The sequence below is a fragment of the Bidens hawaiensis genome, unplaced genomic scaffold, assembly GCF_021521415.1.
Source record: "Bidens hawaiensis isolate Kalapana, Puna unplaced genomic scaffold, B.hawaiensis_p1.1 tig00018660_1, whole genome shotgun sequence".
NCBI lineage: Eukaryota > Viridiplantae > Streptophyta > Magnoliopsida > Asterales > Asteraceae > Bidens > Bidens hawaiensis.
Window position 1 is genome coordinate 167600 of NW_027492825.1, and position 72089 is coordinate 239688.

The window sequence follows — 72089 nt, forward strand, 5'->3', positions numbered from 1 at the left end:
CAAGTGTTTATAAATTTCCGAGCCTTAAAGTAATCGAGCCGTACGCGTAAATAATCCAAAATCGAGAACTATATAATTAATTATAAAGTTTAGGGTTAAAAATGTAAACTTGAAAACTTTATTTAACTTAAAAGATATTTATATTATCATTTAAAGGTTCTTTAAACTTCAGGGACTAATAGTGTAACATTTTAATTCAAATTATATTAAAATAACAAAACCCTACCCGCCCCCCTCCTATACCCGTTTTTCCGGCCACACCTCCGGCCGCCGGAATCGGCGCCGAAGGTAGCCAAAAACCCCATTTTAACTAAGGATAAGCAATGCGCATATATCCAATCAGACGCTGGACCCGGTTGCTTACCTGGAGAGTTCAGAAAGGGCATGAAACTTATTAGGCCAATACGTACCACACCAAACGCCATACGAGTCACCACTTTATGTCTTCAACCGTGATCATGTCCTCTTTGTGATAAGGATATGGTTGCATCCCTTAGGATGTCACACAAGTCATGGTGGTTCATGCAACGTGTAATTCCGACCCTCTATATTTTACAACGTGTTTTAACCGAAAGTCTGTCAAGTCGTGGTGATACACGAATACCCAGTTTTTGGTTTGATTTATTTTTGAAATTTCGATGTTGTGTTGGAACACAAGAGTCCATGGTGGTTCATGAAAACTCTAAGTTCCTCACAACACTTATTGTATTTATGGTTTTCATATTTTAACAAACTTTACAAAAGATTTATTTTCTTTATGTATATCATGCACTATTACGAGTCTCATGATTTTCGAAACCTTTGTTCGCAGAATGGCTTCCCGCAACCTTAAGTGTCGATCATCTGGAACCTCTAGCCGCAAGATAACTTCCCAGATCACCAAGCACCTAACGGCGGTCCTCCCCAATATCATGACCCAGATGCACCAGAACATCATGGCTAACGTTAACCCTCCTCCTCCCCCTCCTTCAGCTCCCGTTGTAACCTACAAGAACTTTACTGATGCCAAACCTACCAAGTTTAATGGAACTCAAGGTGCCACTGCCCTACTTCAGTGGTACGAAAAGATGGAAAGCGTGTTTTACCAAATTGAATGTCCTGATGATAAGCGAACCCGATTCGCTACAGGTATGTTCGAGGAAGGCGCACTTACATGATGGGTCAAGGAAAAGACGAACCGCGGTACTGAAGCCGCCATGGCCTTGCCATGGAATGAATTGAAGGATCTCATGACCCAACAGTTTTGTCCTCCAAATGAGCTTATGAATTTGGAAGCTGAGTTTTGGAACCTTAAACAAGAGGGTGGTGAGCACTCCGCTTACACCTCTCGTTTCAACGAACTTAGTGTGTTGGTGCCGCATCTTGTTACCCCTACCTCGCGTGCCATCGATAAGTACATTAGGGGACTACCGAGACAGATCCAAGACAGTGTTTTCAGTAGTTTGCCTAAGGAACTTGGCGACGCAATCAATCTGGCCGCTACATTAACTGATAACCACATCAAAGCGGGGACTTTGACATTGAAATCATCCAAGAAACTGACCGATAAACCTACTGCTGAACCAAAAGAAACCAAGCCTGGACCATCCAAGCCCGCCTACTCTTCCACCCATCACCGCGAAAGAAGCGCAAGAACTACGCGCTAACCCAACAAGCCGCACCTCAACCTCAAACCAACCCCGCACCACCTTTCAAGAAGCCTTATAATGGACCCCATCCCCATTGCACCACTTGCCTTCGTCACCATGCGGCAAATTCCACTTGCCGCCAATGCAACCGTTGTAACCGTTTCGGGCATTTTAGTACCACCTGTCGTGAAACCACCATAGCGGCTCCCCCAAGGGCTGCTCAACCAAATCCCCGACCCATGCCATATGTCCAACCCATTAACCAAACGAGAGCTTGCTATAATTGTGGCGACCCTGGCCACTTCCGCAATGCGTGTCCACGACTCGCAAACGTGAACACACTTCGAATGGCTACTGCTCCGCAATTCCAGCTCCAAGCTTACCAAGCCTACCAAGCGATTCAGCCACAAGTTCCTCAATTGATGGCTAATCAAGCTCCACCACTACTAGCTATTCAAGCACCTGCACCTCAAGAGGCTCAAGCCGCTCAAGTCGCTCAAGCCGTTCAAGCTCCTCAAGATAACCGTGGGGGTGCTTTCATGATGAATGCCCACCAAGCGCAACAAAACGGCGATGTGGTGAATGGTACGTTTCTTGTAGACGACCACTTTGCAACCATTTTATTTGATACCGGTGCCGATATGAGTTTTGTGTCTTTTGAATTTGAGTCCTTGCTTGCTAAGCCCCGATCTAAACTTAAAAGCTCGTACACTGTTGAGGTAGCGAATGATAAATCCGTGATGATCGATTCTGTTATTCGAAGTTGCAAGATGAATCTTAATGGCCACGTGTTCTCAATCGACCTTATCCCGATGCAATTGGGAAGTTTCGACATCATAGTAGGCATGGATTGGTCGTCCTCTCACCATGCTGAAATCGTTTGCTTTGAGAAGATAATTCGTATTCCGATTGTCGATGGTCAAACCCTTCATGTTATTGGTGAAAAGCCTTCTCCTTCGAGTCTTAACCTCATAACTTGTTTTCAAGCCCAAACGTACTTACGCAAAAAGTATGTATCATTCGTGGCTCACGTTGTTGAAAAGAAGGAGCAAAAGATTGAAGACATTCCGGTTGTTCGCGAGTATCCCGAAGTGTTTCCTGATGACGTTTCTGGTCTTCCTCCCGTTCGAGAAGTTGAGTTCCGCATCGATCTCGTTCCTGGTGCAACTCCGATTGCGAAGGCTCCTTACCATCTTGCACCCTCCGAGATGCAAGAATTGTCTACCCAACTCTAAGAACTTTCGGAAAAAGGGTTCATCCACCCTAGTTCGTCTCCATGGGGCGCACCTGTTTTGTTTGTCAAGAAGAAAGATGGTTCCTTCCGTATGTGTATCGACTACCGCGAGCTCAACAAGCTTACGGTAAAAAATCGTTACCCCTTGCATCGCATCGACGATCTCTTCGATCAACTTCAAGGAGCTTCTTGCTTCTCCAAGATTGATCTTCGTTCGGGTTATCATCAACTATGCGTGTATGAAGATGATGTACCCAAGACCGCCTTTCGAACGCGATATGGACATTACGAGTTTCGGGTTATGCCCTTTGGGTTAACCAATGCACCCGCGATATTTATGGACCTCATGAACCGCGTATGCAAGCCATACTTGGATAAATTCGTGATTGTCTTTATTGATGATATCCTCATATATTCTAAGTCCAAAATCAAGCATACAAAGCACCTTCATTCCATCCTTGATCTCTTGAGGAAGGAACAACTTTACGCGAAGTTCTCGAAGTGTGAATTCTGGTTAAGCGAAATTCCGTTCTTGGGGCACATAGTAAACGAAAAGGATATCCACGTTGACCCCGCCAAAATCGAAGCCATTAAGAATTGGAAAACTCCAACCTCTCCTACCGAAGTTCGTTCGTTTCTTGGTCTAGCGGGTTACTATCGTCGCTTCATCCTCAATTTTTTCCAATATCGCTTTGCCCCTAACCGCCTTGACTCACAAGGATAAGCCTTTCGTGTGGGGACCAAAGCAAGATGAAGCCTTCCAAACTCTCAAACTTATGCTTTGCGATGCGCCAATCCTTGCAACGAGGACTTTGTTTTTTATTGCGATGCTTCTAACCAAGGCCTCGGTTACGTCCTTATGCAATGAGGTAAAGTCATCGCTTACGCTTCTCGGCAACTCAAAGTTCATGAAAGAAATTACACGACGCATGATCTCGAGCTCGGTGCTGTTGTTTTTGCGTTAAAAATTTGGAGACATTACCTTTATGTCACAAAATGTGCGGTATTCACCGACCACAAGAGTCTTCAACGCATTTTTGACCAAAAGGATTTAAACATATGGCAACGTCGATGGGCCGAATTACTTAGTGATTACGACTGCGAAATTCGCTACCACCCCGGTAAAGCGAATGTTGTAGCCGATGCCCTTAGCCGAAAAACTCATGTGAAATCTATCTTGCTTCATAGTGTGACCGTCCAAACCGATCTCCAACTCCGAATCTTTGAAGCTCAACATGTCTCGGTCACCGAGGGTAATATGAACGACGAAATGTCTTGCGGCGCTGAGCTTTAACTTGAAACTAAGAGCGATGGTTTGTTGTATTACTTTAATCGTTTGTGGGTTCCCAATCGTGACGATCTTCTTACTTTCATCATGGACGAAGCTCATAAGTCGCGATATTCTATTCATCCCGGTACAGATAAGATGTATTTCGACTTACGGTCCACATTTTGGTGGCCCGGTATGAAGAAAGACGTTGCATTATACGTCGCAAAGTGCCTTACTTGCGCTAAAGTTAAGGCCGAGCATCAGCAACCATCTGATTTACTCGTGCAACCACACATCCCGATTTGGAAATGGGAAGATGTGACCATGGATTTCGTGTTTAAACTTCCAACCACTTGAAACCGCCACAACGCAATTTGGGTTATTGTCGACCGTTTGACTAAGTCCGCACACTTCATTCTGATCAATGAAAAGTTCTCGGTTGATCAACTGGCTCAAATCTATGTTCAACGTATCGTGTGTCGTCATGGTGTACCCTTGCGTATTATTTCCGATCGTGATAGTCGTTTTACTTCTCACTTTTGGTCATCTTTGTAAACCGCGTTGGGAACTCGTTTGGACCTTAGCACCGCCTATCATCCTCAAACTGATGGGCAATCCGAGCGGACGATTCAAACGCTTGAGGATATTCTTAGGTCTTGTGTTTTGGATTTTGGTGGAAACTAGGATTCTCATCTTCATTTGATTGAGTTCTCCTACAATAACAGTTTTCATACGAGCATCGGTATGGCTCCATTCGAAGCACTCTATGATCGTAAGTGCCGTTCTCCGATTAGTTGGAATGAGATTGGTGAAACCCAAATCACCGGTCCCGAACTTGTCCAAGAGACCACCGATCGAATTGCGCAAATTCAACAAAACCTATTAGCCGCTCGTAGTCGTCAAAAGAGCTACGCGGATAACCGTAGACGACCTCTCAAGTTCAATGTTGGTGATCGTGTCCTTCTCAAGGTATCTCCATGGAAAGGTGTTGTTCGTTTCGGTAAGAAAGGTAACCTATCTCCTCGATATGTTGGACCTTTCAAAATCATCAATCGTGTTGGTAGCGCGGTCTATACTCTTGAACTTCCGCAAGAACTCGCGAATGTTCATCCGACGTTTCATGTGTCGAATCTTAAGAAATGCTTAGCCGAGGAGAATCTCCACATACCACTTGACGAAGTGCGCATCGATGAATCTATGCAGTTTGTTGAGAAACCGGTGGAAATTATGGACCGCATGGACAAAGAAACCAAACGTAGCCGTATACCTTTGGTAAATGTTTGTTGGGAATCTAAACGAGGCGCTGAATTTACTTGGGAACGGGAAGACCAAATGCGAACTAAGTATCCTCATCTGTTTGATACGGATTCTTTAAACTAATTTCGGGACGAAATTTTCAAAAGTAGGGAATGTTGTGACATTCGTCAATTTTTGGTTCGTTTTTGTATTTGTAAACCCGACCCGATAGGTCGTTTCGATGTATTAAATGTTTTGATGTAGTGATTCTCGACATTTAAGTTCATTATTCGTTGTTCGTTGTTATTCAAGTGTTTATAAATTTCCGAGCCTGAAAGTAATCGAGCCGTACGCGTAAATAATCCAAAATCGAGAACTATATAATTAATTATAAAGTTTAGGGTTAAAAATGTAAACTTGAAAACTTTATTTAACTTAAAAGATATTTATATTATCATTTAAAGGTTCTTTAAACTTCAGGGACTAATAGTGTAACATTTTAATTCAAATTATATTAAAATAACAAAACCCTACCCGCCCCCCTCCTATACCCGTTTTTCCGGCCACACCTCCGGCCGCCGGAATCGGCGCCGAAGGTAGCCAAAAACCCCATTTTAACGCGTGTTGACCCAAGGTGCTTATACGGAAATCATTCTCCGTCAATATAATATCCTAACCAACTATTTAATTACGATATCTCGCCACAAGTCAAACCCGTGATCCTCGCCAGAAAATCCGGATAATCAAATCAACGAATTAATGTGAAGACGCTCCTCCACCTAGTATAAATAGACGCCTAAACTCATAAGTAACTCGCTCATTCTCTCCAATCCCCCTCTAATACACAGATTTCTCTGTAATTGGGAGCTTCTTTATTTTATTTTCCGGCAACTGGGTTCCGGCCAAAATAAAACATATTAAGGTAATTGTTATATGCTTGTTAATGTCGTTACACCAATAAACAAAACCCCTAAACTAATTAAAACGAACATGGAGCATATTCCTCAATTGAATAATTAGGGTTCATGTTCTTATGACGAAGAAGATGAATTTGAAATACTATATATATATATATATATATATATTCTTATACCTAAAATTAATTGATCTTGTAGTCCACCCGTACATCATAACCATGAGACCCGGGTTCGAAACCCGGGTCATGCATTTTTATTATTTTGGTCCAATAACTATTATTAACATTATTATCAAAATTCATTTAAACTGTTACTATATTTAAAGAATGGAAACCATAATCTTAACGAATAGAAGACCCAGACCAGTTGGTTAACACTGTAAACCCGTATCACTGAGACCCGGGTTTGAAACCCGGGTCAGACATATGCTTTTTCTTTTTATTATTATTAATTAATTCAGTTTAATCAATTAACCATTTTAATCATTTTAAAAATCATAATAAATTTATAAAACCCTTTTTAAATTAAATAAAAATTATGTAAACTAACTATAAAATATATCTCACCATTTACATATATAAACCAAGTTTCTCGTTTTCATAAGTCGTTATTAGAAATCGTGTAATAATCGCAAAGTAAACTTTAATTCTCTAAAAATTGTTTTGTTAAAGCAACAATTATATTTTCGACTTGTAAACAATAGTTCAAGTATTTCGAATGTTTAAACTTCGTTTTCGCACCACTAAAGTGCGTAATTAACATTAACAACCAACCTTTCGTTAAAGCTTAAATAATTATAAAATAATCTAAGAGCTATAGAGTTAGTAATAAATTATAATAAAATAATAACTAACTTTTAAAGTTATTCATACAAGTAATCAACTTTAAAATTCCGTTAGAATAGTCGTTAAAAGTCATGTTTATTCTTATTTATAGTTCGTACGGATTGACCGCTTTGGTTTCCTTTGACGCATTCGAGTTATTCTTATTCCCTTTTCACTTCAATTACTAAGGTGAGTTTTCACAACCCCTTTTTAAATGTTTTAATGTTTTGGGGTGGCATATGTATCCTTATAAAATTCAATTGTTATTACTTCAATTACTTACAAACTACAATTCAATCATGGACTTGTGTGCTTATTTGCTTAATTGTATTATACGTGGATTTCAAGTGGTGGCCTCATTAAGTATGATCATACGCCCCCCCTTGCACTCAGGTCCATTTGTATCGAGTGGAAAAGGGACCTCATATCCAAGTACGTTGGTAGCCCCAACTGGAAAGGACCTACGCTCAGGTCCATTGCATCGAGCGTAAAGAACCCTTATGTGCTTTTCACAAGTTTTCATGGAATTGTATGGATTTATGTAGTATTTAAACCGTGGAAATCTCACCAGCTATATTTATAGCTGACCATATTTTATACATATGTTACAGGTACTTAGATTACTTAGGGTATTTTCAATAAAAGAACTGTTGTTATGATTATGTTTTGGTTTGAATTTGTATGGTTATTTTCGAACTTGTGTTACTTGGCTTATTAAATGAATTAATGTTATTATTATAACCAAATAGTGTCACGTGTGTTTGAACAATCTGTACGTCACACTCGGGCATTTCCGCGTTAGCCGGGGTGTTATAAAAATCCACCAAATAGCCATAAAAATTACAAAAAGCCACTAAATTGATGGTGTAGTATTTAAAATAAAACTATTTTAAAAATTGAGGCCCGTGTATTACACGGGTAATTAATTAAATAATTTCAATTATTCTTTTATTAGAGTTGGTGTGCTAAAAGTTGGTGTTCCTGTCATGCTCCTTAGAAATCATAACCAGAAAGAAGGCTTATGTAACGGTACTCGACTATAAATTATATTTTTGGGTACTAGTGTAGTTGAAGCAAAAATTATTTCTGGAACTAACATTGGACATATAGTTTTGATCCATAGATCACCACTGACTCCAGCAGAAAACAAAATAGCATATAAATTTCAAAGACGACAGTTTCCCCTTGCAGTATGTTTTTCGATGACCATAAACAAAAGCCAAGGTCAATCATTATCTATGGTTGGTTTGTACTTGAAAGAACCTGTGTTCTCACATAGACAGCTATACGTCGCCTTGTCAAGAGTTACAAGCAGGTTTGGGCTCAAGATTCTGATTCTTGATAAACAAGGTGATCTGACCAATATAACCACAAATGTAGTGTACAAGGAAATTTTTTCTTATTTGTAGACTACTTGCGTAATGTTTGTTTGGTAATTCCAGTAATTTTAATGAAAGTTATAATTATATTAACAATATATGATAATTGTGTTATTGATTGTATTTTGTTTAACATTTAAATATTGTAATTTTTATTAATTACTCGTGTAATACACGGGTCTCTTATAAAATAAAATGGTATGAAAAAAACTATATTAGAAGCCAAGTGTGTGAATAACTCCAAAACAATTCTTTTAACATTTAATATAAATAAATAAAGTAAAAACAGAAAAGTTTGAGGCTACCTACGTGAGCAGAGCAGCACCACTTGGCTAACAGTGGGACCAGGTGGCACAATCATAGGGTTGAAACAGATCGTAAACCTCTCGTCCACCAATTTAGATTCTCTCTCCGCCCCTCTTTTGATCTCCTTGCCACGTGTCGCCTAATCAACGCCTCCCTTAGTTTCCCCACTCATTATTATTATTATTTTCTCTCTAGAACTTACGAGATTTGCGTTTGCTAGGGTTTCTGGATTTTGCTTCCGGCGTATTCACCTACACGTTTCCGGTAGATCTAATTTCAACTCTCCTTTGTTTAATTTCATTATTACTGACTGAAATCTGCTTACGAGCTCTGATTTCGCGTTGTTTTGTAATCGGTTGCGTTTGAAATCTCTTTATAGTAGATGTAACTAAGAGGAATTAGATGAATAATAACTTAATAATAATAATAATATAGCTTTTGTTAGGGTTTCGGTGTTTGACTTTTGTAATTATCGATTTGTTCGTGTTGTGGATTTGGATTGTGTATCTAAGTGAAGTAGTTTTTAATTGCCAGGTGTGATATTTCGAGTGTTTGTTCTATCTGCTTTACTATAATTGTTACTGCTGCTTTGGACAAGTATGACCGCAGATCTGTTCGAGGGACGCGATATTAGTGCTGGATAATTTGAAGGAATGTCAGACTTGTCGATTTATGAGGTACAACCTTCCACTTCACTCCTCTGTTTGATTGTACAATTTTTTTAATAGTTTGTCTAATTAGTTAGTTATAATATGTTTAGCCTTTAAGCCATAGCATATGGAATTCGGATAGTATGCATGTTAGGTGATGGTTTTCTTCACATTAACTTCTAGAACATAGTATTAGCACGTCTGACAAAAATCTTTGATGTGATTATATGCCTCTCGTACCCAGAATTGCATACTTCTAGATTGAAAAAGGTAGTAGAAAGTTTAATGTGTACAACAAAAGTTTTGAAAACATTTTAGTTGCACATGTAAAGTATTTCTAGCAGCTATGAAACTAACATGCTCTGTGAGTTACGTATTATCATGTGTGGAACTAGCATTTCGTTATATTGTGATTCTTTTTTAACCTACTACATGCTTATAGTTTATATTAATAACTAAAACTCAATAACTGATGTAACAGCTAGATGATATTGTCTGGGATGATTTTGAGCATAGTGGTGATCGTATAGTGCCCCATCCCACTGACAATAAAGGAAGTGAAGATAAATGTGAGAATGACATATGTAAGAAGCCTCGGCTTGATGAAACACCTATTCAAAGCAATGAAGAAAGAAGTTCCAAGACGTTAAATAAAGGAACAAACATTATGGAAAAAGATACATGGTCTAACATGCTTGATAGTGTATTTGCTGCTTCTGGTGATGCTGACTCAGCGAAAGACACACCTACTGCACAATCTGGTTATACTAAGTTGTCAAATCGTTTCTTTGAAAGTAGCAACATCAACTCTGGTGGCGGGTTATGCACAGATGAGGTTCTTAAAGATTCTTCTGGTGCAGTTGATAGAAACTCCTACAATGATCTTAACTTGTTTTCCAATGATTATGACTGGCCGGATGTTGGATATTTTGAGGACGTGGACAGGATGTTAAGGTAATCCCACTCAGAAAACTAAATCATGCTCAATTTTTCACTTTAAGGTATTGTTATTCTTCTTTTATAATCACAAAAAATACCTATTTATATGTGCAGCAATTGTGATTCGTCATTTGGACTGAACATTACGGGCAATGACGATGAATTGGTATGGTTTACTTCAGAAGATCCAACTAGAGGCTTTGAAGAGACAATGAAGATGGATCTTAAGCTTCCATGTTCAGAGCCAAGTACTTTAACAAACGTATCACAGGGTAACGAACCTCGTGAATCAGATAACAAGACACCTAGTTTTGTGTCTGAAAGCAAAGTTGAGATCAAAGACAAAGATCAGGTTGGTTTTTGTGATAGAAAGTTTTAATGAAAGTTCACTTTCATCAATTGAACCATTTTGATACAATGTACATCATCATTAGTTATGTTTGTTTCTTTAGTTCTAGTTCTGAGTTTATTGGCATGTTGATTTGCAGAAAGAGCAGTCAAGACAACAGAACCAGACAGAGTCTGTTGATTTCATGCAAAGCAGCAGTTATCTGCATCAAGGTCATGATCATGTAACCTTGCAATCTACAGGTGGCTCAATGATGACAGGGATCAAATCTGAAATCAAAGGTTCAAGCCAGGTTCATTCAATGGAGAGTTCTAGTCAGCCTTTATTTACTGGAAATCAAAGTCAATCAGGTATGATTTTCCAGGCTTCAGGAAATAACCTGGAACATATGATTGAAAATAAGATTAAATTTCAAGGTGATGTGGAAGGCACTAAAAAAGGATCCTCAGCAGAGTTAAATTCATCAGATGTGCCAGATGGATCTTCACTCAGTACTGAGTTGGATGAAATCTCACTAGAAGCAACCACTTTTCGCCAGCTCCAACAGGTTTTGCTTCAGGTAATATGAGACTGCATCTTCACTTTCATGATATAAACCACTCATGAGATTCATTATTAGTATCCAAAACAGTTTGTTTTTATATTCCCTTATTGTATTGCTAAAACTTTTTTAGTTTATGTTGTTTTAACTTGTGTACGTTTCAGTTGGATTTGAGGACTAAGTTATGCATAAGGGATAGTCTGTACCGTTTGGCTAGAAGTGCAGAACAACGACATGACTTTGTTGGCATAAATGACAGCACTGCAAACTGTGGAGGTACTGATGGGCCCGTGATGACCGATGGGACTAGCAAGTATGTTTTTTTATCCTTCAAATCTTAATATAATTACAAAGAAGTTTTAGGTTGCAGTTGAGTTAAAGATATATACAAGTCACACCCTGATTAATTTGTCGAATTGTCACAATTCTTATTATTTTTTCACTTTAATTTCTTTTATATATACCCTTGTATTTGTTGCTAGTCTGTTAAGACTGTGTTCAATTTTGCTGAAAAATTTATCTGAATATATTTTATGTTGTGTTTTAGGTACACTGGGTTTATGGATATGGAAACTGATACAAACCCCATAGATCGAACAGTAGCACATTTGCTGTTTCATAGGCCTTCAGAGTCATCTAACATGCCTACTTCTTTACCTTTTAAACCAAATGTAAAGGTAAGATGCAATAAAGCCTTTGTTTATTTTGAAAGGTGACATTTCAATCCATTCACTTATAAATGGTTAATCTGGGATGTTTTATCCTTAACTGGTAAAACGGGTAAAATCAAAGAAATTAGCTAGAAAGCAAATAGGTCGAAAGTGGCACAGTTTTTATTCTCAATGCATAGGATTTTGCAAGTCTTGTTATTTCGAAACTATATGGTTTTTATTTATTTATTATTTTTTTATACAGTAACCAATTTTGGTCTGATTACAATTTTTTAAGGTAACCCTTGAATTTATTAAATTTGGCAAAAATAGAATTTTTTGTGGTCATCTTAAGCAGATTTTTCTTTTTTTTTTTGGTGTCGTTCTCTTGGAGAATAAAAGTTAATTGAACCAAAATTGTTAACCTTTTATGCGGTGAACTTTTTTGTAATAATAAATTATCCTTTGTAACACGTTAGTTTTCAATTAAGAAATGCTTATTAAATTGAGAAAAGTGTTTGTGGTCTTGTGGGTGAGCCAACCATACTAAATGGTTCTCTATGACCTGAATTTGTTACCCAATGCGTTTGACCCACTCTTTTTACAAACTCTAGTTTGGTTCTGGTTCGGTTGTTGAATTCTATTAAGTGTAATCTAGCAGGTTCATGGATCTAAGATGGGTTCAGCCGTGGTGACCAAGAAGCCATCGGGTCAACAAGTTGAAAATGAATCAGACGACAAGATTTCAAGCAGCAGAAAAAACTAACGTCTTGTTACATAGGCATGTTAGCTTTTCAAATCGTCATGTGCAAACTGCAAATATAATCTATAACTTATCTAAGCGAGGAGTCTAATACTGACTCATAAGCTTGATGGGGTTTTAGTGTTGTTCATTGGTGTCCATCCTTGTGTATCTTTCTTATAATCGTCTACTGTATCTAGTCTAGTGGTGGCCCAATTTTGACCTAGAGTTCATATACATATGGTGTTGCTTTGGATACACTCCACTTTCTCTATGTTCCAGTTTTCTGGTTAATGTAAATGGTGTTTCATCATATTCATGTCATCATGCATGCATGATTTCATATCATGTATTGGAAAAGGTTTTAATGGTATGTGGAAAAACTTTGTACGGGCCGTGTAAAAATAAAATAAGGTGGTTTGTGCGAGCTGTTTTAAGGTGGTATGCTAAAGTTATACAGCTTACATAATCTTGTACAGTCTATTAGAAGCAACACTCTCTCGCCTTATACTGTTCCATATATTTAATGGCTATTAAGCGTTTCTCTTCTTTATGTTATTATTTAATATATATTTGTGATCTTTATCAAATAGTTTTATTATACTTTTTTTATGGTTCCAATAGTTATATTGATTTTGGCTCCATCTAATTGTTATGCTCTATGTAGCCTGATTAATCATTGGTTTGTTTATAAAACATGTACTTATTTTCAGTGATCAACATGTTAGTGTTAGTGATGGTTATGTTCTATCTAAGCCATTTTCATATCCTTCAATGGCCGATTAGGACGTTACATTATATTACAATGTACACCAGGGGCGGAACTATAGGAGGGTCCATTGACCCTCCGGCCATGCTCCGGCTATGTAGGTTTTGCTCCTGTATCTGGTGGGTTTTCTCATTCTGACCCTTAGATTATTAGCTGAAAACTAGTTACAAAGAAGATTAATAGTTGAAGCAGTTGAAGAAAGATGTAAAAACCTTCTCATTGGAATTTTTTTCCGGTGAATGGAGAGTGAAAATTTTAAAATTGTGTGAAGATGGCGATGTATACACAGAATAAGAAAGGCTTTTTTTGGAATTAAACCATCTAATAAATAGTCTAGAGTATAGCTGTATAGGTCTAAGACAACCATCATTGAACCTTTTTCTTTTCGCATGTTTTTTAAATGTGAAAGTGTAAATTTTGAATGTATTATTAACGAAAACCAATAAGAGTCAATAATCGTAATAACAGTAATAAAATAATAACCAATAATAATTTCACTTATAAAAGTCTTTTATTTTACTAGCAGATTAGCATCTTAACTTTGTATTTATTTTTACTTATTTAGTTTATATATTGTAGTGTAAAAATTGTTTATACACTGACTTTATGGTTAAAAGTTTCTGGTTCCGTCACTGATGTACACTTTGGTAAAATTTCACTAAGTTGTGGGATACAAGTGTCCTTTTCTTCTAAGATTTTTCCAAATATTGTTTCATTAGATGTAAACATGTTTTTCAGTCTTGACAAAATCTGAAAGAAGTATAATAATGGTGGCTTATGATTTATGCTAGGATGCTTAAACTTGAACGGCTCACAATTTTGACATGCCTGATGTTTGAGCTATAGATAAGTGAAAAAAAATAGGAAAAAGTTGATTTATTTAACTAAAATAAAATACAAAAAAATGTTGTAACATGACAAGAGAGGACACGTTTAAAAATAAATAAAGGGATTTATATATATATATCTCCTCATTAAACCCTCTTAATTACATATTTCCTCAATATTAAAATCCTAATTACATATTTCCCCTTTTAGTATGCAATTACTCTTTTACCTTATTATGTGACAATTTGTTAATAAGTAATTGTTTTTATTAAACTAAAATAAAATAAAAATATAAAACCCGTAGATGAGGCAGCAATTGCCCCCAAAAAAGGCGGAGAAGGAGAATGAAGGTGGTTTGGAATTGAAAACAATGAAACGGTGCTGGTTTAGAATTGAATTGGATTGGATTGAACAGAATGATGAATGGATTGGTGTTGAGTAGGGTGGATGTGTATCACGAGGCGAAACTCTCAAAATAAATGTAAACAAACATTCTTCATAATATATATATTATTGAATTTTACACTCTCACTTCATGTCTCTTGCAGTTTGATATCACATTCCCCGCTGTTTCATGTACCCTACTCAGTCTTGATATCAGTGGGGACCAACATCTTGATGATATTGTAACTCTGCACCTGCTTTAAACTATTTCATTTCATGCACACCATTTTCACTACAATATTACTTACACACTGTAATGAACAACAGAATTGATACCAAAAGCAATCTGATTCAAATCACAATGGCTAAGATTGGAAAGCCAATACAGAAACATGGTCCTCAGATTGTGGTTCATGCTACGGCGCTGAGCTGGTACGTACGTCTTCTTTAATGCACCGCTTAGGGGTGTGCATCAACTGGCTTTGGGTTCAAAGTTCAAATCGAACCAAAAACCGTAAATTTGGTTTTTGGGTTTTTCAAAATTATTTTGAGCTTTGTTCGGTTTTGCCATTTGGGCTCAAACTGAACCAGAAACTGAGAATTCAGTTTTTTAGTTTCTAGAAAGTCGTTTGTTTTGGTTTGGTTTTGTCATTTGGGCTCAAACTGAACCAAAAACTGAAAGTTCAGTGTTTTAGTTTGTGAAACCCATTCGGTTTCGGGTTTTCCAGTTTTTTTGGGTTTGATTTGTTTTTTTTTTCTTTTTTTTGTGGTTTCATCATTTGGGCTTAAAGTATTTGGGCTGAAAAAATTGGCCAAAATAATGAATTTGAGCCTGATTATTATGCATTTGGCCATTTGGGCTAAACTATTTGGATTACACTATGTATTAAATTCTTATAAATTACTTAACATTAAAATTTAAAAATGAACATCCATTAATTCTGTTCTATTTTTTGGTTTTAATTACACGCAAAACCAGAACCGAACCGAAGATTTGGTTTTTGCGAAAACATAAAATAAACCATTAGGTTTTGTTTAAGCTTGTTTTTTGTTACGTTTTTTACTTTTTTTTTTGGTGTTACGGATCAGTTTTTTTGGTTTCTTGCACACTCCTCACCACTAGATGAACAGAACCTTAAAAGTTATCAAATCATTGATTATTGTTTCTATTTAATATAACAGTCATCAGCTGAATGTTGTAATTCATGTAACGAGGTTCGTGAAGCATATCGAAGGAGAGGCTGGGGATTGACGGATCCTGATTTGATTGACCAGGTCGGTTTATAATGTTTTTATACTTTTATTAAAGATTATAAGCAAGTCTTCAAACATAATGCTAAGCATTAACAAATTTGAAATGTTAGTGCAAAAGAGAAGGTTTTGTGCAGAGGATTATAGATGAAGAAGGTGAAGGATGTACCATGTATGGATCTCTAGAGGTCAAAAAGGTGGCGGGAAATTTTCGTTTTGTCAAAAGTTTTCATCTGGAAAATATTCATCTACCTCATGATGTTAAGGAGTTTAAAGAAGATAGCTACAATGTAGGTCAACATATTATACACTTATTTCGATAGTTATATTTTTTTTATGTTATGAGTTTTAGTAATTTTTGCAGATAACTCACAAGATTAATAAACTATCTTTTGGAGATGATTATCCTGGTATCATAAATCCACTTGACGGGTAAGAAGTTATACTTAACTTTTTAGTTTGCCAATATTTGATCACATTTGTTTGGGCTTTTTTGCTATTGTTGTTTTGTTTGGTTATTCAGGGTGCACTGGTTTCAAAAGATTCCAAATGGAATGTATCAGTATTTCATCAAGGTTAGCTTTCTACAGCGAGTCTACAAATCTCTCTGACTCTATGTGCATACATGCATATACATAACGAGAGATTTTTTTTATAACACTATTCTTTTAGCAAGAACACGCAGAACAATCCTAAATCATTTATTTTTTTTATCAGTGTTCTATATTTTATAGATACTTCTTACATACACGTGTGTAGATTATTTACATAAAAAGTAATTTGTTCATATAAGTTTTAATTTTGTATGTTTACCACAGTCCTACACATGTGTAGCTTATATATATTATCGAGCAGTCACATTAATATTTCTTTATTGAATTTGAGGAGAGATGAGTAACGTTTTATTTTATTTCTTATTCTTTAAGATTTAAAAACCGAGTAGTTTATTTTCATTTTGTGTGTTCTCGCATGATATATAACATAAATCTCGTAAAAATTGCAGGTGGTGCCAACTGTGTACACTCCTCTTAAAGGGGCAGTTATTCGCTCAAATCAGGTACTTGATGAACTTTGAAAGAGGAAATTTGTTATCAATTTTTATGTTTAAAAACATATGGAATTTGTATCCTGCAGTTCTCTGTGACAGAATATTATAAGGATCCAGATAACAGTAAACGGGCGCCACCTGGAGTGTTCTTTTACTATGACCTTTCGGCAATCGAGATTTTTTTAACTTCTGTAACTATATTTATTAGACATAATAAACAAAAAACTATTGGTCTTATTGGTTTTAGCCGTTAACATTTTCATTTTGTGGGTCCCGTTATTATGTTGAGAAAAAAAAGAGTAAAATTTGGCTACTCTGGTTTTACAATTTGTTCCTTTTTATGGCTTATGCAGGTGAATTTTACAGAAACACATACTTCCTTCTTACACTTCTTCACCAATATTTGTGCAATAGTTGGAGGTATATGTTCCATTATGTTCATAATCGCAACACATATAGTTAGATTTTGGTTATGTTTAATTTTATCGGGTCATATTGGTAAAACCAAAAAAAAAAGGAATTAATTACATGAATAGTTCTCGTGGTTTACTCATATTATGGTTTTGATCCCAAAGTTTGAGAAATTACATGTTTAGTCCAATAGTTTTCCAAATGCAACACAAAATGATCTCTAAAATGGATGGAGTTTAACTTTCGGTGTTAAGTGGGCGTGAAATGATCCATATACTCTTTAACATCAAAAAATAAAAATAAAAAGAATGCACCCTCTTGGACCAGCCGTTTAGTTAAAGGGTATTTTGGTTGTTTTTAAAAGATTTAATATAAAAGTTAACCTTCATCCACTCCACTAGAGATGAGATCAGTACCGTACCCGTACCTGTACCCGAAAGTAGCCTTACCTAAAATCAGTAATCCGGGTACGGGCTCTACCCAATTATATGGTGCGGGTACATGTGCTTTTGGGTACGGTACTCGCTTTGGTACCACTTTGTTCTTTTTTTTTAAATCTCCACTAAACTTCGTATTGATACCGTACAATACCAACAAACAATTATCTATAATACCACAACCAAAACCGTAATAACACAACCAAAACATAATACTAAAACTAAAATTGAAATAAACCATAATATAAAATCCATTCATAATCAAGTAATAAATTCCAAAACATACAAAGTCTCCCAATTTTTTTTATCAAAATGTTTAAAACAAAATTAATATATGCAAAGAAAGTTAACATTCATTTAATTTTCACTTGTCACTTTCTATTTTTCCCATTTTTCTTTTCCTTTTCTTTGTTTATTGCTTCCTCAATTTCTGTAGAAAAACAAGAGAGAAAGTTAATACAATGTTATTTATAAGTGATATACATAATTACACATACATGAAATAAAAATATATGAATACACATCATCATCGTACTCAGTGTATCCCACCAATAGCAAAGCTATGAATACACAATATATGAATATACACATATAGATCGAGAAGAAACTGATTCAACTGATATATATATATTAGGTTTTGAAAATTCCGCTTGAAAGTTAAGTCATGAGTGTTGGAAACCTAACAAAAGCCCCTACATATTCTAAACGGGTACCAGCACCCGTAATACCCGTACTTGTACTCGTACCTGTACACGAAAGTACCCGTACCTAAAATAAGTAAATTTGGGTACACGTACCTATACACAATAGACACGTATACATACAGGTATAGGTTCTGAACGGGTAAAGGTACGGGTATTCGGGAAAAAAATCTCATCCTTACACTCCATGGACTATTTGTGTTATGTTTTGCAAACCTTTTGACTAAACTTGTAATTTCTCAAACTTAGGGACCAAAACCATAATTTAGATAAACCATAAGGACTATCCATGTAATTAATACAAAAAAAATAGTTATAACAGAAACGATTCGAAAGTCACACAAAATCTATTTATAATGTGCACCTTCCTTCATTATTTTATTTGAAAAGTTAAAATATAACTCTAATAATACAGTTTTTTTAATTATATGACACGTTAATTATTTATAAATTAATTTTAAGAATGAACAAAAAGGTGGTGTAGATCACCACCCGACAGGTTAAGACCCACACTAAAAGTTGCTCGTTTTGACCCGCCCATTTTTCACATGTAGTTCGAACCCATACAACTGATGGTTATTTTCATTAATCTTTATGACATTTTCTTCTTGTGTTCAGGTATCTTCACAGTTGCAGGGATTTTAGATTCTTTCATTTACCATGGTCATATGGCTTTAAGGAGAAAAAGAGAAATTGGAAAATTAGGCTAAAGTTGGTCACATAATCCTGGTTCAATTTCATTGGATATGGTCATTGCAAATTTTTTTCTCTCCATTAAGTGTATAGGGACAAATTAATATCATTTTTTTTAATTTTTGTAAATGTATAAAAAAATTTTATTCTCAATACACTAGAGAAATATTGCATTATATGCTTTTAGAGATGAGCATGGGTGGGATTGGTTCAGTTATGGGCCAAAACCTAGCCTATAAACTCGTTATTTAGATATAAAGGTAGGGTAGTAAAGCTACCCACGGATCCACGATCTAACTCGCGGATTACAAATAAGACATCCACGCGAGGAACACGTGGACTGGCAAAACCATCCACAGTCCAAGACATGCTTCGCGGATATTCAACTATAACCCGCAGATTACCAACGACACAAGTGACTCATCATGCATATGATCCCACGTGATATGGAAAAGCAGTTGTAACAAACTATTTTTAGAAAATTCCCCTAATGCCTCCTGATAGCGACATCGACCAATGGAATGGCTGCCCCATAAACGGCCATCTCACGACATGCACAGATAATGGCTGCCCCATAAACGGGTCCAGGCTGTCACATCCAATAAAGGCTCGACACGTGTCTATTCAAGTAGAGAGGGAATAACTGGATAGTGACAACTCCACCAATCACCTTCCCCCCACCTTCGGCTATAAATACGAAGATCATCTCTTCGAGGTATTCATTCACACTCTCAAGCCTTACGTAGTATACTGGTACTCATGTTATCTTTGATCATAATACAGTACTGATTCTCATGCCGGATGGTGGTTACGGGAAGACCCCCTACCGTGTTCTTCCCGTGACGAGACTCACGGTGTTCTGTTTTGCAGGCAGATAGCTGGATCTGACGCCATCATTACTCAATAGACTCACTCGGGGTAAACGTAAGTCCGGACTGTCATGTTCGGACTTGTGTTCCTTCATTGGCGCCATCCGGTTTTTGCTACAACTACGACAGTCTGAAAATTTTTCCTGAAGTTTTTTCGTGATCTGAAAATGAGTCAGAGTCAGCAACCTCCTGCAGTCACACCGGCGAGAAGCCGACGTACCGACGTTCAGGATGGTCCGATCATGGAAGGACCACCACCGTTACCGTTAGAATCTCGTCGGAACAACTTACCTCCGGTCTTGGAAGACAGGGCCGGAGAGTTCCCGAGATTCGAAGTCACAGTACCTCGCCGGAACAATAGAACTTCGAACCTGGAAGACAGGGCCGAAGGGTTCCCGAGGCATGAAGACGGTGAACGGCGCCATACCACTTGTAGTCTGGTTCCGGAAGACGGAGCCGGAGATTTCCCCAGATACGACGGTGACGAAACGAGGGTTTTTCACCAAACTCGATCTGAAAGGACTAATCTTACTCCAGACGAGTGGTACACGCAAGAACAACGAAGGTTAAGAGAGGAGTACGAACGACGGATGAGGACCAATCGGTTGCAGGCCAGAACCCTTAATTACGACTCACTGTCTCCGTCACCACCACCGGTGGTCCGGCGTACTCAAGATGAAAGTTCTGACTATGATTCTCAGACAGCAGGTCACCCACCCTCGAGAAGCCAAGGCAGAAGTCACCATACTCAACAATCTACTCAGACTAAATTCTGATAATGTAAGCGACTAATACTTAGCCTGTAATACCTAAAAATATATATGGTTTTAAAACTAAGAGTTTATTCGGGTTGACCCAAAGCCTAGAATTCGGACCCAAGAATCAACCTGAATTACCTTGGTTCGGGTTCGGGTTAGCCTCTTCTCGGTTTGGGTTTCTCGGGTCTGGTTAGTTCGGGTTCGGGTATGGATTTTCTCGGGTCGGGTTAGTTCGGGTTCTGATATGGATTTTCTCGGGTTGAGTTTCGGGTTTCGGATAAAAGTGACAGCCATATCTCTTGTAATCTTAATATAACAAAGTTGATGAAACTTTAACCCAACTTACAAAACTTAGATAATTATATGCTCATAATAAATATTACGGAGTATATAGAAAAACTAAATTATATATTAAAATCATACAATTCGGTCTGGTTTTATACGACCGGTTTTCAGTTAAACTTGTAAACCAAATCGTTCGCTACGCTTGAGATTTTTGAAACCAAATGACTGAAAGTTAAAAGGAAAAAAACCAACGGTGAAACCAAACTGATGGCCGGTAGGGGAGTTCATCGATTTGTTTGCTTATTAGATTTTTTTACCCCTACTCAAAAACTGAACCTAATTGAATTCAGAAAGAAAATAACCGAACTGAATCAAATCGAATTCGGTTTTCGATTATAACCAAATTGGAAAAGGGATTTTGAATTCAGATACATTTTGCGGATAGATTTTATTATTTGAAACCGAGCCGTAAATACGGAATAAAAAAAAGGGTAACCAGCTTGTTAATTGTTTTTACACATTACACACTCCTCTTTCTTTCTTTCTTTCGTTGTCCTGTGTCCGTCACAAATCTCACTCTCACCATTAGGGTTTCAATTCAATTCACACCCAAATGAAACGTCGTCGTTGAACCATGACGACGGAAAGCGGATCGGATAGAGGGAGTGCGAGAAGTATAATAAGCATTCGCAACGGCGGGATGAGTTCCATGGATTCGATGGATGGGTCTTTCAAGACGACGATTCAGAGATCGATTTAGACGACAATAGCAGTCATTTCAATAACAACCACCACAATGATATTGATTCCGAAGACGAGGATAGCTTGTACCAGAAGTTGATTCGCACTGGCCCCAGGATTGATTCCTTCGGCTTCGAAGCTCTCGAGGTCCCAGGGGCCCACCGCAGCGATTTCGAGGTTTGTTCATTATGTTTTATGTTTGATCACAACTTTGCTATAATTCTGTTTAAATTTAGATCATCATAGTTCAACTTTTATTTCTAGTATTTAGCCAATCTGGTGAGTTTCGGCCAAAACAATTCTGGAAAAATTCTACAAAATTCAGAAATGGCAAGGAATGATCCTGAACTATCCCTAAACCAGCCTAAAACATGTCTAAAATCTCCAAAAATCGTATGTTTAAGCTATGCACTTTGCTTATCTCGGGCTGTTTCTTTTTAAGCGCCTTGCGGTCTTGCGGCTAGGTCCAAGGCTCGCCTTTTGCACATTGCGCCTTTGACAATTATGGGTTGGCTTCTAAACAATATTCCTTGAGTTTTAGAACATGCATTGATATTAGGACTTTGGGAGCTCTAAATTTACTTTATGTTGGTAACCGAAGATTACTCTACAAAAAGTTGTGTGGATCTTTATCTTGCAAAGACCAAATGAAGCAAGAGTATCATTATTTCCAATCTGAATCTCAAACTGTACTTGCAGGATGCTGGTTTTGGGAAGACTATATTTCTGGCTTGTCAGACACTCGGTGTTGTTTTTGGGGATGTTGGAACAAGTCCAATATATACCTTTAGTGTGATATTCAGCAGGGCCCCAATAGATGGAGATGAAGATATTATTGGAGCTTTATCGCTCGTTTTATATACATTGATTTTGGTCCCATTAATAAAGTACATCCTTATTGTTCTTCTAGCAAATGATGATGGGGAAGGTAAGCTTCACTAATATAGCTTCTGTTTAAATGTTTTTTTTTTTTTTTTGTCAAGCTGAATGTTATTTTGTATATGTTTGCAGGTGGTACAGTTGCTTTATATTCTCTAATATGTAGGCATGCTAAGGTGAGTCTTTTGCCAAATCAGCTTGCTTCTGATATACGCATATCAAGCTTCAGGTTAAAGGTGCCATCAGCAGAACTTGAGAGATCTTTGAAAATAAAAGAGTATCTTGAAACTTCATTGGCTCTCAAAAAGCTTGTTTTAGTGTTGGTGCTTGCTGGTACCTCCATGGTCATAGCTGACGGTGTTGTTACACCTGCAATGTCAGGTCTCTCTTTACTTTTTTTTTTACTAAACATTATTCTTTTCTCATTTTTGATTTAAGAACGTAAAAATTGTTTACCTTGTTATTTCTTTCTTGTAGTAATATCCGCTGTTCGTGGTTTGAAGGTTGGAGTTCCTACAGTTGAGCAAGGTGACATGATTTCACATGTAATGCTTAGACAGACGTTAATAATAATGTGATTGCTTCTTTCTGTTCAATTTTTAATTAGGGTAGTAGTAACATGACATATAAGTCAGGATTTTCACCATTATGTTTTAGTTAGGCTAGCAGGACATTCTAGATTATGGTTTTTTGCTTTAGATTTTAGCCAAAAAGTCATCAAATTTTAGGTGACATGATTTCACATTTAATGATGGACATTAGTAAAAATGTGATTGCTTCTTTCTGTTCAATTTTTAATTAGGGTAGTAGTAACAGAGCATGTAAGTCAAGATTTTCATCATTATTTTTAAGTTAGACTATAGGACATTCTAGATTATGGCTTTTGCTTTTAGATTTTAGCCAAAAAGTCATCAACTTATAGGCATAAACGTTTGGTGACTAAAAAGATTTGTAGTTTAAGGATAGTTGCTCAATACTCATTTTTCATCATATTTGCTTTATATTTGATTATGTGCTGTGAATCCAAAAGATAGTGTGCTAGTGTACTTTTTGCTTGTGTTTTTGGATGAAAGTTAACTTTTTTTTCCCTAACGAGTTATAGTATCTTATTTTGTGTGTATTGCAGATCATGTTGTGATGATTTCGGTTGCGTATCTTATTATTCTGTTCAGTGTACAAAAGTACGGAACAAGTAAAGTTGGGCTTGTTATTGGGCCAGCTTTATTTATATGGTTTTGCTCTCTTGGAGGTATTGGCATCTACAATCTTATGACACATGACAGCAGTGTTGTGAAGGCATTTAATCCGATTCACATCTATCGCTATTTCAAACGCAAGCCATATGAAGCTTGGTACTCTTTGGGTGGATGCCTTCTTTGTGCAACTGGTAAACACTTATCAACATGCACTGCTTTTGTACGGAAGACGATTCTACCCTTTGGCTTTATTCTTTTTTTCTCTTATGTGATTTAGGCTCAGAAGCAATGTTTGCAGATCTTTGCTATTTTCCAGTGAGAACAATTCAGGTAATGCAATAAAAACCGATAACATACTGCAAAATGTTAAAATAACACTATTATAACTGAAAGTTGTGAGATGCGTATGGGCTGTTACTCTTCTTCTTAAATGCAGATTACATTTGTTTTCCTTGTACTTCCATGCCTTATGCTTGGTTACATGGGTCAAGCTGCATACCTGTTGGATAATAGTGGTGATCCAACACAGGCTTTCTTTTCTTCCATCCCTGGTGAGCCTCCTGTGTGTCTGGCAGCCTTGATTTTGTCAATAAGTTCACTTTTGACCCGCTTACTTATGAGTGATTTCAATTTGGATTGTGTTTTATCTCATAAGGGCCAAATCTTGGTTTTAAAATGCGAGCATTATGAGAGAGCATAATGCTTGCATCACATGATGCGATGATGAGATGGCATCGTGTATTTGCTTGATTTGCGCGTCGCATGATGGTCTGATGCGTTCTTATACGTGTTGTGGCGCCTTACACAGTTCACAGTATTTGAACAAGAGAGCATAATGCCTGCATCACATGATGCGATGATGAGATGGCATCGTGTATTCGCTTGACTCGCGCGTCGCATGATGGTCTGATGCGTTCTTACACGTGTTGTGGCGCCTTACACAGTTCACAGTATTTGAACAAAAGCTGACCATCGGTTGAGCAATGGGTTCAAGGATTTGAACAATTAGACTTTCGATTGCTCAAATCTGACCAGAGATGATGATAGTATCTTATTTTTTAGTGTTTAAAAGTTAACAAGTTACATTATTATCTATAAAATTTAATAGTATTTTTTAACAGCTAACGCTTCCCATACGTGACACGGGCGCTTTGCTCATCACGCATTGGCTTTTGGGTTTAAAACACATTAGATCGCCACTCAGTACGCACTTTATAAAACCACGGGCCAAACATGTAAAGTTTTTTAATTTAGTTGCAAATGATGTGGGCCAAATGGTTGAGTGGGTTCAAACAATTAATCTTGAATGTTTTTGCTCTAACTATTTGTTGTTTATTTGCAGATGTTGCATTTTGGCCGGTGTTTCTAATTGCTAACATTGCTGCACTGATTGCTAGTAGGACAATGACAACAGCAACATTCTCTTGCATCAAACAGTCAACAGCACTCGGCTGTTTTCCTCGACTGAAAATTGTGCACACGTCTCGCAAATTCATGGGTCAGATCTACATTCCTGCCATTAACTGGTTTCTCATGGCCTCTGCTGTGCTCCTTGTCTGCACCATTGCAAGCACCAATGAAATAGGGAATGCATACGGTACCTTTTTTCAACTTGCCCTTTAATATCTTTGGTATGAAGAAACCAAACAGGGGATGAGATTAGGGTGTAAATGATCCGATCCGAGCTCGGCTAGTTTAACTTACGAGAGCTCGGGCTCGGCTCGTTTAACTTACGAAAGCTCAAGCCGGCTTATTTCGATCTCTGTTTTTAATACTTCAATCAGATTTCTGTTGACAAAAACTATTTTTCAGTCTTTAGTTTGTGTAACTTTCTGTTTTTGCAAATAAAAATCCAATTTGTTAATTGAATTATACATCAACACGACCCATATTTCTATTTGCGTCAAAAACATCAATCCTAACACGCACACTCTAGTTATGTAACACGAACACGATCTGTAATAATCAAGTTGCAAAAGTGTTACTGAAACGTGTTAACTGTTAATTGTGTTGGTGGGCTTTAGAAAATGGGTTAAATAGGTCATAAACAGGTTCATGGATATCCCTGATTAACTAACGGGTTAAGCAGGTTACACTGAACACAATCCGTTCAATTAAACAGCTCAACCTGAACAGGAACCGTTCTTTAAACAGGCTAGATATGACGATGGAATCTAATGTGGATTTGTACAACAAACACAGGTATTGCTGAGCTTGGAGTGATGATGATGACTACTTTCTTAGTCATCCTAGTGATGCTTTTCATATGGCAGATAAACATAACCGTTGTCATTCTATTTGCCTTAATCTTTCTCGGTTTAGAATTAACATTCCTATCATCAGTCCTACATGGAATTGGGGACGGAAGTTGGATTATACTGGTGTTTGGCATAGTTACGTTTCTCATGATGTACATATGGAACTATGGTAGTAAACTCAGGTATGAAACAGAAGTCAAGAAAAAGATGTCAATGGATGTGTTACGCGGGTTGGGCTGCAATCTTGGAACCGTTAGGGCTCCTGGTATTGGGTTGCTTTACAATGAACTCGTGAAAGGTGTGCCTGCAATATTTGGACATTTTCTAACCACTTTGCCAGCTGTCCATTCAATGATCATTTTCGTGTGCATAAAGTACGTCCCCGTTCCCGTTGTGCCTCAAAGCGAGAGGTTTTTGTTTAGGCGAGTTTGCTCCAAAAGTTACCACATTTTTCGTTGCATTGCCAGGTAAACTTGTTTCTTCAAAATTCTGTTTTCGCTTGCAGTATATCACCACAATGTTTTCTTGCATGTTTCTTACACTTTTTTGGTTCTTTTATTAAATGTTGTAATAAAGGGTTAACACGTCAAATATGTTTACAAATAGAGGTGGTAATATCAGTTCTAGAATCTTAGCTAAAAAGGAAATCAAGCGTGTCAAAAGTCGCCCAATACATAATTTAACGCTTACAATCTTCAATTTTTTTTCCAGAAGCTTATATAACTATTGTACTACTATAGTTTTTATAATTATAGGTTAACATTTTGGCCCTTCTACGTTGATTTGGGTCCCTAATGGGTCACATTAGCGGTCGGTTTTGGTCTAAACCAAACCAAAAACCGAAAATCTAGTTAGTTTTTGAAAACCGTCAAGTTTCAGTTTTTGGTTTGGGTTGGCTCTTTTGGTTTTTTCGGTTTTACCATTTGGGCTTGAAAATTTTGGGCCAAAAAAAGTTGGGCTAAAATAATGAATTTGGGTCTAATTTCTTTTATTTGTTAATAATCTATTAGTTTTTCTACATTTGGGCTAAAATGTTCGGTTCGTCTTTTTTGGTTCGTCTTTTTCGGTTTTAGTTACATGCAAAACCAAAACCAAAACCAAACCAAAAGTTTGGTTTCTACAAAAACATAGAATCTAACTGCCAATTTTTTTTGTTTCGGTTCAGTGTGTTTGGTTTCATGCACACCTCTAGATCACATGTAAAGTACTAGTTTAGCTTAAACGAAAGCATATCAACAGGGTCAACCAGTTGCACTGTGTATTCACTTGACTTTCTCACTTTACTGTTGAATTTCAACAGGTACGGTTACAAAGATAAGGGTAAAGAAAGCCACCAATTATTCAAGCAACTATTAATTGAAAGCCTTGAAAAGTTCATCCGCCGTGAAGCTCAAGAAAGATCATTAGAAAGTGACGGGGATGATGATGATTCCGATTTTGAAGACGACCCGTCTCAAGTCATTGTGGGTCCCAATGGCAGTGTCTACTTTGGTGTCAATGAAGCCGACAACCTCAGCATTGCAATATCAGAAGCCAGCACTTCACAGGAGCCCGAGAAGGATGGTCCTGCCTCATCAGATCCTGAGCACAGTCTCGAGAGCGAGCTGGCTTTCCTGCACAGGGCTAAGGAATCAGGAGTGGTTTATCTTCTTGGGCATGGTGATATCCGGGCTAGAAAAGATTCATGGTTTATTAAAAAGTTGGTTATAAATTACTTTTATGCTTTTATGAGGAAGAATTGCAGAAGGGGAACTGAGACTTTGAATGCACCGAACACAAATTTGATTCAGGTGGCTATGACTTACATGGTGTGAGTATGAGTTAGCTGGTTACTTGATACAGGAATAAGGTGTTTTTTGTTTTGTTTTGTTTTGTTATTATTGTTATATGATAAGGGCTGTGAATTGAGTGACTGTTAGCATTTGGACAAGATATGCTCAATTCATTGTTAGTGCCGATTTTGACATATCTAACTGCCCGCCTTTCGAGTTGTAGTTATCTGTAATGAATGGGCATGCTATTTTCTGTTGGGGTTTGGTTAAGAATGTATACAATACAAGCATGAATATTAACATTTTATAAAATATCCTTGATCCATAGCATCCGCTAAAATCTTATTTGCAGTAAAGCTATTTGTATGGTCTGATGAGGACTGTATAAGAGCAAATATTTGAGAATGAATTAGTCTTTCATCTATCTCAGAATATAGAAAGCTAAGCAGTTAATGCGGAAAAATATCATATCTGAGATATCGGTTATCGCAGTGAGATCGGCAATTTTAATATCTATGTAAAATTCATATATATAGCAATTTTGACACTAATAATTCAGTAGTCTTCTACCATTAACAAATTAACCTTTTGCAAATTGCAAAACACTAACAATCGTAGCAAGTAAGAATTGATTAAGACTTAAAACAATAACATTGAACACTAAAAGCTGATAATTAAGACTTAAAACACTGATATCGATGATATATCGATCAAATATTAGTCCAATATCGGACAAATATCGGTCTATCATTGATATTATCGGTACCGATATTCTGAACTGATATTCTGACTTAAATATCGCTAAGGGACCGATAACCAATATATCACTGATATACCGGTGATATATTGGCTATATCGACTGCATAGATAGAAAGGTTGCAGTGACGCGTAACTTCAAAAACTAAAACCTAGGTTGTTTCTTGGCTTCAAAAGTTAAAACCTGATCCAAGTTCAAACTAAAAAGATTTTCAAGTCCAATCTATGCTTTCTTTTGTATTTTGTCTCATCTTTTTGAACAAGTAATACACCTATGATTAAAAAACCAAACGGCTGGTAACCAGGCGATACCAAAGTGTGTAAAAATGTGTCCATTTCAAAGTGATTTAAGGGTTCCAGTTAGTGACAGATAAGGTGTAAATTTACGAGTAGGTTTAGAGGATGTAAGTTAGCCATTTAAAAAAAGAGATGTATAATCCATTATAACATGTGTTCAATAGACGTGTGCACAAGCAAGCTCAGCCTTGCTTAAACAAAACAAGACAAATCAACTCCTTTAAAAACACTAACTATCAATGAACTCATGATTATTTGACTAACCGCCCTGAATCTAGGTGAGAGTTTTGGGTGCTTCAATGTCTTCCTGTACTTGATACGATGATGATGATGATCCTTTAAATTTCTTATGTTGTGATGACGTAAATCTAAATCTCAAAAGCAACGAATTAGCCATCACACCAATGGAGCTCAAACCCATGAGGGCCCCAGCAATCGAGGGAGTAAGCATCAATCCCGTCACTGGCAACAAAGTTCCAGCAGCTATTGGAATCCCAACCTGAAAAATACACAGAGATTCATAAGTTGATTCATTTATTATGTATTAATTATTTTATTATATGCATATAATATTTGATAGTGCAACAACTGAAAGTCTCACTTACAATATTGTAACCGAAAGCCCACCAAAGATTTTGCTTCACGGTGTTCATTGTTTGTCTACTAAGTTCCAATGCATCAATCAACTGCAACAGGTTTAATATTAAGATGATATTTGTTAACCACAATGTATGAAATCTAATTAATATCTCATGGGCTTACTGCCACGTAAGCAAACATGACAGCCTGTACCTGTGAAATTTTGTTACCCATGAGCACAACCGAGGCGACCTCACTGGCGGCTCCAACGCCACCACCTATGGCTACTCCGACATGTGATTCCGCCAGGGCGGCGGCATCATTGATTCCATCACCGACCATAGCAACAACATGTTGATCCTTCTGAAGTCTACTTATAAATTGACTTTTCTCATTAGGTTTGACCCCATAAAACACCTGTCACTCGCCAATATTTAGTTATCAAAAACAAAATTAATATAATATTTTATAAACATTAGGGTAAATTACAGTTTTGTCCTTTATGTATGGGTAACTTAGAGATCATGTCTTCAATAAGTAAAAAAAAGGCCCCTGAAGTTCATATGTAGTTACAATTGCCATCCTTTCCACTAACAGACGCTGGATTTGTCTGTTAAATCCATGCGTGTGAATGACCAAAATACCCACATGTCTGGATTTAACAGACAAATCTAACGTCTGTTAGTGGAAAGGACAATAAGTGTAACTACATATGAACTTCAGGGACGCTTTTTGTACTCATTGAAGTTAAAGGGCGCGATCCGCAAGTTACTCTATACATAAACGATGAAACTGTAATTTAACGTAAATATAATCAACAAGAACAAAATCATTGTACCTGTTCCTTTGGAATACCAACTACCGATGCAACATATTCAGCTGAACTTTTTTTATCCCCGGAAAGCAAGTATACGTTTATGCCTTGACTGGTCAAAGATTGAACAACATGTGGAGCATCTTCTCTTATCTGATCCTCCACATATATAAGACCTGCAAGCTTACCGTCTATCCCGACATACACAACGGATTGGTTTTTAAATTCTTCGGTTTCTATAAATGGATTCTCAGTAACTCCATGCCTGCATTATATTTGGAACTTAATTAATATATATAATTAAACACTAAAACAACTACACTGTAAGCGAAGTGGTTGCAATTATTAACTACCTTCTGACCCATTCCAATGAACCAACAGAAACTGTCTTGTTCCCAAAAGAGGCTACTGCACCAGATCCGGGTTCTTCCATATATGTTCCATCATCAGCCTGCGTATTCACATGAAAAATTGAATCTTTTTAAGTCTATAGTTACTTATTGTTGACACTTTGAGATGGTAGTTAAAAGAGAAAATAAGCAATAGCAGGCCATCTGACTTATCTAAATGCAGAGAACTAAATAAACAAAATCATACATGATTATGATACATGTGAAAAGTTTTATGGTCAGCTTTTGGTTAGTTTAGTTATGGTTGGTTTATTTCTGGAGTTATGTTTTAGGATTAGGAAATTGAATCATTTTTGTGTTCCCGTTGAGTCATGGGTTTTGTAATTGTGTGGTCTAAATTTCGGTTTGGTTACTATAACAAAGAGGGTCAATCAGGTTTTGATCAAACAGAGTTAGTGTGTTTATTTGATTCTGGGCCAACAGGTAACCATCTCAACAGAATAGACAATACTTGAAAATTAAAGGTCCCAAGAACTAGGGGTGTCAAAAATAACCGAAACCGTTTAAACGGAATGACTAGGGGGGCTGATTGGCTTGTTTGGTTCAGGTTAATCGAGTTTTTTTTGTTTAAAAACCTAACTGTTAACCGACTCAAAAAATTTGGATAAAATACCTAAATTTGTTTTAAAAAGTAATGAAAAATTTGGATAAAAACTTGTATCTTAAATAAATAAAGTATAAAATAGTTTTTCTAAAAATATTACTTTATTTATTAGAATACAACTTCTTATCGAAACTTTTTATTACTTTTTAAATAAGTTTAGGTAAAAGTTAACTATACTAACCAAGTGTTTGTAATCCGGGTCGGTTAATAGTTACACTTTCAAACAAAAAAAAAACAATTAATCCAAACCAAAACAACCGAGTAACATACACAATTAACACCCCTAAGAACCAAGAATCTAGCATTTTATTCAAACCAAATATGAAATAACAAACGGAAAATACCTTTACATTAGAACATTTAGCAACCCGAGCAGCTTCCAGGATAGCTTTCCCGATTGGATGAATTGTATTAGATTCTACTGCAGCAGCTAACTTCAGTACATCACTTTCAGACCATTTCTCATTGGAATTTAGCCTACATTATATTCAAGTTTATTATATGCAAACAACTTTTGATATACGTTCTTAGTAACAATACAGATCAATACTTAACTGTAACTCAGAATATTCTTCTGATGCTGTGGTCACTATTTTTGTGACAATGGGTTTGCCAATGGTCAATGTCCCGGTTTTGTCAAACACAATTGTGTTGACTGCAGAAAACGTCTCTAAGATACTTCCCCCACGCAAAAGCAGTCCTTTTGTAGCACCAAGTGAAGTTCCAACCTATAAAGTTTAGCATAAATTAAGTAAAAAGAAAAGTCAGACTATCTATACAGATTTATATAAATATCTTATATATAGTTATATAAAAGTATTACCAGCACAGCAGTCGGTGTTGCTAAACCCAATGCACATGGACAAGCAACAACCTGTATGAATATGCCTTAAAAAATCCTTAAGAGAGAGAGAGAGAGAGAGAAAGTGCAATTAGGGTTTAGTGAAGAAAAGGGTTTAATACCAAAACACTACATGAGAGCTGCAATGCTAATGACATGGCACTTCCATGCTGTAAAGTGACGGGTAATAAACGTGCACCAACAGTACTCCAGAACACAAATGTGGCAGCAGAAATTGCCATTACACCATATGTGAAGTGTCCAGCAACCTAGTGAACCAACATGCAAAACATTATAAATGAAGTAAGATTAAATCATTTGTAACAAAACAAAAATATATAATATAATAAAATAATATATGCCTTGTCAGCCAAACGTTGAACGGGAGCTTCTCTACTTTGAGCTTCTTCTACCAACCGAACAATGTCACCCATGAAGGTCTCACCTCCCGACCTTTGTACTTCAACAGTAAGTGCTCCATTAAGATTGATACTACCTGCTGACACCTCAGCCTGTAATACAGATCCAATTATTCACAATTTTTATTTACACAAAAAGCTATATAAGTTTTATATTTTGAAAATAGCAGCCATGTTACCCCTGGAAGCTTAGTTACGGGGAGTGGCTCCCCAGTGAAACTTGACTCATCCACTGTACTTCTGCCAGCAGTCACTATGCCATCAGCAGGAACACGATCCTGAACAATGAGTATGACATTTTGTAAATTAATTATATTCGAAAGAATGTCTTTGTATCTAACATTTTATAAATAACTTAAAAGTTTAAAAACTAAAATATTTACTCACCCCAGGTAGTACAACAATTTTATCTCCTACAGAGAGACTGTCACAAGGAACATCGACCGTGGAGCTTGATTCTTTATCATCATCATCATGGTTCACTAGAAGACGAGCTTTTGGTGGCAAAACACTAAGAAGGCTTGCCATGTCACTAGTGGCCTTAATTTTAGCTCTTTGTTCAAGATTCCTTCCCAGTAAAACAAATGCTATCAGCATAATTGGTTCTTCAAAGAACACCTTCCAACCCTAAACACATATCATAACAAAACAGGCAACAATATTACTATTTACCAATCACTAAAACATTTTTTGTGACAAGAAATAGATAAGAAAACAACATAAATGCTTATCATGTTTTGTATTCATAAAAAACTAAAAGAGATCCCAAATACACAAGTAATGCTATCTTATAGCTCTTCACTATTGAATCAAATGCTAGATTTGGTGAAAAATGCATATTTGCAGGTGACAAAAAGATATTATACAAAATAACAGTGGTGATTACCAGTTTTGGAATCAATGCTGCAAATGAGCTAACAGTAAATGACGATATTGCCCCAAGACCAACTAATGTATTCATGTTTGGAGTTCCCCTTATAAGACTTTTCATGCCATCAATAATAAGTTGGCGTCCCGGAACCAACAACGTAAATAAAGACAAAGACAAGTGGAAACCAGTGGAATGCATTGCATGAATCCACCAAGCTTTGGCTCCTATGAAATGAGAAACATGCCCAAAAAGGCATACAGCACATAAAGTCCAAGATACCGCAAGTCCTCTACCTGTTAAATTTGAAATATGTCATCAAAATATCAATTAAACATCATGAAGCTTATTAGAGGTATTATATTAGCACATACCACTTTCTTTTAATTGGTTACGTTTTTCTTCTACCTTCCTTTGAAATGTTTGGAAGACACTTTCTTTCTTAGAATCTGCAAAAAGCAGGCAAGCATGACGGTCAAAGAAAAAATCAAAGTTATCCACTAAAAAGAAGGTATTACACAACATTATGACTAGAAGTGGCATGATGGGCGGACTGGGTAACGGGGGTCAAAAAAATATATGGGTTTTACAGAAAAAACATATGAAAGTCAAGAGTGAAATACTTACTACATAAGATCTAGTTGTCAAAAAAGTGAATCAATAAGTAAGAATAGATACTTAACATTGAGCCAATCAATATTTTAGAGATTGGCCTCAACAATACTATACATTAATGTATGAAAATCATTAATCATCTAACAAACTAAGAAAAGATATAAATAATACCACAGATTTGTATATACCACAAGGAAACAGAGGGTATAACTTATTTCAGATTAAAAAGAAGTTAAGAAGGATTACAAGAATCCACTTAAGCGTTCTTTAACTGCCAATCAATCATCATTACTCGATAGCCGACACAAATGTATACTAATGCTTTTGAAAAAGTAAGATTCACTACCACATAAAATGGGACTCGCCTGGGGATTTAACACTAAATTAAAATGACTCTAACATCATATTAACTTTCAAAGATAAGAATTTAAAGTTTTTAGTATAAACAAAATGACATCAAGAAAATATTATAAAATAAATTGTCTAAGTAACAAGGACATACCACAAAGGATTATGATCGCTCTTACAAGAATCCATTGCATTTTTTAAGTTGACTCTCCTTTAGTTGCAGCCTCACCTGCCAGTTACCCACCAATCCTCAATATCAATTACCAAGTCGGTGACAATAAGGTCTTGTGTACTAAATATGATCAACAAAAACACTTTGAAAAAGACTCACCGCTCGAGTGACTAAAAAATGATGATTATAATGAGTTTCTGTTGAAAATCATGTGTGTTTGATGGGGTTGTTTAAAACTTGAAAGTAACCACTAACACTCAATTCTTGAAGGGTAACGAGTTTATTAAATATTTTGATAATACTCTTTGATTTTTTATTCTGTTAAGAAAATCTAGTGTTAGTTCCCGAAGACCCTTTTAGTGGTCAACATGTGAGCGTACATGTCAACTTGCCAAGCCACAAAAGCATGTATCACTTTAACACACTATGTGACATAAAAATTCAATAAATCCATTTCTTTCCATCAAAATTATGTCATCAACAAACTTTAGAGAAAGCCGGTGTAAAACATTTCAATGCTTGAAGAACAGATCATGCAAGGATTCTTGTAGGCCAACCAAAACCATATGGATTCTTGTATAACCTTAGACTCAAAAAAAATTACTGACCCAAATATAAAAATTGAAAAAATAAACAGAAATAAAAGACTAAAATACAGCGTTAAAAGTATCCTGGTGAAGAGAACCAAAACCAACAAGATAACTGCACAAAATGCTCACTTTTTTAACAGAGACTCAACAATGCAACATAATATTAGCACCAATAGGTCTCTCAGCATTTTCAATGCATATAATCTGGTATAACATGCACTGCTATGATGAAGGGAACACAATTGAACAAAATAATAATTGGTAAATTTTGTATAGTGAAATACATGGAATTAAATATCAGAATGAAGAAGATACTGACCTCTAAGGCTAGAATTAAATCCACAAGTTGTCAAATGTTTTGCAAGTTCTTCACCCAAGACTTTTTGCCAGTTTGGTGTAACCTTGGCTTCAGGTACAGGCCATACAATTGCTGTCTCTGTTGTAAGATTCACACTGGCAGCTGATACCATTGGCTGTTACATATTAAGTATACTCATATCAATTTAAGATATACACACCAGTGAAGATCTTAACTTTCAAGGAAAAAAAAATAGATGTTATTTGGGCATATTTGCAAAAATATTTTCCACTTTATCTTTGTTAAAAACTCATCTTTAAAGTCCAAGTGATTATTTTCTTTATGAGTGAATAATTATCAAATTTCTGTCCTTCCTACATTTAGAAATGATAATAAAAGTACGAGTACATTTAGAAATTTCTGTCCTTCCTAAAACAACAAAAATATGCAATGCATGTAGAAGTACTTACTTGACTCTCTAAAATTCGTTTCACACTTGCAGAACACCCTCCACAAGTCATACCCTGACAGAGAAGAGGTTAGTAAGTTGAGAAATATTTCACAAAAATTGCTAAAAAGGTGGAACATGTGACATCTGATAAGAAAAAGGGAAGCTGCAAACTGTTTCAGACTTTCAGTTACTTCATGCTAGTTACATTAACAATTCCTTTTCCTGGTTCTAACCATCTAAACTGAACTTAGCATATCATTATTAATAGGATACATAACCAATAGATAAATGCTACCAGTCCCAGTCTTTCAACACCAATTACCAACAACATGAAAATTGTGTAATTCGTTTGAGATGTATGATTACTGACAGCTGTTTACTTCAGTTTACTACAAAATGGTGGCATGCCCGAAACAGAGCTCATATGTTTTATAATTCTCCAATCAAAATCCAGATACACAAACAAAGATTGTTTCTATTCTACTACATCTACAAACATTCATTGCTATGCAGCCAATATTGGTTCTATATCGTTTATTGGTCCCCATGTGAAATATCGGTACTGATAAAATCGGCAACATTGATCGATATATCACCTATCTTCCCGATATGAGTGTTTTAAGTCTTAATTGTCAATTGTTAAGTGTTTAATGTCAGTGTTTTAAGTCTTAATTAGTTCCTACTTGCTACAACTGCTAGTGTTTTTGCAAGTCACAAAAGGTTAATTTGTTAACGCCTTAACAGTAGAAGAGTATCCTGAATTCTGAATTGTTAAGTGTTAAATTGCTATATATATAAATTCTGCATGATATTAAAATTATCGATATCCCACCGCAATAATCGATATCTCAAATATCGGTCTACTGATATCCGATATTTTTCGGCATTAACAGCATAGATCCATTGCTCTAACAACAATGCAATAGAAAATTCTGATATTCTCATTGATACTTTATATACAAAATTCAAATCCAAAACAAAAACTCCTAATCTTATATGCCCATTGATATTCCTATAGAAAGAATTTCTGTTAATCTATGATCATAGTCACATATATATGCATAACGGACAAAACAAAGCATTGTGAATCATGGCAGACTAGTAATAAACTATCTATAGCCAATGCATAATGGTAAAGGTATCAATCATAATGCTTACTCCAACATCTAGAATAATGACATCAGCCGAAACGGCAGAAGCATCATCAGGTCCAACAGCAATAGGATTAACCTTAACCTCCCCTCCTCCGTCACCACCGCCACCGCGGCCACCGGTTCCAAACGCACCGCCTCCATATCCGCCACCGCCTGAGGCGAAGGAAGCAGCAGAGCTGGAAACACACGCCAGTCGAAACCCTACCCGAGGCAATGATCCAGCATTCGTCAATCTTAACAACGAAGAGGTCCTGGATGATGTCAGAAGCTGACGTCGGAGATGAGTTCTGGTGGAGTAAGTTAGGAGGGTTTTGGTTGCAGTTGCCAGCAGTGTTGACTCCATTGTTTTGGTTGGATTGAATTTGAATGAAGATGAGTTTGTTACGGCATTTGAATTTGTATTTGTGTCTGTACCTACCACTGAAACCCTAGAAAGAAGTTAGGTGTGAAACGTTATCCACCATGTGCCCGGATGATCAAACAAAATCTGGTTTTGTTAATTAAAGTTATCTTGGACTTTGATCATTTTTAATCTCCTCATGAAACACATTTCATATATCACCTAGTTTCAAAAATCATATAATCTAATCTAACTGTACCATCATCAATTTTTAACAAGTTCTCTTATGCTATATAAAATACTTATAAACAAACACGGTTCACAATCTATATTTTTTTAAAGTAGTTGTACCTGAATGAAATAGAAAATGTAATGATAAAATATATTATTTAATTGAATAGTAGAGAGAAAATGTAATGTTTTTTAGTGTAATTATAGAGATAGAGATAAAAAAAGTTGCAGTGTTTTTTAGTGGTGTTTAATGTCCGGTGGCACTTCTCTTCATACCGCCACAACCAACCCTCAAACACCGGAAACACGTAACACTTGGCAGAACTCTGTTGGTTGTGGGTCTTCCAATACCACCGCCGACAATCGTGGACCTGCTGACTCTTCTATGTGTGGCTGTGGTAGAGGCTAAAGCTGTGGTAGGGGTCTCTCAAACACTCCAAATACTCATGCTCAAGTGTATCCTGGTTATTTTTCTCAAAATCATTGGAGTTATCTTAGCAACTGGCATACACCACCAACTCCCTATCCTACTATCCCAGCCACTAGACCCGTATTTTCCCATTGATCCAACTTCCAGCCCAACTCCCAACCGGGTATACTAGGCCCACCTTCGCAAGCCCATTACACCCAACTCTCTGATAATAACCACTATATACCCACCAATATTGAGCAGGCCATGCACACTATGACGTTAAATCCGGATCTCCAATGGAACCTCGATACCAGTGCCACAAATCACATGACCAATACGACAAGCACTTTATCGTCTTTTTCCAATAATCGCATTTCGAATACTATTGTTGTTGTCAGCGGGTTCGCATCCCAATCCTCGAAACCGGTTACACCAAACTCAACACCATATTTAAACCCTTTGCACATTAATAATATCCTTTATGCACCCAATCTTATTAAAAATCTTTTATATGCCTGTCGTCTTAGTACAGATAATATGATTTCTATTGAATTTGAACATTTTGGTTTTCTTGTGAATGACTACTAAACGCGGAATCCAATCCTCTACAACAATGGTACTGGCGACCTGTAGCTGCTCCATCTCACATCTGACACCAAGTCACAAGTCCTACCACCTTTGTTGTTTTTTCACAGAACCTCTGGCACAAACGACTAGAGCATCCTAGATGGGATTTACTACATTTTTTAAATAAACATCATATCATTTCTATTGAAAAACCTTATGTCAACTGTATTTGTTAGTCTTGCATTTTCGCTAAACATGTTAAATCACCGTTTTATGATTCATTATCCACTACTCGCCTTCCATTTGACATCTTACATAGTGACTTGTGGACCTCCACGGTACTTAGTACCGGTGGTCACCGATATTAGGTTTTGTTTTTGAATGATTTCACCACTTATCTACGAACCTTCCCTCTAACCAATAAATCCCACGTCTTCTCTATTTTTCTAAATTTTCACAAATACACACACACACACACACCCAATTCAACCTTCACATTAAAATTCAATGCGACAATAGGGCCGAATATAATAATCAGTCATTCCATGATTTTTGCACTAAAAACGGCATGTCTTTTCGCTTCTCTTGTCCCTATACTTCTTCACAAAACGGTAAAACCGAACGCAAAATTCGTTCTATTAGTAATATCATTCGCACCCTCCTCGCCCACGCCTCCATTCCCAAAAAATTTTTGGTACCATAATTTACAATTAGCCACCTATCTCATAAATATTTTACCAAGCATAACTACACCCCTACACATCTTCTTTGCCACAAAATCCTACCTATGATCATCTCCGAACCATCGTTTGTCTTTGTTTATAACACCGTAAAAATACCCCATCTTTATTTGGGCTAAAAATGTAAATTTTGGAAGTTGGAGGGTAAAAAAGTGAAAAAAAACTGAGTTTGGGACACATCACGCTACGCGATGGTCTTTTGATAACACCATCGCACTATGCGACAGAGTATTTAGCAAATTAAGAAAAAGGGGGAGTTGCGCTACGCGATGACCTTGTTAAATAATTGAATCCACGTGTCAACACGTGGCATGATCTGGTGTATTGCGGCGTCGCGCTACGCGATGGCCACTGGAAAGAACCATCGCGTTACGCGATGGGCTGCGAAACTCGCCGATAAAAGGGCAGCTACGGGTTCAAGCCTCATTCATCCCATTTCACCTCTACTATCACATAGTTAACCTAGGGAGTCATGCTAGGGTTTTCCCAACGTTCCGAGGGTTTGATTTCGTGAAGAAACGAAGTGCTGAGACGTTGTTAACGATCTTTTGTTCTATTAAACAAAATTCTGATCGACGGGCTGCTGATTTTCTTAATTCTTATTCTCGACTAGCTGCTTAAGGTAGGATCATGCTTTTGTTATTCCATTATATAGTTATTAGAACCTAGCTACGAGTATAGTCGTTAAACGTAACTGATTTTCCAAACTAATGTTTTATTGAATATAATAATGTTACTTCTACAAGAAGTAATGTAATCAAAACTATATTTTGACGGGCATGTAGTAACTGGAAGTGGGATATCATTAGTAGACTCTTCTTTCCTAAGGTAAGTAATTCGTACATATCCCAATCAACCGCAGGACCCGTTTACTTACCTGGAGAAGTTTGCCAACGTGATAGACTCTATTAGGTCAAAGCGTGCCATACCAAACATCATATGTACGTACAAAGTATTTTCATAAAACGACTATAACTCTACTAAGGTTAGGTCAGACCTAAGAGTCTGCTGATCAGAACTCGAGTCTGCTGAATCGAATCAGACTTAAAGTCTGCTGATCAGACCTTGAGTCTGCTGATTAGTCAAGACATACCATCTAGGTACTTATGCATACCTATTACAAATATAGGTTAATAGCATACTGAGGAAAGGATTCTGATATCACCGAACTGACAACACAAGGTGCATGTTAACCTTTTATGGTCTGAACTGATTTTACTCTTGTAATAGACAGGTTGTTTATTGCAAAGAGTCTGATAATTGTTTACATGAGATTATTTCTCTAAAATCGTTAAAATACAAAATAGATAATAAAAAGCAACTCAGACCAAATACACATGTGTTTGGATCCATACATAACTGATAATATGGCATATAAAACCAAGTCAGTCATAACCAGTTCTCCAACAGGGGCACATAGCTTAAGGGAAAGATTGTCCCCGAACAGGGGCTATGTACTCGGAGAACCTTTGAATTGTGTGTGTAGGGCAGTGGTACAAATCCTGGGAATGACAGGCATTCTTGCTGAGTTTGTGAAACAGAAAACTATGATTGTATTTAACGACTGTTATAAAATGTTTTATCGAGTCAACATTTCACCAGCATATAGCTGACGTGTTTTTCCCACCCATGCAGGTAACTAGATAATGATGAATGATAGATAAGTATAAGAGTCATAAAGATAGATGATCGCATGAGATGGCTCAATTTTCATTATAAATCCTTGTAATAATAATAACACTGTTTTGTAACTGAAAACTTGGGTATTTAATTCCCAAGACTTTTGCAATGTAAATTAATATTTAAAGACTTACGCTAAAATGAATCCGCTACTCTGATATATTTACAAAATAGGTACCAACTGGGACGCACCCAGGCCCTGGATTGGGGTGTGACAGGTTGGTATCAGAGCCATAGGTTTCAGCGAATTAGGTATTAATACGTTAGTACCTAAGCTTTAACCATTTATTTGATAAGCAGGGATAAGCTATGATTGGTAGTCTACCTATTCCTAAGTAATAACTATGCAGATGTCGTATACGAACTATTACAGACAAAAGCGCCGGGTAGCGAAACGATCAAATCCTGCACCTGAGCCTGAGCCGTCTGATAAGGCTAGTACTAATTTTGGTCATAAGCAATCAGCTGATTTGGTATATCCGACTGATCCGGTGTATTCAACTCCGGCTGATCTGAACAACCCGATGAATCTGAATAATCTGACTGATCCGACAATTCCAACGAATTCAACAATTCCGATGAACCCAATGTATTCGAATGATCAGATAGATCCATACTTGGCTTACGGAAGCCAACTGATGTATGCTCCTGGTAGTCCGCAGATGCCTATAGAAATATCAAGTGATACTTCGGATAGCATCCCGCAGTATTATCCGTCTGACATACCGACCTACCATCCGTTTGATGAGGTGGAGGTTCAAAGTAAGATTAAACATGAAACTAGTACAGATTCATCCAGTTGGATGGACTGTCACTCCGACCATAGCATGTGGCACTTCGGGTCGCCACCACCGGGATATCAAAACCCATACACTGAGCTGGACCGAGTCACGGACCGACTCATTATTATGAAATTCCGCACTTTCCTCTATAATCATGGTCCCATACCTACGATATCTGAACAAGCGAATGAAATACGGGAAGAAGCCCGTCTGGTTGAGGAATTTTATAAAACAAATATTCCCGACGAGGAGATGCAAGCCTACGTGGCGAATCCTCACTTATACCCGAAGGAAACTGTTATCTTTTTCCATCTGCATCCGCACCGATGGGGTATCCAAATCAACCCAACGCAGTAATGGATGAGCTGAGGAATGAAAGGATTAAGAAGAAAAAGAAAGGCGACAAGATTATAAAGAAATGCGATAAGATGAAAAGTCTTGTCAAGAAATGGTCTAGGGATTAGGAATATATATGTTGTTGTCTAAGCATGTTTTATTTTTCGTCCCTCTGTAATATATTTGTGAAAGAAATGAAAGACTGTGTGTACTGTGTTTTGAATCTGTGTATTTTATTACAGAATATCTGAAGTATTAAATATTTATATTTCATTAGCTAGGTATGACATGCCAGTACAATTGTTACCTATGGAGTTAGCAGGATTTGATGTAATACTAGGAATGGATTGGTTATCTGCTAACCAAGCTCGTATACTATGTAATGAAAAGGCTATAAAGAACTCCGAATAAGAAAATCATCTGAATAGCTGGTGATAAAGAAGCTGGTAGAATTGGAATTATTTCCAAGATCAAAGCAAGTCATTGCTTAGGAAACGGTTGCCTAGCATTCATGGCGTACGTTACTAAGGAACCTGAACCTAAGAAGATGGAAGAAGTTCCGATTGTTTCTGAATTCAATGACGTATTTCCTGATGAATTACCTAGAATCCCACCTGATCGAGAAGTTGAGTTCAGAATAGATTTAATTCCGGGAACAGCTCCAACTGCTAAGTCTCCATACAGATTAGCACCGACTAAGATGAAGGAACTAAAGAAGCAATTGGATGAATTATTGGAGAAAGGATTTATTCAACCGAGTTCTTCACCACGTAAATCTCGCGTGTTCATATTCGTTTATTATTTTTCTTGCAGAGTATTTTGTGTTTGTATGTGTTTCGCAATACCCGAATCCCAAACAAAGAACACATATTTTTTTTTAAAATATATATACTTTAAAAAAAATAAAAATTTGGGCCTATAAGGGTGTCAGGTCAGGGTCGGTTGACCACCCGGCCCTACCTCAAAGCCGACCTTGCTATAACACCATATGTTTATAATAACTATATGCGATTAGCCCTCGCGTTACGATAGAGACGTGACGCGAATAATTCGGTATTTGTTCAGAATTCTAAATTCTAAATAAAAAAAAGTTCATGTTCGTTTGTGTAACCTTATAAAACTTTAGACAAACCAATGATGGGTCACAACAAGTGACTATATAATATCTATAAGGACAGTTTGGGTTTTCATGCCCAAACATTAATTACATGTAGGTTTTGTGTGTGTGGATGAAAAAAAGTCCTACTATGCACACCCCCGTAAACCATCACGGATAGTGCTATACTTGGCGGTGTACGATCTCCGACATTAATTTGATTTTCGCATGTTGTCGTTGACTAAATTAGCCACGTATGGAGGGAAAGGTGAGGAGGATGCAGAGGAGCCAGTTCTTGTACGTTTTCTAATCGTTTACAATTATTTGTTTCGTCTAAATATTAATGTTTAATTATCGTTTTGATGTCAGCCAAGGGTGCCACAACACGTCCCGCGTACCTATCACCCCATGCGTTTAGATTCTTCCAAGCTGTTCTTCCAAGGGTTCGAATCCCTTATCCCTTCTGTTGCATTCATTTTTTTAGGCATAACAGCTTGGTTAAATCTTTCACGAACTTGAATTAAGTATTTAGTAATAATTAACTTTGATTTTTAAACAGATTATTACCGCAACGAACCAAATCAACACTGATCAAATTGCCACCACGTCTGCACCGCAACACGTGGGTTTAATTGATACTGACCAAGTTCAAGTCGCGTCCTCGCCACAACGTGCGGGTTTAATCGATACTGACCGATCGAGTTACCATTGCGTCCTACTTTAACATGCGGATTAAAAGCAACTAGTTGGTTTAGGATAGATAATATCTCTTGCGTCAATAGTTTAAAAATAAAAAATAGCCTAGAAGTTAATCGTTTGCAAGTTGAATCAACTTGTTTCAATTAGGGGTGGGTGTTTATAGTGTTTGGTTAGTAAGTTTCAGGTTTGATCATGAACTTGACCATGACCCATATACTTATTTGTGTTAAAAAAAATATCAACCCAACGTCATGTAGCTTATTTATCTAGATGTGTCAAAGGGTTAATGGGTTAGCGAGTTGTAAATGAGTCGTTATAAAAAGTGGCTTAAACATGCTGATGAGTTGTAATAAATAGCTTAAACCGGGTTGTGAGCCGGATGGTGGTTTGCCTTAATAAAACTTTTTGTTATTTTAGTTTTTAAACTGGTTGACATAGGATCCATGCATATATAGCTTCAACCCATATAATATGCTACCACTTCAAACTCAACAAAATTTTAACAAAAGTTAGATACGAATATTAAAGATCAACAAAGTTCAAATCCTAAAATGACATGTTTAATATTCTATCGAATCGAGGCATTGCTTTTCGATAAGATCATTCGTCTCGCTTTGGATTTCAACTTCTTTTCGCTAACCATGTATCGGGGATGAAAAATGTACTCTTGGGTTGGTTTCTTTACATTCATCTTGTCTTCAACTCTCTCCAATACATTATCGTTATTCTTGAATGCATCAGGGTTAGTTAGAATACACTTCTGCAACCCAACAAACGACTTCACACAATCCGACCCTTTCTCTTCTTTAACGCTCTTCAAAAAACACAACAACGCCTCTGAAAACTGGGACCCGCAAGGCCCAGTTCTAAGTTTTTGAATGGAAGGGGATTCCAGTGCTTTCCGAGCGTTGGCGTCATCAGTGGTAGCTTGTGTGTCTTCTAAAGGTTTCATGGAAAGAGGAGGAGCATGATCGCCTATGGCATTGCTTTGAAAAAACCCTAATAAACTCTGATATTAAATAAATTAATAAGCATGCATGCATGCATGTATAAATCTTAATGGGAATATAAAGTTAAAGCAATTAGAAGCAGTAGTACCTGTAACTTGAGCCGGAAGAAGTTTGCTTGTTGATCAAGGATTTTGTGGCTAATAAATGGGAAACCCATTCCAAACAGTATAATTAATTTGTATCCGCTCTTTTTTTTTCTTTCGGAAACGCAAGTTTTATACGTTCTTTAGGTCGGTCGTAACCTTTTTAAGAGTTCTTTCAAAAATATTATTATACATTTAAATTTAAATATGTTTCAGAAATTTTGTGTCAAATTAAAAAAGTAGGCGAAAAATTATGGAAACTTTTGTTAGGATATATCGTATAAACTTTCTTAGTAATATACCACTTTTGAGAATTTTGGTGATTGACTATATATACATGGGTAATATATATAGACTACTTTATCTCTAAATCGTCAATAAGATTTAGTTAAATTCAAATATATAATGCATCATCAAAATTATAACTCAAAATTCTATAAGAAAAACGAACAAAGTAAAACACATAAAAATGTTTCCATCGTATTCTCGTTCTCAGAAAAAATAATAATAATAATAATAATAACAATATTAAGAAAAAAATATTATTGTGTCTTTTTATTTATCATTGTACGTAGAGGTTAGTAGAAAACCGAATTAACCTAACGGAAACCGAATTAACCGAAAAAACCAAACCGAAGCATTAACCAATAGTTAATTTTTTATATTTTTTGAAAAACTAAATTTTCGTTTCGGTTCGGTTTTTCATTTTAAAAAACCAAAAAAACCGAACCGAACCGATTGATGGTGATGAAGATTATGAAAATGATGAAGACTGAAACTAAACTTTAATGATGAACAAAATGTTGAATGAAGATTAGGATTAACTTTTAGTGTTTTTTATTAAGAAATTTGTTGAATTTTAAACTTTACTACTTTAGCAACTTTTGTTCGTATAATTCCACGTAACATGTGTCTATTTTTGTTTTTTGTATTTAATATATTCTTACAAGCTTAAAATCATCATCTACACATAATTGGGAAAAAACCGACTATTTCCGAACCAAAACCGAGAAAAACCGAAAATCCAAAACCGAACGGTTTGTATATTAAAAAAATCGAGGACTTCGGTTTTACCTGAAAACCGAGGCGAACCGAATCATGCTCAGCCTTATATCATTGTTTTGTATTTATTTTCCTCATTATTTGTGTCTCTTTTTCTTAATAGTGTATTATCTTACTCAACATTGTGTTATATTTTTTTTTGTGATTTATTATGTCTTCTTTTATTTATAATTGTGTCTTTTGTTAATTTTCGTCACTGTGCTTTTTTTTCTCGGCAATGTGTCTTTTCATCATTTTTTTTTTATTTTTGGAACAGGAATGACGGGGAAGCATTTTAGTTTTTTAATTTTTTTGTTTTTTATTTATATATTGAGTTATGATTTTTTTATTAGTTTTTTGATTTTTATGGGTGCTTTTTTTTTCCAAAAATACTTCTCACACTTTTCATTCTCTCTTTGCATTATAACTTTTCCCTTATCAAGTTAGCTTTATTGCTTTCAACCTATAAGGTTGCGTGTTGTCGTTGAAGTTAGACTCCGAATTCATCCAATAATATTGTGTCATGCAGTGCTGACTGGACAATCGCAGAAGCTGCCTGAGTCTGTTGTGGTTCAGGCTGTCACACACCGAAAATCTTAACTTAAGCAACGAAAAATTTGACTAAGTCGTTTCGGGTGGTGACAGATGCCGTTTCAACCAAATACATTCAAGCATACATATGGAATCATAAGTTAGACTTTATTTAACCAATAACGTTTTTACACGTGTTCAAATACACAAATTTTATTCAAATTACAAGTCCACTAGACAAAAGTCAACATTTTCCCCATTCAAACACACGTCACCATTTTTCTGGCACGCTCCACGAAGCTCCAAATTATCATTTACTTGAAAAGTATATTAAAATATTTGTCAACACGTATGCTGGTGAGTTCTCCTTTAAAAGCCATGATGTAGTAGCTCTCGACTTTTACATCAATTATTTCTTCATTTTTATCAATGAGAATATCATTATTAACTTTAAATCTTGCATTTTTATTTCTTAAACAAATCGTATTAGTTGTAAACGAACTAAGAGTACAACATATGCATGACTATCAAATGAATAACACGAAACATATCAAACTCGAAATATTCCCACCTTCGTAACAAATATATCTGGCTAAATGAGGGACGTCACTCCGATCGATCTATCAATATTTCTATGCCATACACCAAGGTTAAAGATTTTCCCATTCAAGTGACTCATCCCATTTAATATATTTTGTAAAATAAAATACATCAATTAAATATACTTTTTCCCCAAAATAGTTATATATAAAACGTTATAAAAAATAGGGGATTGTGAAAACTCACCGTTTTCAGTAGATGATCGGTTGTGTTCAAAATCAACTCGTGTCCTATTTATATAGTACACAATTAATTAACAATTTCTATTTTAAGTTGTTTGCTTAACTTAAAATATTTCACACAATTGATTACTTTAAAATGTTATTTTTATTTATGTGAATATTTTATGTTCAAATGACCCATTGGTGATTCGTTTGGAGTCCAATTCTATATATTTACTCAAACACACAAGATTTAAATTTTAATAATCTATCCTAATTTGCAACTAGGACATTATAAATGTATATATACACAAATATTCATCTTAGCAAGTAACACACTTAACAAATAATAATAATAATAATAATAATAATAATAATATATTATATAAATTTACTATTAATTAATAATACTAAGTTTTATAAACTTATACTTTAGTTGTTGGAATATATATATAAGTTTGTTTTTATCGGCTTAGTCGGTTTTGGTCGGTTTCGCCGGTTTCGCATTTTAACGACGAACCAATTAACTTTTTCTTGTGAAAATTAAGTTTTTAAATTTTGAACATACTTTTTATATGGAAATATATAAGTTTTATAGGTTCTTTTATAAAAATATGTTATTTCTTATTTTAGTTATTATTTTTACAAAAATGGTTATTTTAATGTTTTCTTGTCGGTTTTCGCGACACAAACCGACTAGGATCAAGTCTTTACCAACTCGTCTTGTTATATACATTATCCAAGTAACGTATATTTATTTTTAGGATTTCATGGCTATTTTAAAACAGTTCCGAAAATTGTGTCAGTTCGCTTTAAAAGTTGAACTTTTCGACCGTTTAAGCTACCGACAAGTAAACTAAACCAAACAAAACACACCGAACACTTTATGCATGAAATATGTGTATTTCAACTTATAGTTTACCAAATTTTCCATATTTGAACATGCACAGTAAAATGCAAGTTTTAGCCAATTTCAAGTAAACACGTTCTAGTCTTTACCAACTCGTCTTGTTATATACATTATCCAAGTAATGTATATTTATTTTTAGGATTTCAGGGTTGTTTTAAAACAGTTCCGAAAATTGTGTCAGTTCGCTTTAAAAGTTGAACTTTTTGACCGTTTAAGCTACCGACAAGTAAACTAAACCAAACAAAACACACCGAACACTTTATGCATGAAATATGTGTATTTCAACTTATATAATGTATATATACACAAATATTCATCTTAGCAAGTAACACACTTAACAAATAATAATAATAATAATAATAATAATAATAATAATAATAATAATATATTATATAAATTTACTATTCATTAATAATACTAAGTTTTATAAACTTATACTTTAGTTGTTGGAATATATATATAAGTTTGTTTTTATCGGCTTAGTCGGTTTTGGTCGGTTTCGCCGGTTTCACATTTTAACGACGAACCAATTAACTTTTTCTTGTGAAAATTAAGTTTTTAAATTTTGAACATACTTTTTATATGGAAATATATAAGTTTTATAGGTTCTTTTATAAAAATATGTTATTTCTTATTTTAGTTATTATTTTTACAAAAATGGTTATTTTAATGTTTTCTTGTCGGTTTTCGCGACACAAACCGACTAGGATCAAGTCTTTACCAACTCGTCTTGTTATATACATTATCCAAGTAATGTATATTTATTTTTAGGATTTCATGGCTATTTTAAAACAGTTCCGAAAATTGTGTCAGTTCGCTTTAAAAGTTGAACTTTTCGACCGTTTAAGCTACCGACAAGTAAACTAAACCAAACAAAACACACCGAACACTTTATGCATGAAATATGTGTATTTCAACTTATAGTTTACCAAATTTTCCATATTTGAACATGCACAGTAAAATGCAAGTTTTAGCCAATTTCAAGTAAACACGTTCTAGTCTTTACCAACTCGTCTTGTTATATACATTATCCAAGTAATGTATATTTATTTTTAGGATTTCAGGGCTGTTTTAAAACAGTTCCGAAAATTGTGTCAGTTCGCTTTAAAAGTTGAACTTTTTGACCGTTTAAGCTACCGACAAGTAAACTAAACCAAACAAAACACACCGAACACTTTATGCATGAAATATGTGTATTTCAACTTATAGTTTACCGAATTTTCCATATTTGAACATGCACAGTAAAATGCAAGTTTTAGCCAATTTCAAGTAAACACGTTCTAGCCTTAATTTACTAAATGTAGGAATATATGAACTAGTCAATTTTCATGAGTCAATAAGCATTTATATTATCAACCAAATTGTTATAAATATTTTAATATTATGGTTATCAACTCCTAATATAGATTAGCTTCTTCTCCAAGTTTTTCTTTTCTCTAAATATCCCATTGTATCTCATGTATTATACACACATAAATAATGAAATCTTCATTATTCTCCCTCCGTCTCTTTCTCACACGTTTGACTATTAGGCTTGTTTCCCAACACGTTATCAGCACGAAGCTTTTACCGTTCATAATTTCATCAAGTAAGTTTTATTGTTATTCATGATACTTTGATGATTACAATTGCATATTCAATTATGTAGTATGTATTTATGTTATAATCATTAATCAATATGTTTGGTATTGATTTCGTAAAACAAGGACGATTGAAAAAGTAGGTTAAAATATTAATATGTTATTCAAATCAAGTCTTAATCTTATCTATATAAATTATCTGTCTTGGTCGTTTAATATAATTTGTTGATTTACACTAGTTTTCACACATAACAATTATCATATTTGGTTTCTGTTAAAAATAGATAAAAACAAGTTACTTAAAACGATTTGAAATTAGAACATTCAGTTAATATCTAGTATTCTGAATTAGTCATGTATGGCTTGAAACATTATATTCCGGAAATTGCATATTTGATTCAATTGCAAATTTACCTAGTTGTACTTTATTGATCATACTTTGGCTTTCACGTTTAGTCACTTTTATAAAGATATTTATTAACTTATTATGAATTAATATGTTAATTTGTTTAGTTTTTTTATTTAGTTTGGGTGGATAATAAGTTGAATTCTAATAAATATTATTAATATCATATGATCTCAATGAGATATCTAGACAATTAATTGATTTATTTCCCTTCCTATGCTTTTCTGGTTTTAGATAAAAATTGCAATTTGCTTATATTTTCTAGTGCAAAATTGGTATCATCATATTGGGTTTATAGTTATATTGATTATTAGTTTTTCATAATAGAATTTGCAATTAATAATTGAAAATATTAAGCGATTATTACATAAGTATTTCTTAAAATTATATGGCGAGTGAATGAGTTGCTATAATAAAGTTTGATAATATGTGAGATAAAATATATATTTGCAAATTAACTTTATATCGAGAATTATTATTATTATAAACTAGATTCTTAAATGTTATATTTTGAAATTATTTCTAGATCTTATACGAGAGATCCAATTTTCTTTTGTCAAGAGAAAACTACAAATAACTTAAAAGGGTTTTTAACAAAAATATTTCAAATCTTATTTTAAACCAAGTTTCGGATATGGGCATCCATTATCTTTTTTAAATTGAAATTACATTATGTCTTATGTTTGAATATGAAGCAGGATATATTCAAGATGTTAAGTTCTCTTTTAATGATTTATCATTTCATATTTCATATTTTTGTTGTTTGTCTTAAAGTAAAGTATAATAAAATGGTACGTAAGATACCCATGTGATTTGTTATACAAGTTAGAATCAAATACATAATTATATATAAATACATGATTATATATAGATTTTCTATATATATATATATATGCTTGATGAGAGAAAAATCTTATTTCCTTAAGTTCTTGTAATAACTTGTTTAATATGATGACATTTTAATAAAATTATGATTCACGTGGTTTAACTTTATGATATATATATATATCATCTACATGTTATTGATTATTTACATACAAATTATATCAGTTAAAGCTAATGACAAATTGGTGTACCATTTTACTTTCGGTGATGCTTATATATTGTAGAAGATCCATTTATTTAGAATAATATGACCACCTAAAGTGTCATTCTTCGTAAAGCTAATTATTAATATTATAAATTCATCAAAAGAATACATGACTCATTCATGTAATTACTTCTCTACTAACATTATGTGAATAGAAGATTAATCATGAGGAAACACAAGATTAAGACAATTTTTTATTTGTCTAACCTCAAATATGATCTTGAAGTAGCATATCATTAAAACGTATGAAATGTTTGAAGTAATTTTGTATCTATGTCCGAGAAAATTATGAATAAACCATAAAACTTGTTTGGTTTTACTCTATTCCATTAAGTGAATGTGATAATATTAATTGTTGTAAAGGTGGTGATCTCGACAGCATATTGTAATTAAGGTCATATTAGTGAGATCGATGATGGTCATGTTAATAATGAGACCGACCATTAGAATTTTAATGATATTGATGTTTACAATGAGGTTGACCATTAGGAGTGAAAAGAGATTGATCATATATGAGAACAAAATATGAAAATACAAAAAATGTAACATGATCGTTTGAAATGATAATACGCTGTTCTTTTATATATTTTTTTGTATCTTGTTAAATAAGCGTAACACGCATACGATCATAAACCTGAAGTTTATAAATCATGATTATTTAATGGCATGATCGGTTAGACCACACCAAGTCAATGATGAGAAATTCATTGAAGAACCAAAAGATTCTTCCTCATAATTATACATGTCATATTGCTCTCAAGAGAAATTATTTATTTACTAATTAAAGAAGGGTGTGAATCCCTAAATATTATGGAATGAGAAAAGGATACACGTATCCTAACCTGATACCATTTAGTGTTTTTGATGCATCGTCTCAATGGTTATTAATTTCACAACATGAAGTTCGTGTGATATGTGGCTTAGCTAATGAGATAGCAAGCACAGTATTCTAGATTTTCATATTCATTTTGGTAAATCACTATTAATAAACGAATTGATTTTGTTGAGATGATCATCAAGCGTTTAAAATTGGTTGCAATGAGAGCAAAAGTTCACGTTTTATTTGGGTATTTGTCATTTTACATGCATTCACATCGAGCCAACAAGTTATGATACTTCCTCCCATTGCAATTGGTTTTTGGCCAGTAACCAAGTATCTCTCACCTAATATTTCGTGTGTGTTATATATTGAAATTAATCCACCACAAGACATAAAGATGAGACCATAAATGAAGTTGAGAATTTATGTCGGTATTATATATTATCTATGATTAAAGAGTTAGAGCTATTAATGAGATATTTGTTTATAGCTCATTGGTTTTCACTTTAGTGAAGCAACATTCCCAACACTAGGGGAGATATAAAGCAGCTGGAAAACAAAATTAGTTTGAATTACCATTGATCCTCAAATTAAATTATATGAACTAAAAGTTCAAAAAATAATTCATGTATAAAGATTAACGAATCAATTACCAGACGATTCACTAACCAAAACAAGGTGTCTAGCTAAGACACCTATAACAACTGCTTATGCTCCAATTAATATAAAGGTCCTGGAAGGATAATCATACATTGGTAATGACTAGTGAGTCTAAGATGGTCAAGTCAAGGTATAGTAAAAAGGTCTTTTGAGAGACGTTAGATATGATGGTTATTGAAAAAACCTCAGGTACCTAAAAACAAAGAGCTATTAGTAAATTGTATTTTATCATGTCTACAAGATATATGGAATCGAAATAAAGTCGACATCGTTATAATTTTGTATATAAGATAGCGCATGAAAATGATGAGGATCATGATTTAAGATTGCCTATGAAAAATGATTGGCCAAATTGGAAAGACGCAAATAGGGCAGGGTTGAATTCTTTAAATAACGGAAAGTTTTTTGGACCAACAGTCCGTACAAATAAAGTTGTAAAATGTGTTAGATATAAACGGATCTTTTATGCGAGTTATGAAAATTCAATTAAGTGATATAAGGCAAAATTTGTGGCACAAGGATTTTGCAAAGATCCATGATTTATTTTGAGGAGATACATTCTCTAATGGTGGAAGCAATGACTTTCTGATACCTAAATAGTCTGGTAATACGAAGAGAGAATTGATATGCGTCTAATAAATATTGTGATTCAGTTGATACTGAAAGTTTACATGAAAGTCTATTAAGAATTTGAATTATCAAATCATGTCAATTATGTTCTCGAGAACACTATGACTCATGTTGTATACAGATTCATATTTGAATATGTTATGATTATTTTATATGTTAAATATAGCTGGAACTCCTGAAGAGTTCCTAGCACGTGAATGCTTAAAAGGTTAATTGAAACATCTTAAGGATGTAATTCTTGTGCACCAATAAGCATAGAAGAAATTGTATCTAATGATGATCGTATTTTAATAAACAAAGAATGGTACAATATGGGTTTTGATATATGATATATAAATTGATGTGTCAAATAAGCAAGTTTATGTAGCAAAACTTATGAGGAGTGAATGCACATCAATAATTGGTTAAGATGGAAAGAATTTTTTGATGGATTAAAAATGGCTAAGCATCAGCATGAAAGCATCAATAAATGTTCTACAAGGTTAAGAAATTGCATACGGACTAAATAGTCGGATTCAGCGTGGTACGTACAATCAGGAAATATTTTGATAAGGAGAGAGATAAGTTGGACGTCATTAGCCATGCTTTTATCAAAATTTTACTCTTAAAAGTTCATATAATCACAGTTTATAGTGATGATGTACACATCATCGAGAGAAACCGCAGAACTTTTAGAAGGATAGTTTTTGAAATACCTTGACTTGCTCGACCCGCAGTTCAAGTATATGTAATTATACGTTTATCAATCCATCAAAATATATCTAAAATATGTTGAGACATTTTACCAAAGACAAGATTCATTCTTTGAGTACGTTAAAGGATTTCCAACAATGCACTCTAATATCGTTTCCTATCTGAATATGAACTATTATTAGTTCGGAAACACAATTAAATGCATAAGTGCATTATATCGTATTGTTAGCTATATATGATTATTATTTTCTTTATTTATATTTATCGGCATGTGTCTAGCTATGTGACATAGGAATGGGTTAAAACACATATTTCAGGTATAAAAGATATGTGTTTATATTTTACTAAACCATCAAAACAAGTTTTGTTAGTCTGGTCATGTAGAGAAACACAACAGGGTATCAATATAATAGTATATGGTTACAAGATGACACAACAAAAGTTTTCACGTGAAGATCATGCAATATTGTTCAACTTAACAATTCGCATGTCAAGGGATGAAGACACAAATGATTGAGTATAAAAGTTTTGAAGCTTTCACAGAAGATCGATATTACCATTTTAACGGATATATAAATCAGGGGGAGACAATACGCACTGCACTATTTTTCCCTTAGCTATGGTTTTGTCCCACTGGGTTTTCCTAGCAAGGTTTTTAATAAATCTCCAAGCGTATTAAGTTGATAACCAAGATGGAGTGTTATAAATATTTTAATATTATGGTTATAAACTCCAAATATAGATTAGCTTCTTCTCCAAGTTTTCCTTTCCTATAAATATCTTATTGTATCTCATGTAAATACACACATAAATAATGAAATCTCTATTTTTCTCCCTCTGTCTCTTTCTCACATGTTTGGCTATTAGGCTTGTTTCACAGAACAAATCAGATTTTGTTCTTATTTATTACTTGTATTATCATCACAACATGCCAAGCTTTACCCTTGCAACCTTATACATTCATAGAAGATTCTCTCATAAATTACTAAATATTGATGGATGATTTCTGCTTGACCAACTAACATTTATTTCGTCGTCATAATCTCATCAAGTATACATCATGTATCGCATTTAAGGGTTCATCATTCAAGAGTTTTTCATCTTCCGAAGTTTCTCTTTCTAACATATATCCTCTTTTCTTATCATAAGTCTATGTCAAGTTATTCAACAATCATTTTTTTAATAATATTGTTGTATCACATTTAAAGATGACTAATAATCTAGCATGGACCTAATAGATCAAGTAACAAACATTTTTCAAGTATCATGATCAAATGCATATTTAACTCAACAATTTCTTTTTTTCTTTTTCTCTCTTGGCTCTTCTTTTTCCCTCTCTAATATTTCAAGATTAAATTTTAATAATAATAATAATAATAATAATATTATTATTATTATTATTATTATTATTATTATTATTATGTTGCATAGCCTATCATAAGCAAAATCATGGATTTACTACAATTTATCAAGAAAATTTCAAATATATTAGCAATCTTATTTAACGTCTAACAAGAACAAAATCCAAAATTTCATTTTTCTATACTCATACCCGTATTCATAAATCTCTAGAATAACTAAGAATTTCAGATAGCCAAGAACCATCCAGCATATTCATGGAGTAATAATTACAAATATTGGTGTGTATGTATGCATGTGGGTTTTGTTCCCACACGCACACCTACGGTTCACACACATGCATGCATGCATTTATCATCTTTCATTTTTAAATGATAAATCCTTGATTATTCATGTGAAACATCAAGTAGCAAAACTAAATCAACAACACTTTAGTAATAAATTTTACCTTAGGTTTTTGGGTGAAAATAAGAGATAAAGATGATAAAGGCTCCTAACAATGACTTGATTTCTTGATTCCTATAGCTTCCTAATCCACATGCAATACACTTAAACATTCGTTTCAGCTTAGAAAATGGTTGGATTCTTCATAGATGAAGGAAAATTAATGATATTGGTGGGATTGGGGGTAGCCGACGGTGGAGAGGGGGAGACGGAGAGATAGTGTTTTACCTGTTGTGTTTTCTTGATTTGTGATGAGAATCATTTGTGATTAAGTCATTTTACGTGTGTTCTTAGTTTATTGATGCAGAAAAAAGAATGATAATGGATGATGGTGATGATTTTCGGTGGAGTATAAGAAGGGAAATAATGGGATAGATGAGTAAGTGATATAGTATAGGTTATGTGTACAATTAATAGGCTAGATATTTGGCAAAATTTGAAGCTTCCATATCTTTATCAAATGATTGAAAGACATGCTATTGGATGATATGGATGGTGGAGTGGAGGGATATCGGCAGATGTGGTGGGTAGATGAAGAGATTTTATGACAAAGAGTGGTTATTAAACTATGTCTTAAGTTTTCAGTTTAACGTTTAAAGAAATTTAACTAACCAAATGAGCTCCGTTTCGAATAATATTTATTTGGTTCTATCTAATATTGAATTCCTATAACACGAGCTAAAGAAATTATTTTTTGGTGGTGGTTGGTTTCAGGCTCAAACAGTGCCACACACTGGCTTGTATCCGCTTATTTTTCTAATTTTCGCGATTCAAAAGTTTTTAAAATAAGTTTATAACTTATTACTAATATTTATATAAAAATTATAATTTTTGGGTTGTGCCTAACACGTTTGGACTCCTATAAGTTTTTAAGTTGTCGCAGGTGATTGTTTTTTGTGGAGTACCCGCTACGCGATGAATTTAAACTTTTTGAACTTGATAAAATATAACTCATGTATTTTTGGAGTTTTTGGACTAAAATAATGTCACTTTATTTATTATATTATGTTATTCACATAACGCGGGTTACATTGTTACAGGATTAGGCTAAATTTTTAGCGGGGCATCACATAGGCGAACGGTGGCTTCAGGGAATTATCTAATTTTTTATTTTTTCTAATATAACATAATAATATAACTAAAAAACTAATTTATATAATAAACAAACATTAAACATCCTAATAACATAAAAAAAATATCCTAAAAATATAAATTTATTCCCGATTTCCGTCGCCTCCTGCTTTTCGCCTTCATTCTTGATCTGCTTTGATTTCCTCAAGAACAAGCATTTGTTCATGTTCGAATACATATCGGTGCATGGGGTTGAGGTTGCTAAAGTCCTTCTTAAGAAAGTCTAACTTTCTAAATTTGTCTTTTGAAACTTTCACCTTGGTCGCCGCCTCGATACTAGTCGATATTTTGTGTACGTCTTCGAAAAATTCCGGATCTGATCGCGGTACTTGTGGTGTATCTTTTCCTCGGTCCCTTCTGGGTGCTCGACGTAGAAGTTGTGATTGATCTTCTTGCTCGGACACGTATATGTCGATCCCGAGAGCTCGGTACCATATTGGTACCGGTACAGAAAATACCGATCCCGAAAATCACAAATTCTTGGTACCGATACCGAAATATTCGGTTCGGTACCGTGACGGTACCGGTATTAAAGGTAAAAATTCGGGAAATGCTGGTACTGATGGTTGGGTAAAAGTTAGTTATTATTATATATTTATTAGTTAATTTTAGTTAAATAAATGAATAAACATTGGTACTTTAAGCGTTGTTATGTGTTTTCAGGACATTGGAAGTTAAGGAGCTTAAACGAGCTAATTCATAGCCATCCAGATGAAGATTAAACAAACCTCGAGATGATGGAAGCATGGGGAAACATGTATTGAGGGTTAAGAAGGAATTGGGAGAGGATTGGATGAGAAACATGAAGCCGAAGTGAAAACTGAACAACATGGGTTACCAGGAAAGTGTGTTTTAGTCAAACGGGCATATCTTGGCCTAGAAAATGAGTTACGGAATCCATAATATATGAATTTCATGTTTCTCGACAATAGGAATTGGAATATGAAGTCAGTTGCATCTTCGCGTATCGAAGATGCAGGACATGCAACTTCGCGATACGCGAAGATGCTCAATGTCGGCAAAAGTTAGGGTTTTCACTATATAAACGATTTTTCAACCCTATTTCGAATATTATGACTTCCAGAGGTAAAAGAGGAGTTCTAGGGTGATTTTCCATCATTCCAAAGCTTCCGGTTTGTCCTAAGATCTTATGTTCATCAAGATAAGTACTTTAACGATTATGTCGATGTCTGGCTAATCGTGTGTGTTCGTTCTAGGCTAAGGTTTTGTGTAATATACTGTTATGATCAGATTCTTGTGCTTCATGAATATAGCTTGATTAATTTTATATGATTTGTCTTGCTTAATTAGTATTTGGTTGCTTAAAGCTTGAGTTTGCGATTATTGATTTGTGTAACGTTTGTTTGGTTGTTCATCAACACTTAGGGTTAGGCTCTTGTGTCCTTGAACTAGAATCATCAAACCTTATCATTGAGTTAATCATCTTAGACATAGAGTTGGTAATTGTGGTGTCCGGGTGCATTTGTGTCAATAATTCGGTTAGGGTATCGTTTGTCATCATAAATCAAACCATAGGACTAGCAATTATTATAAAACCAAAGACTAAAGAATCTGTGATTAACGTATGGAACACATTACCCAAACCTAAAATGAATACTTTTTAAATAATATTGTTTATAAATCTTTTTAAGTAATAATTAGTTTTAATTAATTTTTTTCATAAAAACCGCTTGACATCGTCTGTCCGCTTAGATTATAATTAGTTATAAATTAAATAAACTTGCACTTTCCTTGAGTCCTTGTGGAGACGACCTTACATACCCGTACTTATTATAGGTATATAAGTCTTAAAATTAATTGTTTGAGTAGACCGCCACAGCCTACGTCAGGTACCATACCGTACCGATCCCGAAACTCAAAACTTTGGTACCGATTTGGTACTGACGGTACTCAATCGGTACCGAATTTAATGGCTGAAAATGAAAATTCTGGTTTTCATAATTCTTCGCGCGATGCGAAGCTGAACTGAAACTACTTCGCGCTACGTGAAGTAGCTGATACTGAAACCGAGAAAATAGATCTTTTGCGCGACGTGAAGTGTTTATTCGCGCGACGCGAAACCTCGTTAAGTAATCTGATACACGTGTCCAACTACGTGTCAACACGTGGCACGATCTGGCAAGCTACGTGGCCTGACATGTCAGAAAAGCATTTCGCGTGGCGCGAACGGCGGACGTTTGTCCTCCACGTGACGCGAAGATGCTCAAAAAACGACTATAAATAAGGCAGCTACGGGTTTGAACCATTCCACCCCATTACACCTTCTAAAACACACACTTAGCCTTGAAATTCGTTCCTGAAGTTTCTCGACGTTCCAATAGCTTATTTTTGTGAAGATTTGTATGAGAAACAAGGTTCTGAAGCCCTATTGATGACCAAATGACTCATCTAATGAAGTGCTGCCGAAGAGTTGCCAATCTTTTCTAGTTCTTATCCTCGAGTAGTCGTTTAAAGTAGGATTATGATTTATTTACTTTATTATATAATTATTTAGAACCTAGTTAAGATTATTGTCGTTAAATATAACTGATTATCCAAATAATATTTTACTAAACATAATGACGTTACTTCCACAATAAGTAATGTTATCAAAACTATGTTTTGACGGGCATGTAGTAACTGGAAGGGGGATATCATTAGTAGACTCTTCTTGCCTAAGGTAAGTAATTCGTACAAATCCCAATCAACCGCGTGACCCATTTACTTACCTGGAGAAGTTTGCCAACGTGATATAACATATTAGGCCAAAGCATGCTGTCCCAAATGTCATATGTAAATACAATGTATATTTTCATAAACGACTATAACTATACTAAGGTTAGGTCAGACTTAAAGTCTGCTGAATAGAACGGACTTAAAGTCTGCTGATCAGACTTAAAGTATGCTGATTTATCAAGATACACCATCAAGGTACTTATGCATACCTATTACAAATATAGGTTAATAGCATACTGAAAGGAAAAGGTTTTGAACATCACCGAACTGACAACAACAGGTTAATACATTAAACCTTTTACCGACTGGACTGATTTTACTCTTGTAGTAAACAGGTTGTTTATTGCAAATAGTCTGATAAATGTTTGCATGATATTACCTTTCTCTAAAATTGTTACAATACAAAATAGATAATAAAAAGCAACTCAGACCGAATACACATGTATCTGGATACATACATAACAGATAATTGGCATACAAAACCAAGTCAGTCATAACCAGTTCTCCAACAGGGTCACATAGCCTAGGGGAAGATTGTCTCCGAACAGGGGCTATGTAACTTGGGGAACCTTTGAATTGTGTGTGTAGGGCAGTGGTACAAATCCCGGGAATGACATACATTCCTGCTGAGATTGAGAAATAGAAAACTATGTTTGTATTTAACGACGGTTATAAACTATTTTATCAAGTCAACGTTTCACCAGCACATAGCTGACGTGTTTTTCCAACCCTTGTAGGTAATTAAGGGCTGGTATTGATAGACAAGGATTAGGAGTCATGAAGATAGAAGAGCCATAATAATATAAAAATATTTGTAATCGAAAACTCGGGTATTTAATTCCCGAGAAATTTTGCAATGTAAATTAATATTTTATATATAAAAGACTTCCGCTAAAATGAACCCGCTACTCTAATATATTTACAAAATAGGTACCAACCGGGTAGTCACGCCCTAGGCTCTGGACTGGGGTGTGACAATTACAAACATATTTTTAAACTTTTATACGAGTACAAAAAAAAGTTTTAAAAAAATATTGGCTTGTCGATCTACAAATATTTCAATCCAGGCATGACACAAAGCCTTTTTCTCCTCTTTTGTCCAATGAGTTGTTTTTCTTTTTGGAACAACTTCATCGGCCGCTCAGCTTTAGCCTTCCGCTCCTCCTTTATTCGTCTTTTTTTGGGGCTCGTTTGCCTTTGGCGGCCTCTTTGCGAAACTCTTGTGTCTCCGAGACAAAAAAGTCGGGAGATGGTTGTGGCATTTGACTCGAGTTTTGTTCCATCTCGGTGGCGAAAAACACTTTATCGTTGTCTTGACCAAAAGGCATTTCCGGTCGGTAACAACAATCCCATTGATCCATACTTTTTAAAAAAGGTAGGTGAGTAATATGGAATATATTTTTTTTAAGTAGTGTAGAGTGAATTGAGAGTTTTGTTAATTTTTTGAAGTTAATGACGGGGTTTATATATGTAAAAAATAAAAAAACAAAAAAAGAAGTGTTTTTTAACCCAAGCCCAACGGTCAAATCACGATTCCCGAGGCCCAATGTTCACTTTAGCACACGGTGCGTTATGGTGTTCGTGACCGACATGGCTCGCACCAAGCCACTCGCGGCCGCAACGGATAGTCTAAATATGACAAATATGTAGTCGTCTAGGGGACACTTGAGCCCTTCTTCTATCTCACTAGCGCTATGTGCATGTGCTTATTACAGGTCTCTAGCTAAATTAATTAATGTGTTTTATATTATGTGTAGGGGTGCAAACGATCTGAGCTGCTCGAGAGCTACTCGAGATCTACTCGTTAAAAAGCTCGATCGAGCCGAGCCCGAGCCCTAAAAGTAAGCTCGTTTAATAACCGAGCCCGATCATGAGTTTCACTTATCGAGCTAGAGCCGGCTCGGGAGCCTAAACGAGCCTATCATTCGTATAATTTTTTAAATTATATATTAAATATTAATTAATTATTTTATATAATGTGATCAAAAAATAAATAAAAATAACTAAATAATATATTTTTTTATAAATAAAATTATAATGTATACATAAAATTATAATAGAAAAAATAAATACAAATAATTATAATTATATAAAAATAATTAATAAATAGTAAACGAGCCGAGCTTGAGCCGAGTTCAAGCTTGAGAATCTACTCATGAGCCGAGCCCGAGTTTTGAAAATAGAGCTCAAAACGAGCCGAGCTCAAGCTCGAGCTCTATGTAAGTTAAACGAGCTTCTGCTTGGCTCAACTCGTTTGCACCCCTAATTATGTAGCCCCCTATATCTAGTTCAAATAATATTTTTGTGTTAAGCGTAGAAAGTGATTTGGATTGTTTGATCTCACAATTATAATTGCTTAAAATATTAAATAATATTAGATTATAAATAGCTGAAACTATGAAAGGGGAAAGTACTATGATAATGTATAGTATTTAGTTTGTGATGCATCTTTTTCCTAAATATCCGAAACTTAAGAGAACTAGAGACTCAGAGTTATAGCATGCTAGATGATAAGCAGATTAAATTGTATTACACAAAAATTTTAAATTAATGTCAATGGATTTAACTTTGTACTAAAAAAGTTTTGTGACTACTAGTAATTCATTAATGAATAATATTTCAAATACTGAAATCAACTATGGTGATGTTATTTATTGGAGCTACACATGTAAGAATAAATATATGGATATATATATTTATATATAACTATCATTATCATTTATATAATAATAGATCAAAATAATTAAATTATACCTTATTATTATATTAGCTAGGTAATTGTTGATGGACCATATTACCCTTTCTTGCTAATAAAGGGTTTCCCCTTAGGTGTATATAAATATATGGAAGAGATTAATTAACATCATAAGAAAAAGATAACTCTCACATTAAGAAATTCGTGACCCCTATATCTCTTCATAATTCGGATTCCTCAAGAACCTTAATCCCCATCACTAATATACATTCTAAAGGGGAACTCGACCAAGCTGACCATCATGTCGTCTCGAGGATTCTCATCAGCCATGGCTACTCTCTCTGCGGTAACAGGTATGTTTTAGTTATAGGTTTATCATAACATTCATGTTTTCTATTACATACGTGAAGAACTAATCAACATGTGGTATCAGAGCGATGTTGATTAATCAGTTCTTTATATTTTCCCTAAATATGGATCTAAACCTGAAGACATAAACTAAAATATGATAAACCCTAATTTTGTTTTTTATTATCCTTAAATTTTTGAACTTATTGAAATCTGGTTGTATATAAAATGTTAAAAAAAAACTTATAACCAATTTCACATTAAAAACATGTTAAAAACTTTATGGTTTTCGGTGGTGTTCTTCGTGTTCATCATGGGTTTTTCGAAAATATTACATATTTTGGTTAAAATTCCGATTATGATTGTGTTTTTCCTAAAATAATTGAATAAACAAATCTTCAAAGATTTTAAATTTTGAATAATTATTAAGAAAATAAATTTCAAAATTAAACAAATCTTGGAGACAAAATTAATCTCTAAGAATTTGAACCAAAATATTATTACCGTAAAAAATTTAGATTTGAGTGCCCACCGAAATCTTGGTCAAACCAAGATCTCCTAAAACCGAAATCTCATTAAAACCGAGATCTTATTAAAAACCGAAAATCCAATAAAAACCAAAAACTCAAGTGTTAACCGAGAACTCATAATTTTCGAGATCTCATAAAATCGAAAACCAATAAAACCGAAAACTCAAGTGTTAACCGAGAACTCATAATTTCCGAGATCTCATAAAACTGAAAACAGTTGGTTTGCTATTAATTAATTAATGTTTTGTAAGACAGTTAAAATAAAGATATATATTAATTAATTTTACAAAACATAGAAAAGGCTTAAACTTAAATAAATTGTTGATGTAAATTTCTGCCTAAAGGTGATGCATTACATCTAACATATCATTCAAGTCTTAATACAAGCCGTGTTAATTTAGCCTAACATGATTTAAATGTATCGCTTCTGCCCAAAGGTGATGAGTTACATTTAAATCAAGCAAAACTAACTTGTGTATAATTAAAATGATTGTTTTACTTCTGCCCAATGGTGATGTGTTACAATTGTTTTGCACATATACTTAAATAAAATTTAATTCTGCCCAAAGGTGATTTATTTTTTTTTATTTAAGTAGAACTTTTAATTTAAGTTGTCTATTAGTTTGATGTTTATAATAGACATATCACATCTTCAATAAAACATAATGATCTTCACATTAATGATCCTTCATTAATCTAATGATCATAAATTTTAATGTGATTGTTCTAATATCCCATAACATTACTCACTATAATTTTCTTCTATAAATAACTATCTCATCTAAATCATTCACTCTAATATTAAAACATAATATAATTTTTACTTCATAAAGAGTTTTAATAACATTTAGCTCTTCTCAGTTTTAATTATCCCTTAAGACATGATACGACTATCCTATTGCTCTTTCTAATAATAGTCATTATATTAAAAACTAGAGCATAACAAATGGGATGAGTCAATCATAATATCTGTTATGATAATGATAATCAAGAACTTATTTAAATAAATGCTATCACTAGAGTTATTCTAGATTTAGTTTTCCCTAAGACTAATCAAAATAACTCCTAAAATTCACGCACTCCTTAAAAATTTTAACTATAAGGTTAAATGGCAATACAGAATACGTCAAAATGTACAATATCATGACCCATAATATTAAGGGCTCACACATGAAAATAAGTACAATTTTCTAGTAAATTACATACTAAATTTTCAATAGTACAATTTGATGCCTTAAGAATCAACCATAACACTCAAAGGAAAATGAGTGTGTTGATCAGCAACAAATGTACAAGAAAAGAAATGTCTGCCACTAGAAATAAGATGTTATTCAACTAACTACCACTAAAACCTAACAGAGGATAATTATAAGGTTTATAGACAAAATACAAGTATTATTTCCAGCTTTAAGTTCTCTAAGAAGAAGTCTCATTGCAAAAATATGTAATTAGATTAGGCATAAACAACAAGACTATCCATAATTCAAAAGAACAACTGACTAAAATTGATAGTTGTATATTAATGATATTTAAGTCTGCTAATCCTAATATTCTCATTAACACATGATTGGCTGAGTCTAGTTCTATATGTTTACCTAATATCAACAAATAACTAACATGAGTGTTAGTGACAAATTTATATGTTAAGGTTATTAGAACCATAATAAATTGTCTTCTAATTACGCTTTATGATACTTTAAATATTATGGAGATTATCAGATTTTAGTATCAATACTTGAGCTAAATTATGACAGCTATAAGGTTTGCATAACCAACATAAAGTCACTCTTACCTTAAACTCTCATATTATTTGTTATAAACATCTAGATTGAAACATTTATAAAATAGAACTCGATGATACTATATACTTTCACAACTTTTGTTATCATGCAAATAAAAATTTAACAAAGAAAAATGAGACTTATAAAGTTTATTATCTTGTATCTAATCTATCTTCTATGGTCCACGGTCTTATAGAGATCCATTCATATATACTAATTTAATATGATTTCTTCTAAATATGTCCCTAAGTTTCTTATGACATATGGACGTTAAGGAAATCAAATTAAGTCTAACATATGGATGAAAGGTTCCTACGTCACGTACATCATTGAAACTTCTCATGTAGCTTTCCCAAGAGATTTGAAGATCAGTGTGAGCATTAAGTATCTTAATCATAACTTGCAAGATTTGAAAGAGGTGGGGAGTGAAAACTTGATCTCATCTCAATTTACACCTCTTGTATAAGACAATGCTCCATCATAACATTGTTCCATCAAAATTTATCTCCTTAGAATTTAATACTAATTTTTACAAAAGTTTCATTATTTATTAAATTTGGGCATATAGATTTCTTTCTAAACTATTCCTCACCAAGAGAAACTACAACAACTTACATTATTAACTTGTTTCTCTATTAGAATCTATTGGTCTTCAAATATTGACCTTAAGCATGCCAATTTCCTAAAGGTTTCTAAGGTTAGTGGGAGCAGTAAAAATCCTTATAATGACTTGTCAGAGGTACAAGAGGCGGGGGGGGGGGGGGGGGGAGATGAGAGAGCCAGTATGATCTAGATCTTAAGATGACATCGATGAATCCGTTAAATGTATACGATTAGGAAGGATTATGTTATGTGTGTGTAGTGTGTGTGTTGAGAGTGAATTCGGGCAGAGTAACGAGATGGAAGACAGAATAATAGGAACTGTTACATTACAAATAGAATACAGGGGTATATATATGGGATGACCTCATTCGTTAAGATAAACCTAACGAATGGGTCATTCGTTACATTAACCTAACGAATAAACAACTTATTCGTTAATACATTTATCATAGCGAATAGCCTTCATTCGTTATGTTCCATTCGTTAATCTTGGTTAACGAACGGAGCTTACATTATACGAATGTGACACATTCGTTACGGGGTAACGAATGTGTAGCAGCCCAGCTACCGCCGCACCATAATATTGTCCGCTTTGGCCGGGACGTACCACCATCGCCTCACGGATTTGCTTTTGGTTGCCCAAGTGGAGACTTCCCAGGAGGTCACCCATCCTGCTACTACTCCCACCTGAGCACGCTTAACTGTGGAGTTCTCCTCTCATCCACTACCATTAAGCACCCAAAACGCGTTATGATGGGTAAGGTATCCACCTCCTTATAAAGAAGGCTTAGTTCTCCTCCCCAACCAATGTGGGATGTTACAGAATGTGCCTTACAATTAGGCGAATGAGCATATTTACATTAAACCCCCTATAAACTAGAATTATTACATTAATAGCCAAATAAAGACCGTGAGGCACAAAACATGTATCAACAAACTCCCCCTTGTCTCGAGCTCTTTATCTTCATCAATGCAGGAACATCTTTGTCTTCCAGTCTACACAACTATGAATCTTGTATGCATAACAGACACGAACCACCCTCTGAAATTGCATAGCAAGTTCGTAGTCACTTACGTTAGCGAATTTGATCTGAATTGTAAATAAGGCATCGTTGTCAGACTCAGATAAGTTAACCAGCCACATCGGATCAATCACACGTATAGTCTTCGTGTTTGAACCGGAACCAAATAGGATAACCGCTTCACCTGTATGATTGTCATAATACCAATAATTAAATGAGGTGAAAAGACTTTGAGGAAATGTCTTCATTGGAGCCCTCTTCATTGTCTTTGGCGGCTTTACTTGTAGAATCATCTTCCTCCAGCCAGTGCGTTGATCAATCTCATCAATGTACTTATGAGTCGGCACCTGCGGCTTGAAGAACTTGAACCATAACGGGTTTCATGCAATAAATGATTATAGAACCACTTAGCCCAGACATCATCTCCTCGATTCACAAACGGCCTGTTAGCTAGTGTTCTAACGTCCCACCTTGGCATAGATAGGATATCGTGTGGGCGCTTGAAGTAATAAATACCGTGCTCCCACTTAACGATATATACCTTAAGCTTAGAATCAAACTGCCACGCGACCAAATCACCTTTCACATCTTTTGCCGGCTTGTACTTTTTCATCTGGTATGCAGATGCTCGATCCTTTGCCAATTTGACTTCCTCCCGTTCATGATAACGAAAGGTCTCGATCATCTTGTTCATCTTCTTTACATTATGCTCGAACATACCATCCAAAGCACGTTTGCGCTTTTTCTCTGTTGCCGATAAGTGACTTGTCTCTGTAGCTTTATTCGACTTTTCTATTTCTTCACGTGACCGACGTTCTGGTGCATCATAATGTTCTGTAGTGAAGAATGGAATACCTGAGTCATTGTTGTTGTAAAATTCAGGATACTCCTCAGCAGTAACGTCCTCTACCTCCATCTCATCATAATTAGGTACATTCCCGCGTGGAATGCCTGTATTCGGACTTTCCTCAATCTCAATATCCACATCCACACTTCTACCCAACTCCTCATCCTCCTCTTCGTTTAGATCCAGAAGCAAGGCTATCTGTTCTTTGGTCAATGAATGATCTACAAATTCGGCTTCTTCAATCTCATTTGCGTTCACCATACTATACACAATTCCGTCCATACCCACAAAAAAATGCATATTGGCCAGAATAACATCAATTGGTTTGGCTCTCGTATAATCCTTATATGGCACAATCTGCAGATTACTTGCTTCAGACCCACCACTAGTACTCGTATCAGTCTTATTACCTTCCGACGGTGCAGAACTACCGCCCGGTTGCTGATCTACACCCCCCGTTCCATCCTGATCATCCTCATTATTCTTTCACTTCTTCAACTTGTCATCTTTACAAGTGAGCTGAAGGATGATCTCATCTTGTTTATTTATCCAATCTCTCCCCCCTGAGCAGCAACAAGGTTTCTAAGTTCCCTATTTTCACGTTGAGCAAACTGAATATGTTGTAACAAATTCCGTTGTGCTAGCTCATGGGCAGCTCTGTCAGCTTGCATTTGTGTCTGTTGAAGATGCAACAGATTCATCATATGAAACCACTGAGTTTGAGGAGTCATACCAAAGAAATTTGGATGAACTAGTTGCAAGGGACCCTGAGGACGAGTAAATGTCATAATTGAATGCTTAGGTCTTGGCAACTATGTAGGTGTAACAGGAGTCTCTGGAGTAGTTGGCTGTGGTGTAGGCATACGAGCCAACACTGTCTGCAATACATCTCCAAAATAAGGATCAGGTCTTGCAGTACTAGTCATAGTCATATATGGAGGCATTGAAGAAACAGGCATCTGTACAGGAGTAGGAGATCGAGTAAAATCTGGAACTGGAGATCTCGGAATATCCTAAACTGTAGGTGAAGTAGAAATAACAACTGGAATAGATACTGGAGCAGATACACTAGGAGTAGACCTCACAAACAGTTGACTAGGTATCTCAATACCTGAGCCTCTTCTCACCCGTTGCTTCTTAGGCTTCTCCCCCTTATCTTCAATTGGTTCCTTACCCTTACGCTTTCTCTTCTGTTCATAAGTTAACTCAGCTTGTGGTCCTGGACCACCATCACCACCATCATTTCCATCATTTCCACCGTCACCACCTTCACGCTCAGAATCGGAATCATCATGAGCCCAACGATCATTAGGTGGCTCTTGATAATCAACATTCGCAAGATGACCGATCAATCGCTTAAACTTAGGTCTATCTTGAAGACTTTGACCATGATAAGATCTTAAACGCCTCATCGTTTCTTCATTCATATGTTCAAGCCTCATCACATCGTTTTGATCTTTAATCAAATCAGGTACCAAATCATTGATCATCATTTGTAGAAATCTGGGATACATTAAAAACTTATGACGACTCGTGATGTTTTCCTTTAGATGATAATAAACCAATTCCGAGAAGTTGAATGGTTTATTCAATACCAAGGCAACAAAATCTTACTGTAGCATCACTCGGCATTCATCGAATCCACCCTTGCGTCCACCGAGACAATGTATCAACACATGAAGCAAGTACTTGTATTGTTCACACAAGTTTGCTTTGTTGTACATTGATCTACCCAAATCTCTGTTATACTTTACCCATCCAAAAAACCCTCTAATCAATCCTTTGTCAAACTCACACCTATAGTCAATCATATCACGAAATCCCAACGAATCTCGAATCACACCAATATCGATCACAACTCGCTTATCTTAAATCACTGCCTCTATCTGTTTTTCGGCCTCGTTGTATCGAGCGGTATTCTAGAATGCTCGAATAATACTCTGATAGACAACAGTATGAGTAGAGACGGCCTTGTAAATTCTCGAGCGGGTTAAGAAACTAATCATGCCCCCAAAGGTCGGTGTGTCTTCAAAATTCGAATCTAAATATGCACAGATGTTATGACTCTTGTTCCAAGATAACATCACTGCAGCTTGTTCGGGTTTGGCTTGAGCTTGAGGCTGTTCTGGATTATTAGGATTTAGCTCGGGAACAGGATTCTGAACATTCTCTTCAGCCATTTCTGTTTTCACAAACAAAAATATTAATATAATATTATCATATTTTAATCTGTTTAACGAATGATCATCTCATTCGTTATAACGAGTGAAACGAATGAGACATTCGCTAAATATTAAAAGGTTACATTCGTTACAAGTAACGAATCACACTTATACGTTAACTCATACGTTATCAAACATTTTTTTTAACGAATCAACTCTGATTTGTTATCTTATTCGTTATCATTAGAAATCTACATTCGCTACTTTAACGAATCATACAGTCATTCGTTAAATCTTAGCGAATTATACTTGATAATTCGTTAAAAGAATAACGAGTCTGACTAAACTAATGATTTGACTATCAGAAGTCAAATTTTCAATCAATTTTGACTAATTCAGTCAATGAAGACGATAAATCCTTCACTAACGTTTGATATCCTATCACATTCAACAATTATCCTGAATGACTATTGTCGAAAATCAGTTATATTTATTAATCCATGCTTGTCGATACTAATTTCGATCGAAAACATATTTTATCTATCGTTAACAGTTCGTTTCATAATCGATACTCAGATTACTCAAATAATTCCTAAAACACTGATGAATCTTCATTAATCTCATATCATCGATATCGTGTTTACCTGTAGAACACAACTATATCAGTCAATTGAGTAAAGGAACAAGCAAAAGATTTTCAGAAAATTTAGCAAAAGTTTCTTTTTGGGTGGTAAAGAAATAGGAACAGGTGAATGAAAGGCCATTCGTCTGTCCTTGGGATTATAAATCTCAATTATTTCACGAAAAACGAGGTCATTTGTTCAAATTTGAACTAACGAATGGCCTCATTCGTTAAATTAAACAATCTGATTCTTAAAGATTTTAAACGAATAGGATTCATATTCGTTAAAACTTTAACGAATAATACCTTAATTCTCTCATTCGTTAAAATGTATAACGAATACTAGAGTCATTCGTTAAATTCTTAACGAATAATACATTAAAATCATTCCATTCGTTGTAATGCCCGTAAATTTCGTTAATCGGCTCGATCGTTTATAAGGGTTCGTTTAAAAGTCAAGGTTTCATCTTTCTAATTTAGAGTCTTGTAATACGTCTTAAAAATCCTTTTATCCATCCTTTTACTCAAAACATTGCCTCTTATAACTTAAAGTGTTAGATTAATATGTAGCACAAGACATTTTTGTCTATCGGCATGAGACATTTGTAAAGTTTGTATTATATTAGAGAGTTGATCCGACATCCTTCGGGGACTTCCTTGTCATTTTCTTAAACCTAACCATTTAACCTTTCATCTAAGTTATCACCATTTCCAAATTCGAGGGGCTAGAGTGTAAATTTGATTTTGTAACATGAAAACCCTAACCCCACCCCCCCATTACGATCGGCAGATGCTAGGTGGGGGTTCTCCTCGTTCTTCGTGCAAGTTACAGCCACATTCCAGCCTCCCGATTCTAATTCAAGGTCGGTTTTATCATAATATAACTCTTTTTACCATTAAACACTTTGTTGAGCATGTTATGGTTTGAAGTTTGATTAAAATAGTTGCTGACAGATTCGTAATCGTTTATTTCTTGGTCTGTAACTTGATGAAATTTATTGTTGTTAATCGATTCTTATTTCTATGATGTTCTACTTTGAGTCTAGTTTCCAGAAAGGTATAATATGTAATTTTTGGACGAGATTTGAATGCTTTTTATGATTTTATAAGATCGAGTGTCAAAGCTGATGCGGGATGACGGATTCTGGTCTGTCTTCCCGACATCATAACTCTTTTTCGACAATTTCAAATTGGTTGGTTCTACTTCTGGAAGTTAAGATTTTGAGTTAAGAACCAAGCCCAATTGGAATCGTTTAATTTGGTTGGATAATGATTTTTATAAAAATAAAACCATTTTGTTGCGCACTGAAATAGCTGCACATACCTTTCTGTGTTGGAGGAATTTTTATGATTTTTGTGTCCACTATAAAAATATAAAAAAATATTTTTATAAACCTAAGATATTTACTAAAGTCTGGTAAAAATTAAATAATTTATTTCAAAGGTTATCCTATGTAATTAAATGCATCTTCACATGCTAAAATCTGCACGTTTTACTTGTTATTGATCGATAAGTTCGTTTTAGGCTTAACCGGTGGATGTTCAATTGT

At 35.0% G+C, this 72089-nt stretch overlaps 2 protein-coding genes and 2 pseudogenes across 8 annotated transcripts; 3 read left to right on the forward strand and 1 right to left on the reverse strand.

The window, feature by feature from the left end:
* The first annotated feature begins 9340 nt into the window (after nt 1-9340).
* LOC143556634 (protein LNK1-like) lies at nt 9341-12978 on the forward strand. Of its 5 annotated transcripts, none has more exons than XM_077045908.1 (8): nt 9341-9471; nt 9926-10398; nt 10498-10735; nt 10872-11082; nt 11149-11291; nt 11438-11586; nt 11821-11950; nt 12582-12978. In XM_077045908.1, exons 1-8 carry the CDS (start codon nt 9448-9450, stop codon nt 12687-12689), a joined length of 1476 nt encoding a protein of 491 aa, XP_076902023.1. In that variant the 5' UTR covers nt 9341-9447; the 3' UTR covers nt 12690-12978. The 5 variants fall into 5 exon arrangements, with proteins under 5 accessions (XP_076902023.1, XP_076902024.1, XP_076902025.1 ...); XM_077045909.1 differs by having other exon boundaries at nt 11161-11291; XM_077045910.1 differs by having other exon boundaries at nt 10872-11013; nt 11104-11291.
* Nucleotides 12979-14606: 1628 nt separating this feature from the next.
* Nucleotides 14607-19242, forward strand: LOC143556623 (uncharacterized; annotated as a pseudogene). The gene is made up of 12 exons (XR_013139404.1): nt 14607-14612; nt 14705-14743; nt 14811-14885; nt 14951-15078; nt 15829-15921; nt 16011-16187; nt 16262-16329; nt 16421-16472; nt 16901-16954; nt 17032-17136; nt 17299-17365; nt 19113-19242. The product of XR_013139404.1 is annotated as an uncharacterized LOC143556623 (transcript).
* A 2557-nt stretch (nt 19243-21799) lies between these two features.
* On the forward strand, nt 21800-28189 carry LOC143556635 (potassium transporter 7-like; annotated as a pseudogene). The gene is made up of 9 exons (XR_013139407.1): nt 21800-22017; nt 22540-22768; nt 22852-23100; nt 23197-23247; nt 23846-24106; nt 24193-24466; nt 25258-25512; nt 26118-26640; nt 27474-28189. The product of XR_013139407.1 is annotated as a potassium transporter 7-like (transcript).
* A 1083-nt stretch (nt 28190-29272) lies between these two features.
* Nucleotides 29273-37504, reverse strand: LOC143556624 (copper-transporting ATPase PAA1, chloroplastic-like). Its single transcript, XM_077045897.1, has 17 exons — nt 37166-37504; nt 36027-36080; nt 35578-35731; nt 33908-33982; nt 33552-33829; nt 33053-33292; nt 32845-32943; nt 32609-32758; nt 32369-32515; nt 32229-32279; nt 31961-32133; nt 31750-31882; nt 30745-30842; nt 30416-30656; nt 29791-29994; nt 29604-29684; nt 29273-29497 (listed from the first exon to the last, which is right to left on the reverse strand). The coding sequence occupies exons 1-17, from the start codon at nt 37502-37504 to the stop codon at nt 29273-29275; spliced, it is 2742 nt and encodes a 913-aa protein (XP_076902012.1).
* Nucleotides 37505-72089: the final 34585 nt, after the last annotated feature.

Bases quoted from the DNA above. Each gene is read 5' to 3' on its own strand.
- LOC143556634 (XM_077045906.1), top strand. From the start codon at position 9,448: ATGTCAGACTTGTCGATTTATGAG. The intron at 11,587-11,820 runs GTATGTTTTTTT...GTTGTGTTTTAG, and splicing joins ATGACCGATGGGACTAGCAA to GTACACTGGGTTTATGGATA. The intron at 11,951-12,581 runs GTAAGATGCAAT...AGTGTAATCTAG, and splicing joins CTTTTAAACCAAATGTAAAG to CAGGTTCATGGATCTAAGAT.
- LOC143556624 (XM_077045897.1), bottom strand. From the start codon at position 37,504: ATGGAGTCAACACTGCTGGCAACTGCAACCAAAACCCTCCTAACTTAC. The intron at 33,830-33,907 runs GTATGTGCTAAT...CAAATTTAACAG, and splicing joins TAACCAATTAAAAGAAAGTG to GTAGAGGACTTGCGGTATCT. The intron at 32,280-32,368 runs GTATTAAACCCT...ATATTCATACAG, and splicing joins AGCTCTCATGTAGTGTTTTG to GTTGTTGCTTGTCCATGTGC.